The 72,089-nt window shown below is 42.6% G+C and overlaps 1 protein-coding gene across 1 annotated transcript; it reads right to left on the reverse strand.

Annotated features, from left to right (window-relative positions):
• Positions 1-19,005: 19,005 nt before the first annotated feature.
• Positions 19,006-37,509, reverse strand: LOC311123034 (tripartite motif-containing protein 16-like). Its single transcript, XM_084197323.1, has 6 exons — positions 36,897-37,509; positions 36,381-36,476; positions 20,708-20,941; positions 20,312-20,461; positions 20,117-20,150; positions 19,006-19,885 (listed from the first exon to the last, which is right to left on the reverse strand). The coding sequence occupies exons 1-6, from the start codon at positions 37,491-37,493 to the stop codon at positions 19,371-19,373; spliced, it is 1,626 nt and encodes a 541-aa protein (XP_084053449.1). The 5' UTR covers positions 37,494-37,509; the 3' UTR covers positions 19,006-19,370.
• Between the last annotated feature and the right edge of the window lie 34,580 nt (positions 37,510-72,089).

Below are 72,089 nucleotides of genomic sequence, written 5' to 3' on the forward strand. Positions count from 1 at the left end.
ACCTTGAGGTTGTAGTTTTGTAGGGCCAGTAGCATGCTCTGCAGTCGTTTCGGGGCATTCAGGAGAGGCTTGCTGAATATAGCAATAAGGGGCTTGTGATCTGTCTCTGCGGTAATATTGTCACGCCCGTACAGGTAGTGGTGGAAGCGTTGACATGCAAACACAATGCTGAGGCACTCCTTCTCTGTCTGGGCATAGTTCTGCTCTGTTGGAGTGAGTGCCCTAGAGGCGAATGCCACAGGCTGGCCCTCTTGCATGAGGCAACAGCCCATTCCATACTGGCTCGAGTCACTCCTCATCACTGTCCCCACAGCCCACTACGAGGATGTCATCTGCTATGGGTTCCACGCCACTGAGTCCCATCAACAGCTCGTGCTGTTTCCGCTGATACACCTCTGGAGCCACGGAGACACCAAACGGGAGCTTCAACCACCTCTGTGTCCAAAAGGTGGTCATGTAGCTGCTGGGCTCGTCAAGCTTGCACTGCAGGAAGACATCTCTGGCGTCCACGAGCGTGAAGACTCTGGCCTTTGGGAGCTTGTAAAGAACATCCTTCAACGTGGGCATAATGTAATGTCCATCTGCTTCGTATTTGTCAAGCTGAGCCTTCGTAGCTGCTTTCATGGCCACTGGTACATTGCGGGGTGCACACTGGACAGGCTGGATTGCTGCGTCCAACTCAAAGTGGACTTCGCCGGGAACTGACTCGACCGGTGCGTTGAAGACATCATGGTACTTGCTTAAGAGTGTCTCCTTGCTCAGGGGCTCAGCCTGGACTTTGTCTATAATGTTAAGATCAGCTGGGATGGTGAAGTTAATAAGCCCAAGGCACTCGCATGTAGAACCTGACAGCTGTTGACTAGCCTCAACTATTTCAAACTCAAGAGTGTGTTTCTGGCCACGTAAAACACACTCTGTCACAAACAGGGCCTAAAGAGGTCATGAACTGGCTTGAATACAGTTTCAGCTTGGTGCTACTCTGTGTGAGTTTGTCTCTGGGCGCGAGCCTCCTTTTATCTTTAAGGCTCATAACGTTACATGTGTCCCCTGAATCTAGCTGGCATTGCTGTGGTTTATTATTAAGTAGCAGAGTGACAAACCATTTTGTTCCTTTTGCCCTTACTGCCCCTATGCACTCGCTAGCATATACATCCTCTGTGCTGTTGTTCCCTTCATCTGTGTTTATTTCAATGGAGTGCACTTTACCCTCCTTTCTCTTGCTTTTCATGCAGGCCCTTGCGAAGTGATTAGCTGTACCACAGGATTTGCATATTTTTCCATAGGCTGGGCAGTGTTCTTTTCCTCGTCCATGAGAAATGCCACAATATCGGCATGCATTGGGGTTGTCTACTGCAGAGTTGGCTGTAGTATTAGCATTAGCTGTGGCAAAAGGGAATTTCTTTACTGGCTGCCTGAATGTACCATTGACATTGTCCATATGTTGCCTTTCTAGCTCCATGGACCGTATCCGTATATCAGTAAGCTCTGCTGCACGGCATGTCTCCACTGCCAAGACCAGTGTCAGGTCACGTTCTCTCAGCAAACGTCTGCGGGTGACCTCATCAGTTATGCCAAGCACTATCTTATCTCTGATCAGTTCATCTCTTAAAGCACCATAGTCACATGTAGCTGCCTTTTCCCTTAGCCTAGTGACAAAGCTGTCAATGGACTCCCCGTCCTCCTGTTTGCAACAACCGAAACATAACCCTCGTAGATAACGTTCTTTGCTGGCTTAAAGTAAAGTTGGAGAGCATCAAGAATAGCTGTAGCGTTACCTTGCTGAGCTGCTGTTCGGTTCAGGTTGTGTTTGTATACGTGTCGGCATTCAGCTCCCATTATAGTCCTCAAAGTGGCAGCCACTACCTCATCGTCCTTTTCCCGAAGTCCCGTGGCTAGTGCATAGTCCTCCCATTCACCTCTAAACGTATCCCAGTTTGTGCTCCAATCTCCGCTGAGCTTCATAACGGCGGGAGGGGGAATGTTCGCTGCCATGTCTAAACGGTGCTAACAACACGGAAGCTAACTAGCAAACTCAATCTAGCTAAGGACAATTCCGGCAAAGATTTACTCAACTAAGCTTTTTTTTTTTTTTGTAAACCAGAACAGGTGACTCTAATTTGCGGAAAGCATGGTTAGTTATCCCACTTCTGACACCATGTTTGAATGTTCAATGACGAGACAGAGGCATTGATGCGAGTAACCAGTCTTGTTCAGTATATTGCAATACATCCGGGTATCTCAAGTACACCGGTAAAACACTGGAGTTGCAGTAATTAACATTTACCAACAGATGGCATCATTGTGCCATCTTCCACCCATAACACTCTTCTGCGCCGGCTTCGTGTCCAATACAGTATGCCACAGAGGCAGGGTTGCCAGGTGAAGCTACATTTCTAACCCAATGACAACTCAAAACCCGTACAAAAGCCTGAAAACTAGCCCCATTTCTTTTTTTCACAGCAAGAGAGGACTTGCCATAATTATACAATAAACCCTTTTTCCATAATGTTATCAAGCCAATTAAGAAGGAATATCATAGTAACTTGTAACGGCTTTAGAAGCAAAATTCGAGTTATACATAGCTCAAAATAATAATTATTGCAAGCTATGACATAACATAATAAAGGAATTTGAATATGTGGCAAGAGAAAAGATAATTCGCCCTATCATTTTCCATCAATGGATGTTGATTTAACTCGTTTAACTGCTAGGATTAAGCAATAAGGCACAATGGGGTATGGGATATGGCCATATACCACAAACCCCGGGGTGCCTTATTACTATTATAAACTGGTTACCAATCACTGATTTAAATATTAATAATATGTATATGAACTAAATATGCTTGTCAACAACAGCCAGTGTTTATTTTTTAGAATTTGTTTTACCTATAGCCTAATCTGACTACTGTTACCATCAATCTACTGCGTTCTAACAACTGATCGGCTTTGATAATTTCAAATGTAATTAACTAAAAATGTCCATTAATAATAGCATAATAACACAAGTCTACAACAAACTGAAGTTATAGGCTACTTATTAAATAGGTTTTTCAGCTCCAGGTAGGCTACACAAGTGGCACTAATTGAGTGATATCGTCATTTCAACATATTTATTGTATCAAATGGTAGCCTATAATGGCATATACATTAATAGGCTACTGGATGGCCAACGGAGGCAAATGTATCATTCTCCTCATTTAATGTCAGTTTCATTGAGGATTTTCCCCCATGAAAAGAACCACGCGAGGGAGTTCCATAACTTCCATTTCAAAGTTCCACTCTGGCAGCCCCCGAGACCCAAGAACTGAGCATGCATAAAGCGATTCACTTGATAATGTTTTCTTTAAGCAGTCAACATTAGAATGCAGTTTAAACCACCTCAGAGTCGTTTTCCAGTGCTTTGTCTCCATTATTTCTTGACGTGCATCAGTTGTAGCGTATGAATATGTTTAACGGGAAAAGGGTTGGAAATAGGTGTCTCCATAATGAGAATCTAAATATCCTACCTACAACTGGTAAAAAGTTCTAACAACGTGCGTAATGCTCTCGTTCCTCTCGCTCACGTGACTCAGCCAATAGCTGTTGTGCTCTCTCAATACACTCTCCTTCGGCCCTCCGCATCACTCACTGCCTGACAGTCAGCAGCAGGTCTCTCAACACGCTCTCCTTCGGCCCTCACTTGACCTAGATTGGGGTGAGAGTGGAGGATGAGCTGAGAGAGGAGAGGAGAAGGAGAGGAAAGAAGGAGAGGAGAGCTGAATGAGCGGTGTGGTACATATCCAGTGTATTCCTGGGTCATATTATTTTGGGAGTGGGACAGAGCTTAGACAGTGTTTTTACTCATGCTTTTTTATAAAATGGACTTCTGCTTTTTTTCATCACTGTATTTCTGTACATGTTGGTTTTTTCTTACGAGAAACAGCTTGACCTGGCATCCTTTGGGATGTTAATATGTTGAGATAAGTGGTATTGAAAAGTCTGACAGAATATATACCCTAACCTGCGATCTGTGGAAGAGGGGATATCTAGAGAGAAATTGTCAATTGTAACCCATTCGGCTGAGGTTTTCAGCCCTCTATCAAAATATTACAAGTCATATGAGCTTAAAAAGGGTTAATTAAAATCCTTTGGGGTCTATGATGTTGAGAAAAGAGGCATTAAAGAGTCTGACATGGAATATCCTGCCTAACCCTAACCTGTCATAAATGTATTTACTGACACAATATCCTCCCTACCCCCAATTCAGTAGTGGTCTTCAGTGAGGTGCACAGCTGCATGTTTCTGTCCTCCATGACTGGGAAAGGCCCAGAAGACCCTACATCCATCTCATTAGATCAGAACAGTATGGATCATCAGTGATTCATATTTCTGGTTTACATCCCAAAATATATTGTGTTCATTGTTTTCACAGCCCTTTATGTGATGAGAACAAGGACAGGTGTCCAGTGACGACCCGTCATTCTGTTTTGAGACCCACATATTTAGCAAATGAAAAAATAAACATGTTTTTTGTTTTTGGGGGGGCTTGCCAGTTTTGCATGTTATTATGGCAATAATATGTGTCACATATCAGTTAGCAAACAATGTAAAAAATAATAATAATAATATGTCATTGAATTAATAAAGCTGCATACAAACATGGTCTCTTTTTTGTTTTCTTGAGTAAGGCAGCTCCAAAATGCAGGTGTTTCAGCCTAGCTCAGTGCTTTCTGTGGTGGTGGGACAAGCCAGCAGAAAATACGGAGCGTTGCACCGTGATTGGCTCAGTGTTCTGTCACTCATGGGGAGACTAGTCACCGCCAAGTCTAAGGGTAGAACTAGAAAATTCAAGCCCCTTGGGTGCTGCCATAGAGTTACATTAGAAATGCCCATCCAAGAAGGCTCAAGGTCATTGGCCACAGATAAAACTACATCAAATCACGTTATATCTACAGTAGCTTTGATTGGACTGATCATGTCAACATCATACTTTCAAAATCTTAGCTAGCAGTCATCATCATGAATCAAGTCGACAATCTACTGGCAAATCCTTTTTAATCCTTGTCATATGAAGAGAAATAATGAAGAGAAATTATAGATAAAACCTATCGGTGCTCATCGGCCATTGGACATAAACATTACACAACAAGTTGGAAATCGCAAATTCAACAATGAGTGGTTTAGAAGGAATCAGTGGCTAACTGCAAGCATTGCAAATCAATCATTAGCCTGATATTCAGTGGTGGCTGTGTGGTCCCAAGTCTTAGATTAAGGGTCTCTTTTCCTAGTTTAAAATGATAAACATTCAACATTGGCCATGCTGTCAATGAAGCATTATTTGTGCCAAGCTCAAAACAACTGTTAACTCAGAACTAGAAAGAGAATCAGACTCAGAGAGGGGGTTTATCATTGTGGCCCAGGTGGCACAAAATAATAAAAGGTCTGACCGCACGGAGATGCTTGGGAAAATGGTTACAACAGGGGATCAGAGTGTTTGTGTCTCAGGTGAAGAGGGTGGATCTGATCTCCATCACCTAGGACTTGACATAGATTAAGTAGATTAATCAAATCTCACATTCTTATCAATTTCTGCTCAATCTGCATGCTTTCTCAATCAGCTTTAACTGTATGTGCACTCGTAAATCAGGTTATTTCTCGAGTTGGGCTCTGGGATATAACAGCCGTTGAGTATCTGATTTTATGGTGGATTGTGGAGGAGGGGGGTTGAGTGTGTTGGAGTATGTGAGTATGTGCGTGTGTGCTTGTCTGGCATCTGTTCTGGGGGGGTGGGGATGTTGGGAGGGAGGGTGCGTGGGGGGGTGGTGGTGGTGGTATGGGATGGACCATGGGAATTATTTGCTAGGATAATAATTGCTTGTCAATGAATTAAATGTAATAGAATGGCAATCCGGGTTATATCCGGGTTATGCAAATGAATTACTTAAAAATCATACAATGTGATTTTCTGGATTTTTATATATACAGTGAGCTCCATAATTCACTGGACAGTGACCATTCTTTTGTTATTTTGGTTCTGTACTCTAGCACTTTGAGATTGAAAGGATACAATGACAATGAGGGTGAAGTGCAGAATGTCAGCTTTAATTTGAGGGTATTTTCATACATATCGGATGAACCGTTTACGAATTATAGAAGCTTTTGTACATGATCCCCCCCATTTTCGGGCATCAAAAATCATTGGACAGTTTAACATAATGTAGAATAAAGTAATCATTGTTAATATTTGGTCTCATATCCTTTGCATGCAATGACTGCTTGAAGTCTGCGATGCATCGCCATCACCAGACGCTGGGTATCTTCCCTGGTGATGCTCTGCCAGGCCTGTACTACAGCCATCTTCAATTCCTGCTTGTTTCGGGGACTTATTGCCTTAAGTCTCCTCTTCAGCATGTAAAATGCATGTTCAATTGGATTCAGATCTGGTGATTGACTCGGCCAGTCAAGGTTTTTCCACTTTTTGGCCATCAAAACCCCCTTTGTTGCTCTAGCAGTATGTTTAGGGTCATTGTCTTGTTGCGTGATTAAGTGCGACTTACAGTTAGTGATGCATATTTTCTTCATATTTAATTTTTTTTTAAATATATTTTTTTCTAGCTTTATAAAAAAACAAGCAGATAAAAACCTGGTTTTCTAATATGTACGGGTTCATGAGGGTTGCCTAATCACACATGTGACATTTTGGAAGGATGTGACCTTTTTAACCCTTCGAAACAGCACCTATGACCACAATGTAAGGCACTTCCGGTTGTCACAGGAAGCTGTAATTAAACACATATCCTCATTGGGCCAAGCTCTTACAGAATCCTGAGTTTCAGGTCAATCCGTGAAAAACTAAACTTTTTACAGAGCGTTGAATGTAGCGTTTTCACTATCTGCTGGTGGATACATCTAAACCATGTTTAGGGTCAATCTTCCCACTTCCGGTTGCTCCAGGAAGCTTAAACTCAACACAGGTAATCCTTATAGTGGCCTGATGGGTTGACAAAGAAGACAGTTTGATATGGCAATATAAACCCACATAGGCATCAAGTTGAAGTTAGGGCAGCAGGCAATGTATTTCTATGGAAAAGAGTTCACGGTCAACTGTTTGAATAAATGCACCCTGTTTTCACTGTTAAGGATTAATTCCACATGGTCATGGGTAGGCTTGCACAGATCGGGAGAACCTTAGGAGCGTTCCTGTGGTTGAAATGTTTTTCTATCCTTACCGGATCTAATGCTCTCACCCAAAAGCACCTCAAATTTAAGACCAGGCTTCATTTTGGGCCTTGTCCTGAGACCTTTCTGGATGTCTATATTTTAGCCCAAAAAACGTCAGAGCCTGCTGATCTTCACATATGTTGCTCTTTATATGCCCCCCAACCATAATCTGGAAATATATTAATTTCAGACTTCTGGACATAAAACTTACATATTGTGTAAACCACACACAGACATGTGAAATCCCTTAGCTAGATGAGCCTCAAACATCAGAGCAATGGCCTAGGCGACAACACCTTGGGTGGGCAATTGTCTTCCAAATGAATGTTCATATATAACACGCCATTCTCCAAATCAATATTTCTATATAACATGCCATTCTCCTTGCATTATGCTGTTGGGTCAGGGAGGAGGGAGGTTGCAATGCTGGGAAAAACACCTCCACAGCAGATCAACACAGCATTGCAACATTTTTCGAATGAAAGTAACAGCGCCCTTGGGCACCCCTGTAGTTTATTTTTAGTCATTTAGCGACCCCACTGGTCATTTAAAGACCAGAGGAAATTTCTCCAAAATGTATGATCTTTATCCCCATGTGCAGTTGCAAACCGTAGTCTGGCTTTTTGGAGCAGTGGCTTCTTCCTTGCTGAGCGGCCTTTCAGGTTATGTCGATATAGGACTCATTTTACTGTGGATATAGATACTTTTGTACCTGTTTCCTCCAGCATCTTCACAAGGTCCTTTGCTGTTGTTCTGGGATTGATTTGCACTTTTCGCACCAAAGTACGTTCATCTCTCTCTCTCTCATCTCCTTCCTGAGCGGTATGACGGCTGCGTGGTCCCATGGTGTTTATACTTGCGTACTATTTGTACAGATGAACGTGGTACATTCAGGCGTTTGGAAATTGCTCCCAAGGATGAACCAGACTTGTGGAGGTCTACAATTGTTTTTCTGAGGTCTTGGCTGATTTCTTTTGATTTTCCCATGATGTCAAGCAAAGAGGCACTGAGTTTGAAGGTAGGCCTTGAAATACATCCACAGGTACACCTCCAATTGACTAAAATGATGTCAATTAGCCTATCAGAAGCTTCTAAAGCCATGACATCATTTTCTGGAATTTTCCAAGCTGTTTAAAGGCACAGTCAACTTAGTGTATGTAAACTTCTGACCCACTGGAATTGTGATTAAATGTAGTAATCTGTCTGTAAACAATTGTAGGAAAAATTACTTGTCTCATGCACAAAGTAGATGTCCTAAGCGACTTGCCAAAACTATAGTTTGTTAACAAGAAATTTGTGGAGTGATTGAAAAACGAGTTTTAATGACTCCTAAGTGTATGTAAACTTCCGACTTCCGACTTCAACTGTAAATAAAGTATATTTATTTCTAAACAGTAAAACAGATAGGTATGAAAATACCCTCAAATAAAAGGTGACATTCTGTACTGTCGCCTCATATAAAACATTTAATATCAATTCTAAAATGCTGGAGTATAGAGCCAAATTCAAAGTTTAATAAATAAAAAAACCAAGGGTGGGTCAAAATTATTCCCATAATGTAGAAGTTTCAGTAGATTAGGAACTGCTTCCTATAAAGCTATGTGGAGTATAATGTAGCTGGACATTGTAAAGTCATACACACAATTATATTACTTCTTATTGACATTCAACCTGGGAATGAAAATTTAAGCAATTAATGTACAAACATGTCTAAAACAAATCCTGCAACAAAGGACCAGGTGTGAATGTTCTGGGGGGTCTAAGTCTACCCCTAACCAGTTTGAATACACTGTTTGATTTCACCCCCAGACCCCAAAACACACCCCATTCAAAACAGTTTTAACAGCCCCCCCACCCGATGCAACTCAATATTAAGAAGGCATACAGTCAGTGTACAGACCAATGCACTACCCCCAGGATCACAACAAGCCCCTCACACATTGGACCACACACACACAATGTGAATGGAAATATATTATAATATTTTTATATATTACAATCACAAGAAAGGGTGTTGGTTATTTTAGTTTTACAAGTAACATTTCTTGGACATGTCCTTACTTTAAAAATAAGCATGTTTGGTCTTGTTTGAATCAGCCTAATTCTCTGGTTATAAATAAAATAACCATGATTTGCAGATCTCTGGCTATTAATAGATTGTGGAACTATGAAAAATAGGGAATAATGTTCCCAACACACCCACCTCACAGTTCCTACACAGACTCTGAGGCACCATGCAGGTCTGACACCAGAGGAGGCTGGTGGGAGGAGCTATAGGAGGACGGGCTCATTGTAATGGCTGGAATGGAATCAATGGAACGTATCAAACACAAACACATGAAACCACATGTTTGACTGAGTTCCATTTATTCCATTCCAGACATCACAATGAGCCTGTCCTGCTATAGCTCCTCCCACCAGACTCCACTGCCTGACAACCATTCTATTGTCTTGAGGACTTTACAACCATTTGGTCTGATCAAAGACCAGGACACCCTTTCAAATAGATACATCCTCTCAGCCTTGATGACTAAACTAATCAAAGACTAACACACACACACACACACCACAGTAATCTGATCATGGTGACTCCACAGTAATAACATTTATAACTCATAAGTCACCAGGTGTGATTTACCTTTTGACAGATGAAACCTTACATCAACTACTAATGACTTATGGGAGGAAGTGTGCATTTCACATATTAAGATATAATACAAGGATACTTCCTTTGTGTGTTGTACTTAGTCAAATGAAAGTGTGCTTAAAGTTTTGAAAAAACAGCCTTTTTGATGATCTGTTTTGAGTTTTGTATTAAGAGTTGTGAGATTTTACCACATACTTGTGAAAATAGTACAAAAGTGATTATAAAATCTATAATACATGGATACTTCCTTAAATGTACTTATTTTGTGTTATGCAGTTATGTTATTGAAACAGAATAAGTCTAATGAGAGAATAAATAAGTCAAATCCAACCATTACCTCTCTCCTCTTTCACATCCCTCTATCATCACTCCATGGGTGTGTCCCAATAATCTATCCTTCCTCCTGAAGTGTATCGTTCCTTCACTACTCCTCTCAAATGTAAAAGCATTGGATTGGTGTTGGCATGGGGTAGAGGGAGTTTACATATACCAGTAATTTCCTTTTAAATCCATGAAGGGAAGTGGACAAGTTCAAACTTAGAAAGGAGATAATAGTTCCACACCTCATGTGTCCTGATAACTACAGGAATGGAACCATATTGAGGTTGTCTGCTTTCTATACGGTTTGAGAGAGAGAGAGAGAGAGAGAGAGAGAGGCAGAGAGAGAGAGAGAGGCAGAGAGAGAGAGAGAGAGAGAGAGAGAGAGAGAGAGAGAGAGAGAGAGAGAGAGAGAGAGAGAGAGAGAGAGAGAGAGAGAGAGAGAGAGAGAGAGAGAGAGAGAGAGAGAGAGAGAGAGAGAGAGAGAGAGAGAGAGACGGGACATCAGGTAAAGTTCTGGAGATGAGGGAATATGTGTGCAGAAAGAAACCCTCCAGTATGGTTAACCCCAGTTAGGCCCAGTATGGACTATCAATACAAGTGACCATTTAGAATGTGACCCAGTTCAATGGGTCTTAACAGAACTGGGGGATGTCAGCCATGAAGTTGTCTAAACACAACTGGAATATAATTTGTTTGTGATTCATTGTTAATGGACTTTCCATTAGGAACACAGGGGGAAAACCTAACACAACAACACACATAACACACAACCAATAAAAACAAAGGGGGAGGAAACCACTAAAGTCATTACCATATTGTCATTTTCTAACGACAGGGAGAAAACATGTAAAATCTAGAAGACTACTTTAGATCTGGTCAGAAGAAGCCTAGTGCACTACGTAGGGAACAGGGAGAGATTTGGGACAGAGACAGTAACTCCTGTATGGAAATCTTCATTCTAATGACAGTGAGCAAATCTCCACCCTATTCCCTATGTAGTGCACTACTTTAGATCTGATCAGAAGTAGCCTAGTGCACTACGTAGGGAACAGGGTGTCATTTGGGCCAGAGTCAGTAACTCCCCTGGGTATGAATTGTCTCTCTATCTTATCTGTCTTCTATATGATGTTCTCCTCTCCTCCTCTCTTCTCTCCTCTATTCACTCTATTCTATCATCCACACCACATGCCAGCTTCAACACAATCCATTTACAAGTTAAAGACACACCTTGGAATAAATAGCAAAGGAAAACTACTACTAGATGTATTTTTTATTTCCCATCACCATGAATCATATTTAATAACTGAACAGTAGCAGACCTAACTTAATCTGTTCCTGTCTCTGGATAGTGGATTAAAAAGACCATCAATCTCCAATGATATTAAAGTACAATTCTGAACATTACTGATATACTGAGTGGTAAGTCAAGATATGTGCTGGGTTTTTATTGTTTGGTTAATAGCACCACCTGCTGGACAGGTTTAATGTTGCTTGACTGAGCAGTATGGGAGAATAAAAGTTGCCAAATGTAGGGCCGGTTTCCCGGATATCTCCATTGAACATGCTTTTTAGTCTAGGACTAGGCTTAATCTGTGTCGGGGAAACCGGCCCTTATAGTTTAAGTAGAAAGTAAGTTATTCCAGCTTGTAGTGGGCTGACTAGTCCTTGGGAATTGTCCTTTTGTTCCTGGACCATTTTCCATGCAGCTCCAGGTGACAGAGAACACATCAATTGGGTCGAGCCTACAAGCTGTTCAATGATACTGAGGAAAATTACATAGAGACAGAGAACCAATTGAGAAAACATATCAATGGTTCTGAATGCCAACCAATACACATCAGAAACATACATCATGATTAATGTGATAGAACCTGCTCTTACCATGAGAAACAGATTCCCCAATCTTCTCCTCCTCTTCTTCATCTTTAATGTTGACATTCAGCTCCAATGTAGGGAATGTCCTCTTGGTGTAACGGTCAAGCTGTTGCTTTCTCCCGCGGTAGACCTGGTTCATATCCCGTCGGTTACATTAAGCAGTCTATTCTCTGAAAATAGTCCAGGCAGCATGTACCCAACAGTGAGGTCAGTGGGATTGGAGAGAGTCCCCTCTCCCTCTCTCTGTCTCTCTCTCTGTCTCTCTCTCTCTGACTGGAGTAGAGAAGTGAAATGGTGTGTCTCCTTTGGTCAACAATATAAAGGGTTTATAAAGGGTTTATAATTAGTTTATTAATGGTTAATGAATCATTTATAAATGCGTAAGTCTCTGATGGAAATGTGTTTGGTCCTGCAGCAAGCGCTTAATGCCACAGTGGTGGTCCGTCACGAAGCGTCTCCAGCTGGGGACCAGTCAGGAGGCTCCCAGCCAGACCACCCTACCCAGCCCCTGTAGAAGAGGCTCCCAGCCAGACCACCCTACCCAGCCCTGTAGAAGAGGCTCCCAGCCAGATCACCCTACCCAGCCCCTATAGAAGAGGCTCCCAGCCAGACCACCCTACCCAGCCCCTGTAGAAGAGGCTCCCAGCCAGACCAACCTACCCAGCCCCTGTAGAAGAGGCTCCCAGCCAGATCACCCTACCCAGCCCCTATAGAAGAGGCTCCCAGCCAGACCACCCTACCCAGCCCCTGTAGAAGAGGCTCCCAGCCAGATCACCCTACCCAGCCCCTATAGAAGAGGCTCCCAGCCAGACCACCCTACCCAGCCCCTGTAGAAGAGGCTCCCAGCCAGACCACCCTACCCAGCCCCTGTAGAAGAGGCTCCCAGCCAGACCGCCCTACCCAGCCCCTATAGAAGAGGCTCCCAGCCAGACCGCCCTACCCAGCCCTGTAGAAGAGGCTCCCAGCCAGATCACCCTACCCAGCCCTGTAGAAGAGGCTCCCAGCCAGACCACCCTACCCAGCCCTGTAGAAGAGGCTCCCAGCCAGATCACCCTACCCAGCCCCTATAGAAGAGGCTCCCAGCCAGACCACCCTACCCAGCCCCTGTAGAAGAGGCTCCCAGCCAGATCACCCTACCCAGCCCCTATAGAAGAGGCTCCCAGCCAGACCACCCTACCCAGCCCCTGTAGAAGAGGCTCCCAGCCAGACCACCCTACCCAGCCCCTGTAGAAGACACCTGCTGCTGCCTGAGGAACACACAGGTCAATGGCTCCCAGCATCACCCATCAGGATGACATGTAGTGGAATAGCAAAACAACTGTCTCACTTACTAAAACTATGATAGTTCTCCCTCACTAGAACTAGTAACGTTTGAGTCTGACATGGAATATCATGCCTAACCCTAACCTGTCATAAATGTATTTACTGACACAATATCCTCCCTACCCCCAATTCAGTAGTGGTCTTCAGTGAGGTGCACAGCTGCATGTTTCTGTCCTCCATGACTGGGAAAGGCCCAGAAGACCCTACATCCATCTCATTAGATCAGAACAGTATGGATCATCAGTGATTCATATTTCTGGTTTACATCCCAAAATATATTGTGTTCATTCTTTTCACAGCCCTTTATGTGATGAGAACAAGGACAGGTGTCACATGATAGATTAAAGATGTTTGCAGAATTTGACATAGTGATTCCCAATTTGACTTCTTTGACACATGCTATACAGTGGCTTGCGAAAGTATTCACCCCCCTTGGCATTTTTCCTATTTTGTTGCCTTACAACCTGGAATTAAAATTGATTTTTTGTGGGTTTGTATCATTTGATTTACACAACATGCCTACCACTTTGAAGATGCAAAATCATTTTTTTGTGTGAAACAAACAAGAAATAAGACAAAAAAAACAGAAAACTTGAGCGTGCATAACTATTCACCCCCCCCAAAGTCAATACTTTGTAGAGCAATCTTTTGCAGCAATTACAGCTGCAAGTCTCTTGGGGTATGTCTCTATAAGTTTGGCACATCTAGCCATTGGGATTTTTGCCCATTCTTCAAGGCAAAACTGCTCCAGCTCCTTCAAGTTAGATGGGTTCTGCTGGTGTACAGCAATCTTTAAGTCATACCACAGATTCTCAATTGGATTGAGGTCTGGGCTTTGACTAGGCCATTCCAAGACATTTAAATGTTTCCCCTTAAACCACTCAAGTGTTGCTTTAGCAGTATGCTTAGGGTCATTTTCCTGCTGGAAGGTGAACCTCCGTCCTAGTCTCAAATCTCTGGAAGACTGAAACAGATTTCCCTCAAGAATTTCCCTGTATTTAGCGCCATCCATCATTACTTCAATTCTGACCAGTTTCCCAGTCCCTGCCGATGAAAAACGGATGGTGTTCTCGGGGTGATGAGAGATGTTGGGTTTGCGCCAGACATTGCGTTTTCCTTCATGGACAAAAAGCTCAATTTTAGTCTCATCTGACCAGAGTACTTTTCATATGCAGGATACCCAGGATGTAGACCACAGATATCTAGCTGCTGTGTTGATGGTAGTAATACTGGAGGATGTCCTGGGTAAACCCCAGGATGTAGACCACAGTTATCTGGCTGCTGTGGTGATGGTAGTAATACTGGAGGATGTCCTGGGTAAACCCCAGGATGTAGACCACAGTTATCTAGCTGCTGTGGTGATGGTAGTAATACTGGAGGATGTCCTGGGTAAACCCCAGGATGTAGACCACAGTTTTCTAGCTGCTGTGGTGATGGTAGTAATACTGGAGGATGTCCTGGGTAAACCCCAGGATGTAGACCACAGTTATCTAGCTGCTGTGGTGATGGTAGTAATACTGGATGATGTCCTGGGTAAACCCCAGGATGTAGACCACAGTTATCTAGCTGCTGTGGTGATGGTAGTAATACTGGATGATGTCCTGGGTAAACCCCAGGATGTAGACCACAGTTATCTAGCTGCTGTGGTGATGGTAGTAATACTGGAGGATGTCCTGGGTAAACCCCAGGATGTAGACCACAGTTATCTAGCTGCTGTGGTGATGGTAGTAATACTGGAGGATGTCCTGGGTAAACCCCAGGATGTAGACCACAGTTATCTAGCTGCTGTGGTGATGGTAGTAATACTGGAGGATGTCCTGGGTAAACCCCAGGATGTAGACCACAGTTATCTAGCTGCTGTGGTGATGGTAGTAATCCTGGAGGATGTCCTGGGTAAACCCCAGGATGTAGACCACAGTTATCTGGCTGCTGTGGTGATGGTAGTAATACTGGAGGATGTCCTGGGTAAACCCCAGGATGTAGACCACAGTTATCTAGCTGCTGTGGTGATGGTAGTAATACTGGAGGATGTCCTGTGTAAACCCCAGGATGTAGACCACAGTTATCTAGCTGCTGTGGTGATGGCAGTAATACTGGAGGATGTCCTGGGTAAACCCCAGGATGTAGACCACAGTTATCTAGCTGCTGTGGTGATGGTAGTAATACTGGAGGATATCCTGGGTAAACCCCAGGATGTAGACCACAGCATATAGAGTTAGTATTTTTTTAGGCCTTATCTATTCAGATTCACCAATGTCCCCCTTTCTGAGAATATGAAGACACCAACAAAAGGTTGGTTGAACCTCACAAAGCAGTCGATCTATGAAGGAACAATATGTTTCTCTCATGATATTTTGACTATCAGGGAGGGATTCAACAGTCTTAGTCAAGGGTTTCATAAAATGTGTTTTTATTTAATCAGGTACTTTTTCATATAGTACATTAACTCTTCTCACACACACACACACACACACACACACACACACACACACACACACACACACACACACACACACACACACACACACACACAGACACACAGATACTTGTTAATATGGTTTATGAGGACAATCAGTTTATAACATGGTTTATGGGGACACACCTTTCCCATGGTCCTATCAATGAAATGTAATGTTTTATGTAGAAGACACATCTGACTTCCGATTGGTTCATAGGATCATACTGAAGTAACATGTCTGTAAACACATGAGTTGATAGAATTCTCCTCACTCCTACTCTTGAGGAGGGCTGGATGGAGGGCAACTTCAACCTGAAAACAAACACATATTGTCCACATACCCTCTCAGGTTGTACAACGCATTTAACACAACAGTTGTTTGGAGCAAAATATTGACCCAACCGTTGTGTCAAATGCTTTGTATATCAGTGGTACAACCTGAGTCTGTATGGGGCCATTAAGGGGGAAAATGACACTGAGTTTACAAGCTGGAATTTCAATTCAAATTGAGATGTATAAAGTCCCACATGATACAGCAGCTATGCATCAGCACACTGAACCCTCAACCTCTGACCCCTGATTGAGAGAAGAACCCAACAGTCTGCCTCCAGTTTGACCATCATCTCCTCCAGTCTGACAACAGGAACTTCCTACCACAACCAATCATCACAACCTCTGAAAGAAAAACACGCCCCTCACACAAACTCAGACCCGTCAGAGCAAGAACTGAACGATGTCCAAGATCATCCATCCCCTACATGACTCAATTACTGAACGATGTCCAAGATCATCCATCCCCTACATGACTCAATTACTGAACGATGTCCAAGATCATCCATCTCCTACATGACTCAATTACTGAACGATGTCCAAGATCATCCATCCCCTACATGACTCAATTACTGAACGATGTCAAAGATCATTGTATTATATTATATGATAATATATTATATCCATAGGCTACACTCAGTATAGTGTTAATGATGACTTTCAGCTAATTATCTTCAGTTTGGTGCCTAGTGAATATGACTCAGGTCTCTATGGAAACATCAATGTAAATTCACCTTCGGTTTTTACTCCTCACTTTCCCTTTCAGGTCTATAGGGTTTTGCTGCCCCCTGCTGGAGACTGGAGCACAAGGCAGTCCCTGGCTTTCTTTGGGCAGCTGGAGGAGGAGGCCCTCCTCACCTGTTGTGACGGGTCCAACAAATATCCCCTGGTGAAGGCAGGGTCCTATCTCATCCAACGCTTCATTGACTCTTATGGGAGGCAGTGAGCATTTCCCATGTTAAGCTATGGAATTAATTGTACAGCATTGGATTGGTGTTGGCATGGGGTAGAGGGAGTTTACATATACCAGTCATTTCCTTTTAAATCCATGAAGGGAAGTGGACAAGTTCCCACTTAGAAAGGAGATAATAGTTCCACACCTCATGTGTCCTGATAACTCCAGGAATAGAACCATATTGAGGTTGTCTGCTTTCTATAGTCTCCCGAGTGGAGCAGTGGTCTAAGGCACTGCATCACAGTGATAGCTGTGCCACTAGAGATCTTGGTTCAAATCCAGGCTCTGTCGTAGCCGTCAGCGACCGGGCGGCGCACAATTGGTCCAGGGTAGGGGAGGGAATGGCCGGCAGGGATGTAGCTCAGTTGGTAGAGCATGGTGTTTGCAATGCCAGGGTTGTGGTTTCGATTCCCATGAGGGCCAGTATGAAAAATATATATAATAATAATATAATATGCCATTTAGCGGACGCTTTTATCCAAAGCGACATACAGTCATGTATATATATACATGCACTAACGGTAAGTTGCTCTGGATAAGAGCGTCTGCTAAATGACATAAATGTGTATGGTTTGAGAGAGAGAACATCAGGTAAAGTTCTGGGGGATGTCAGCCATGAAGTTGTCTAAACACAACTGGAATATAATTTGTTTGTGATTCATTGTTAATGGATTTTCAATTAGGAACACAGGGGAAAACCTAACACAACAACACACATAACACACAACCAATAAAAACAAAGGGGGAGGAAACCACTAAAGTCATTACCATATTGTCATTTTCTAATGACAGGGAGAAAACATGTAAAATCTAGAAGACTACTTTAGATCTGGTCAAAAGAAGCCTAGTGCACTACGTAGGGAACAGGGAGAGATTTGGGACAGAGACAGTAACTCCTGGATGGAAATCCTCATTCTAATGACAGTGAGCAAATATCCACCCTATTCCCTATGTAGTGCACTACTTTAGATCTGGTCAGAAGTAGCCTAGTGCACTGCGTAGGGAACAGGGTGTCATTTGGGCCAGAGTCAGTAACTCCCCTGGGTATGAATTGTCTCTCTATCTTATCTGTCTTCTATATGATGTTCTCCTCTCCTCCTCTCTTCTCTCCTCTATTCACTCTATTCTATCATCCACACCACATGCCAGCTTCAACACAATCCATTTACAAGTTAAAGACACACCTTGGAATAAATAGCAAAGGAAAACTACTACTAGATGGATTTTTTATTTCCCATCACCATGAATCATATTTAATAACTGAACAGTAGCAGACCTAACTTCATCTGTTCCTGACTCTGGGTAGTGGATTAAAAAGACCATCAATCTCCAATGATATTAAAGTACAATTCTGAACATTACTGATATACTGAGTGGCAAGTCAAGACATCTGCTGGGTTTTTATTGTTTGGTTAATAGCACCACCGGCTGGACAGGTTTAATGTTGCTTGACTGAGCAGGATGTGAGAATAAAAGATGCCAAATTTAGGGCCGGTTTCCCGGACATCTCCATTGAACATGCTTTTTAGTCTAGGACTAGGCTTCATCTGTGTCCGGGAAACCGGCCCATATAGTTCAATTAGCAAGTAAGTAACACTACCTGTTCCATGATACTGAGGAAAATGACATTGAGACAGAGAACCAATTGAGAAAACATTTCAATGGTTCTGAATGACAACCAACATACATTAACAGCATACATCATGATTAATGTAAATGTATAAGATTAAAACGTTGCACTTACAAATAATATGAATGCATTGAATTGTAATTCACAACATCTTCTGAAGATGAAATCAATCAAATCATTGTACATAAAAACAGAGCAGAATGAATCATCACATCTGGGGACCATCACCATCAGCATGACTAGTATCTATGTGGACCCGACTACAGTTTAACCAGCTCAGCTATAGACTACACCAGCATGACTAGTATCTATGTGGACCCTACTACAGTTTAACCAGCTCAGCTATAGACTACACCAGCATGACTAGTATCTATGTGGACCCTACTACAGTTTAACTAGCTCAGCTATATACACCAGCATGACTAGTATCTATGTGGACCCTACTACAGTTTAACCAGCTCAGCTATAGACTACACCAGCATGACTAGTATCTATGTGGACCCTACTACAGTTTAACCAGCTCAGCTATAGACTACACCAGCATGACTAGTATCTATGTGGACCCTACTACAGTTTAACCAGCTCAGCTATAGACTACACCAGCATGACTAGTATCTATGTGGACCCTACTACAGTTTAACCAGCTCAGCAGTACTATCATAGAGCCAAAACCCAGGATAGAGGGGCTGAGTGAATGTGGTCTGGACTCTGTGGAGGAGGGTCATTGTGTCAGAGACACTGTAGAAGGACAGAGTACCTGCCTTGTGATCCAGGTACACTCCTACTCTGGAGGACCGAAGGCCTGATACTTTAGTCTTAACATTATTGTGTCTGAACCAATAACTACCACTATAACACTGTAAACTCCAGGACTTGTTGTTGTGTCCAAATCCACCATCTGTCCCTGTTCTGCTGATGTCTTTATATGAGACTGATGTATCAACACCCCCCCCACTCCACTCCACCTCCCAGTAACAGTGTCCAGACAGACCCTCTCTACACAGAACCATACTGTATTTGGTGAATCTGTCTGGATGAACAGGATATGGTTGGACTTGGTCTGTACGTGTCACCTTTCTGTTCCCTTCAGACAGAGAGAGGTGTGTGCCTGCTGTGTTTGGGTCCAGTGTGAGCTGACAGGAATCTGGGAGAAGAGCAGAGACCAATGAGGGGAGTTAGAACAATAAGTTAAGTCAGATACTGTATCTACCCTGTCTTTGATTAGAGCACAGCAGAGATCAAATCAGAGAAATATGAGGAGTCAGATAGATACCCAGTCTTTGATTAGATCTACTATTGCTATATATTTCTAGAGGGATTGTTAGGAGTGTCAGTAAAAAGAGACTGTTAGTTACTTCAGAATAAAGAGACTCACATTGTAAGAACTGTTCTCTGGTCTTGGGCTCTGGAGGCAGTATACCATCCACTATATTCACTACAGACACACAAACACATTCACAGAGAGAGGGAATGTTATCATCATACCATATTCCACATGTATATGACTAGTAGGGAACTTTCAATGGTCTAAAGTTGATGTTCTTATTATTTTCAACACACCTGTAGTGGAGATCTTGGTCCATTCTCCTTTTAGGACGTCTTCTAGTTTCTCTCTCAGTTCAGACACAATCTTACTCATATCTCCAAAGTACTGAAGAGGACGGACAACGATGCTGGGTAAGTCTGAAGATACACTGGTACCGGAGAGAGACTGATAGCTCTGGAGAGAGAGAGAGAGAGGGTGAGAGAGAGAGAGAGAGAGAGAGAGAGAGAGAGAGAGAGAGGGTGAGAGAGTGAGAGAGAGAGAGAGAGAGAGAGAGAGAGAGAGAGAGAGAGAGAGAGAGAGAGAGAGAGAGAGAGAGAGAGAGAGAGAGAGAGAGAGAGAGAGAGAGAACAGAACCAAATGATTGAGAGTTTCACATTGAGTTTTAATTTCATATCACATGTATTAAGGCAGTTTAGTTACCTGGAGGAAATGGATGTGATCCTCTGTGTGTGAGAGCTGCTCCAGCTCAGTGCTTCTCTTCCTCAGCTCAGCTATCTCCTGCTCCAGTTGCTCCAGGAGTCCTTCAGCTTGACTCACTTGAGCCTTCTCTTGGGCTCTGATCAGCTCCTTCACCTCAGAGCGCCTTCTCTCAATGGAGCGGATCAGCTCAGTAAAGATCTTATCACTGTCCTCCACTGCTGCCTGTGCAGAGCTCTGTTAAGAGAGAGAGAGAGAGAGAGAGAGAGAGAGAGAGAGAGAGAGAGAGAGAGAGAGAGAGAGAGAGAGAGAGAGAGAGAGAGAGAGAGAGAGAGACTGACTTGTCTTACTTTAATGAGCCATCCTCATTACACTAACACCCCCACCCCTAAAAGCACATTGCGTGCAGGTCCACAAGCAGAACGCCTGGAAGCTGCGGAGGTGCACTAATTTGCGTGCACTAATTTAAAAATCACTAACTTGCGCTGCAGGTCCACAAGCAGACCACCGGGGGCGTTGAGAATGGCCAATTTAAGCCATAGAGAGGATGCCACCAAGTTGTTGATGATCAGCACCACCCCTCTGTATGACACTTGGGAGATTAGCCACCTCCACTTCATCAGCCTCAACACCACCGCTTGTGACACTCCTTCCCAGTTCTTCCTATCCCAACCCTCCGAGCCCAGATACACCCCAAGCATCTTGAGCCACTCACAGCCCCACTGCAACCCCCCTGGAAGCTGCGGAGGTGCCCTGTCCCTCCATGACCCACATAACAGAGCCTCACTCTTGCCCCAGTTTACCTAAGCAGAAGACGCCCCCTCGTACACCCTCAAACTATTCTCCAGGGCCTGTAGGTTCTGCTCATCCCTAACCAACACAGACGTCATCAGCGCCATGCTCTACCAGCTGAGCTACAGAGTTCTGCCCTCTATAAATCAGAGTACAACTCCACAGCCTCATCTCCTCACAACAGAAGTTACCCACCCATCAGCCTCCCTCATCTCCCCACAACAGAAGTTACCCACCCATCAGGCTCCCTCATCTCCCCACAACAGAAGTTACCCACCCATCAGGATCCCTCATCTCCCCCACAACAGAAGTTGCCCACCCATCAGGATCCCTCATCTCCCCCACAACAGAAGTTACCCACCCATCAGGCTCCCTCATCTCCCCACAACAGAAGTTACCCACCCATCAGGCTCCATCATCTCCCCACAACAGAAGTTACCCACCCATCAGGCTCCCTCATCTCCCCACAACAGAAGTTACCCACCCATCAGACAAACGTAAAACAAGGGATTTTCTTGGTTTCCCCACTCTGTTTTTCCAACCCCTCTGGTGAAACAGAGAACTGAGCCCTTTAATATAATATAACATAATGTGCCATTTTGCAGACGCTTTTATCCAAAGCGACTTACAGTCGATAATATATATATTATTTTTGCATGGGTGGTCCCGGGGATCGAACCCACTACCCTGGCGTTACAAACGCTGTGCTCTACCAGTTGAGCTACAGAGGACCAGGTGCAGACACATTTATGAAAGCAAAGACAAGGTCATTATTTGGGCTCTAAACACTAACAACCTACCCTTACATACCTCTTTTGCTACCCCTGCACTAAGATTTCTGCCATGGCATTTAAATGTTTTTGGTTTACATATTCCCCCAGTCTTTGCCGCCGTTCATGTTAAGGAAGTCTAACCGTGAAATCTCCATAAGAGGTGGGAGGGAAGTCACCACAATCAGAAACCAGTAGAGAAGCCCATAAAGCCCATGCCAGAAAAAAACATAAATTTAAGCAGATTCTGAAGACATGCCCTTATGAACCCATGACCCATTTTCTCAGCCTATACCGCTTCCTGGGTGAGAGGACACTAAACCCGTCTGAAAACGAGACGCCTTGTCCTCCGCTCCCGCAGACTAACCTCCCCCCTCTTCCTCCTCCTCCATTGGCACGGTACCGTCCTCCTCCTCCCCAGTCTCTGCCCCCTTGCACTTCCCCCCTGATCAGAGCCTCTTCCCCAATGACAGGCAATATTTCCTGGGATGAGCCCACCAAGCCTTCGCCCACCGGAGTCTCTGTTACTACAGAAACCTGCCTCAGCTCATGTAGCCCAGCTGCAACCCTCCCCACCACCGCTTTCTCCACGGCCTGCGCACCACCACTTGGCCATGCACTACTACCGTGTAGCTCAGTTGGTAGAGCATGGCGCTTGCAACACCAGGGTTGTGGGTTCGTTTCCCATGGGGGGACAGTATGAAAATGTATGCACTCACTAACTGTAATTCGCTCTGGATAAGAGCATCTGCTAAATGACTAAAATGTAAACAATTTATTCTCCTCCCTCCTGGTACCCCTGCCATTTATTTGCAATTCTGAGTAATCACTATTTTAGTAAGGATTAGTAAGGAAAAACACTTTATTCAGTACTACTGCAGTTGCTTAATAATTCCAATAGATGGCAGCATAAGACCATGAATGACATTTCAGAAGATTAGTTTAGTTCTCTCCCTGGATACACCACCACTCCCCCTCACAGGAAAACTCCTGCCTGAGCTTTTTACTGTCCCTTTCCACACTGCTAACGCAAGAGGAAGGACTGAAAACACATTACTGTGAAGTAATATAATGATGAGTCATGTTTATTATTACCTGTTTTTATGGTCATGTTTTGAAATTATACTTCATTACTATAATGATTATCAATACGCCTGAACATTAATTCAGTCACCTCTGGTCGACAAAAACCTATTTTCCTAGTACATTAATTGTCAAATTCATCAACCAGTGTCGTGTATGAAGATTATGACTATTCTAGAGGGACAAAGAGTGGATGTTTATCTTAGTTTAAAAGTAGCCAGTTGTAGGGTGACGCCCCAGGGGAGACAGGTGATTGGACAGCAGAGGGAGCAACCCATATTTTTACATTGTTTATAAGTACAGGCTGGAGGAAGGGGGTGTTAGAAACAGACAGATTATGTTTGGGACGCTGTTTCTCCAGACCCTGCAAGTCTGTAACTCATGCTGAAAGCTTGTGATATGAATAAAACTTATGATCAAGGTTCAGTATGAGCGGACTCCTTTGTTTGACAGCAATGAGCACCAGCACACGACGTGACACGACACAATGGAGGCTCCGCTGAGATTGGTCTGCAACTTCCCTTTGTTTCATTCATGAGGATCGAGATGACTACCGCTCAAGCCGGCTAAAAGGTGAGATTCCTCACAAATTATTGGGCGTTAGTTGTTTGGCTGGCTTGTGAATGTGCGCTGGTGAAGGTGTACCATGTAAATTACTTGGGATTGTGCTGGTGTGGTGCTATTGCGGTCGACTAGGGGTCTGTAATAATTATTCTAAAATTTGGTTTAATAGGTAAACGGCAAATAATAGGAAGTCTAGAACAATTGATTGGTAGTGAATAAAGGCAGGAATACGTATACACAATTAGGGCATTGTGAATCTGATAAGACCTCGAAACGGGGCCATCATATAGGATGGGCCATAAAATCCTCTAACGCATTAGGTGTTGAAGGTGTGTTCTGGGAACCCGGGTTTTTGGAATATGTTCAATTGCATGTTACCGCTCAGCGGGTGGTTGACGAAGCATTTTGTTTGATGTAACCTCTCATAGGATATCCATGAACTCACGGCAGCATAAAGTTAGTGGTAAAGGGAAAATAATTTAGGCACAATGCAGGGTACCTGGTGCGTGTTGCAAGCCACAGGTTAGCTAAAGGCTAATGCTAATGCTGATGCTAAATGCTGGTTGTGTTTCATGCCATATTGTACATAAAGGCTAAATGCTAAATGCTAATTGTGTTGCGTGCTACATGCTAACGGGTGTCCTTAGGGGGCCATTGCGATGGAATAAGCCTCTTAAATTATGTTTGTGTGTGTAGAATTCAGAGTTCTATGCAATTGTGAGCTCTGTTAAGTGTAATTGTTTGATTATAAGGGGTAAAATAGTGAAGCTGTAGCGGAATGCTAGCGTTCTATTGTCTGGGAATCGTATCGATTAATGTATTGCGCATGCGTTTAATTTTACGACACTACACTACAAAACGGGGGAGTTTATGGCACGAGATTATGAGACGTTGGTTTACGGCACTAGACTACAACACGTTGGTTACTAAAACTACAACAAAGGGGATTGTGGGTAAAGTGTCATATTTCTGTTGGGCTGTGCTGCAGGGGGAGACAGAGAAATAGCCACAGACAAGAGAGATTTGGACACGAATCTTTTAGTTGTTAAAGCGGCGGTTGTTTGAAAAGGAAACTATTTGTTGAGATGTAGTGAATTTATAAATTAAATATATGTTGACGGATTATAATAAATTAAATTAAATGACGATTAAAATAAATAAAAAGGTTATTGAGCTATTTAGTCCTGAGTTAAGTCTTAGAGCGAATGTGAACGAAGGAATATTGAATATGCTTGAAGTAACTCAGTATTGCATTAACTACTAAAATCTTTTTCTGTGTCTCTGTTCTTTTGTCATATGAGAGGAACGATGGAGAGAGAGAGAGAAAGAGAGGGGGTGCTGACGTATACATCACGTCACGTGACGCGACGGAGGATCGAGTCAAAATGGTTTTGGTACTGGTCTCTTTGCAAAATCTTCCCCTACAGGATATTGGATGTTATGACAATTTCACAGAGGCTTGGCAACAGACTGGTCATTTGAATAAAATTTGCATTTTGGAGTCTCTGGCATCACTTGGGTTTGATTGCAGTTGTGTTGAAAATTGAGTACTGACATTATTCTGTAAAATTAAGATAATTAGGTGCTTATAGAGCAAGGGGGTTTATGGGAATTGTAGTGTTGTAAGGTTAGAGGGCTTTGTTTTTAGGATTGGTAAGATAGCCACTAATGGATAAATTGGTAAGATAGGATATAGAAATAAAAAATTGGTTTTAATTATTCATAATTTTTAAGAGATTTTTTTATTTTGATTAGAAATATTTTTTGAATAAAAATTTTAATTGATTATATTTTATTTTAATTGGAAATGTTTTTTGAATAATTTTTTTAAATATTCATATTTTGGTTGATTGATTTAAAAAACAAACAACAACAAAAAAAAATGTTTTTTTTGGTTTAGGTTTATATTAATAATTAAAGGGGGGAAGCCATAGGCTGTATAGTCTAAAATAAAATAATTCACAATAAAGGAATATAAAAGGGTTGTTACAATGGGAGAAAGGACAGCAAGGCTATGAAAGTCATTACACCTGTTGATATAGTACAAAATAGTAATCCTTTAACTAAAGTATTGCAAGGTTATCCGCCAAATGAAACAAAAGTTGCCCTTCATTCTCAAACAAAAACTGATAAAAGATTCCAGCGATAAGATAAACAAAGGTATAGAGAAAATGCTAAAGGAAGAGAAGGCGACAGAAAACTAATGGCAGAAGTTAGTACACGTTTCTCACATACGGATCTAGCAAAAACACCCCCACCTTATGAGAAGGAAGTAGAGCTTAGGGATGTTTATCCTCAGCTTCCAGTGACCATCCAGGAGGGTGATTATTGCATCAGAGATGAAGATGAATGAATAATAAATAGAGGACAAGCAGAAACGCCAATAAAAATGAATCCAAAACTCCAGAAGTAAGAAAAAACCGAGATGTCTGGAAACTAAGAGAAGAATGAGGTTCGGAAAGATGAGGATGAAGATACAGAAGAGAAGAAAACCTGCTGAGAAAAGGATCCCAAGAATTGGAGAAGAATACATTGAGGTCAAGGAAAGGCCAATAGTAAGAAGATGATGGAAGATTATATTTCGAGGACAGAACTTAGAATATAAGCTTTTGAAGAATACTGATAGGTCAACAACAAGAAGGAACAGGACCAATGAACTCTCAGAAAACTCAGTCATACAACTGGTGGAGAAGACAAGCTTTGGTTAGGAAGAATCAGAGTGCACCAAATCAACAATCACTGCCACAGCTTCAACAGGACCAGTTCCAACCGCAATTGTACCAGCCACCAAGGGGGGTACCAGTTATCCATATCCACAGCCAGTTTCGGGACAGACACAGAATTGGAGAGGAAGAGGACGAGAAGGCTTAGAAGGAGGAGGAAGATTTCAGCTACACTTCCAGCAACTTTCAGAAGAGTGTTATAATTGTGGACAGATTGGTCACTTTACCTGTGACTGCAATGCGCCAGGAGGAAACAACAGAGGACATTTCTAAGGAAGATAAAGGAGCAAGTGAAGATCACCCTGGTCTCCAGGTGAACCCCTACAGGGGTCCGGAGCAAGGATTCTAGAGGTGCCTAGAAGATACGAAGGGGGGTGTCAGCTGGTAGCACCAATTAGGAAGGAAAATATCCAACAATTGAAGTGAAAACAAAGGACTATGAGAAATGATGGTGAATAGTGGAAAAACTTTTATCTGTGTTGAGCCTAAAGAGGTTAAACATCTCACTATGTAAAATTAACTAATTAGGATAGGGATTTGAGGTAGTAAAACAGCTGATTACTCTTAAGGAACCAATTGGGCTCTGCTATAAAAATCAAAGACGAATTAAAATAGACATACTAATATTAGAACATATACCTATTGCATTGTGGGAAAGAGATGCATGGTGTAAATTGAACTGTACAATAAGATGTACACTAGACGACTGTCTGGTAGAGGATTTTTTTAAAAAGAATAGGGTTTTTGGGAATCATATTTGCTTAAAAAGATAATATCATAGGAAGGATAATAATCTATTAGACTGCCTATTAGACAATCTGTCTGGGAAATAAAGTTAAAAGGGGTGACTGTTATTCTGGGTTACATTCCTACACCAAGAGATTTCAAACTAGGCTAAAAGGTGTTTAGTCGTTTGCCAAGTCTGTGTGTGAAGAAGTCAGAAGCAGGTGGGGACTTCCCAATCACATATTCTAAAAAATTGGTAGTAAAGGGATTTTGTGAATAAATCAGTGGAAAAAGGGTTTTAAAAGTTAGGAGAAAAGATTAGATAAAAAAAGTTAGGAGAACTAGGGTTGAAGGAACTCTAAGACAGTAAGCTAAGTTTCAAAGTTAGTAGTAAGAGAGAGAGAACAGTGGTGAATGACATTTTAGAGTTTAGTGGGAAGATAGATATGGTAGGAGTTTAGATCTGTTAGGAGCAGATGCATTGAGAAAGTATGCGTTGCTGAAATGATAAGAGAAGATTGAGGGTGATTGAGTATCTATATTTACAATTCCCAGCAGGAAGATCAAGGTAATTGTAGGTGTATTTTTTATAATCAAAAGTTTGAAAGTGAGGGTTTAGAGTAGGAAGAGAGAGTGAATGTAAGTTACATTTACGTCATTTGACACTAGTGGTGATAGATGGAAGTACAAGCAAAGGGTTCAAAGCTTTGGGGAAACTAGATGAAGTAACAATAAGGATATTAACACACCAGTCTATTAAAACAACAGTGAGAAGCAATTTAACTCTTTCAACATTGATAGTTATTAAAGCCATAAATATATCGCATTTGATTATAAGGGAACCAATAGCTCCAGCACCAATTTTAGAGGAAAAGACTGTTATTAGGGTTAGGATGAGTGATCCAGCTCATCTTCATTGTAGATGTGAGAGATGGAGTGGAGAGGGGACGTTCCTCCCACATGGAGAGATAATTATGGAGAAGAAGTATTGTTATCAGGACCAGAAGTAGAAGCTGTTGCACCTAGTCAAAGGAAGTATAGTTTGTACAACGATATGAAGTGGAAGAGGGTTATGAGTGATTGTTCATTTGTTTTGCGTAATGTTACAGAGAAAGATCAGGGAGAATATATGTGTACTTATCTAGTGCAAGCATTAAAATTTGTTCCGGTTAAGAATTATTGGTTAAAAGGCTATGTAATTCGTAAAGTGACGCTTAAAATGGAAGATGTGAAATCTGTTGAAGCTTCCACAGTCACCGAAGGAGTTCATGAGGAGTAGATTACAGTAGCCACTCCAACAGTAAATAATACACAGAGGATATCGGGAACTTTCCCACTAGAAGTAGTTAAGAGTGTTAATACATCAACTAAATCAACTACTTTAATGGTAACTTTGGAAGGGATTAATGAGGCGACGGCAATAACAAATGTAGGAAGTATGACACCGACACCGACAACAACTTTTCTGAAATTAACGCGGGTAGCAAGAAGGACTCAGGGGTTTATGTTACGGATGGAGAGTGCTGTCAATGATAGTACGAATAGGGTTAAAATAGGAAAGCAGATAGTGGTAGAGACAATATAGATTCATCTGAAATAGTGAAGGATACTATCATGGAGGTACAGGATGAGGTCTTTGATTTTAATGACAGACAAGGAGAGGTATCTGATCAGTACCGCTCGTTAGGGAAGAGAGAAACTAAATGGATGGGTTTGATTCTTCTGTTGTGAAAATTAAAAATGGATGGGCAGGTAGGAATCTTTGGTTCCAGCAGCTAGCTCATTCTGTAAGATCAGTGAGGAATCTTGAGGGTCCATCTCTGTTGAGAATTCCAGCACCAAACATTTTGGAGACGGTCGCTCGACCTCTATCAAGTATGTGTCAATCTTATGCTTTGTCATGGCTATTGTATCAGCAACAATCAGTAACAGATAAAATAATGTCGTTGTCAAAACATTTGTTTAAGGCTAGGGTTAGCTGTTATTGGGTTAAGTAAATTAACTTATGTGAATTTGTTAGATGGGAAGTAAAATCGGGTAAAAGCGAACCCTGAAGCATTGGAGGTGAAACCATTGAGGGCTAAAAGTTGTTTTTGTTCTAATAAAACACATGATGTCAGGGGTATGTTTATGGGAATATCAGATTGTGATGATTATATGATGACTTGGGATAAGCATGAACATAAGGTTAGAGATGACAAATATAATGTAACTTTTTATGTTCCAGGTAGTAAGAAGAGCAGGACTTTGATGGTTAAAAGATTAGCTTTTGACTGACAATGTGACTATTGGGAATTTTAGAGATATTTGGAGGGTTTGTGGTGATGAAGCATATATATTCTTACCCTATGGATGGACAGGATGTTGTTACATGTCAACGTTGAAGCTTCCATATGAGGTTTCTACCATTAAAAGAGGGGTAGCACCAGACACAGATAAATCTGAATCTAGGTTTGGAAATAGGGTGAAAAGGGACATGGCGACATATCATAGTCTGGGAAGCCTATCATTGGAGGATAATTCTAAGAGAGAAGGGGGGACTTTTTCCATGGTATGGTGTAACATTTTTGGCAGATCATATTGATAATATTAGCTATACTTTGATTCCAGATAGTTCAGATAGTATCACTATGCGTTGAAGAATATAAGGGATGCGTTTGGTAGATCTGAAGGAGCTGGATGGTCAGCGAAGACTTGGTTGCAAGATCAGGCCCAGTAGGAGCAGTGATGGATTAGATTTTAATGGCAGCTTTGATAGCACTGTGTGTGATGTTTGTGATTTGTTACTGACCTTTGAGAAAGCTATAATATGGAGATAGGTTGGAGTAGTGATGCCTGGAGACAACACTCACATGCCGTTGTTGACTGTTCCTGATCTGGATGAAGATGGACAAGTGGGACTGGATGATAAATATCCTTTTTGAATATTTGATCATTTTTCATTTTTTTTTTCAATATTAGGGTGATTTTAGTATGATTTTATGAATCAAAGGGGGGAAGTGTATGAATGAATCACATTATCCTATTTCAATATTCTATCATTTATATTGATTCATACATCATTTATATATAAGTTTTATATTCTTAGTTGATATTGATGTTTAATTTGAAGGTGTTGTTTTGCAAAATATACTGTTTGGTCATTTATTTTCTTCCAGAAGCATTTGGGGGAAAAGGTGGAGATTGAAATACTCAAACAAGGACAATATGAAGGGACAATATGAAAGGACAATGACTGGAGGAGATGGAGCTAGGAGGGTGTGGAAAGATTCAGATTCCATCATCAACAATACATTGGAAGAGGAGACTACGGGGGAGATGAAGTGTAGTGGACTACATTCCAGTGTCTGCAATGAAATATAGACATATTTGCATGTGTAATACATAATTTGTGTCATATTCTTAGGTATTAAGTTTTGTAGAATGATATTTGATGTTATTGAATACATGTGGGAATCTTAGATGTTTTTGTTTATTTCGTTGATGCTTAGGGACAGGGAGTCTAGGCAGGGAGGGTCCGATGGGTTGACCAGCCTTGGTGTGGAAATTTTTGGGATAGTATTTTGTTTGCTGGGGCTTTCAGGTGTATTTAATTGCATCATAGTTTCAAATGCATTTATAAAGATTTATGGATTCATCGGGAGTACCTAGGTGGTTGCCTGGGGCAGAGGGACCGTGAGAGAATTTTACTGTGTTGATTGATGGATGGATTTGGAACGAAGGTTGCCAGACAGTTTTTCGCTCTCACACTCCATAAAGATTTGTTCATATTTCATAGTAATGTATTCACACTCCATAAAGATTTGTTCATATTTCATAGAAAGGTATTTACACTCTAGAGGAGAATGTTTTTGGTTTAATGTTAAAGATACTCAATTAGATACATTTTTACTGGTCATAATCCTATTCTGTTTGTTTTCGAGACTTTTAGTTAGTCTCGAAGGGGGGATATGTCGTGTATGAAGATTATGACTATTCTAGAGGGACAAAGAGTGGATGTTTATCTTAGTTTAAAAGTAGCCAGTTGTAGGGTGACGCCCCAGGGGAGACAGGTGATTGGACGGCAGAGGGAGCAACACATATTTTTACATTGTTTATAAGTACAGGCTGGAGGAAGGGGGTGTTAGAAACAGACAGATTATGTTTGGGACGCTGTTTCTCCAGACCCTGCAAGTCTGTAACTCATGCTGAAAGCTTGTGATATGAATAAAACTTATGATCAAGGTTCAGTATGAGCGGACTCCTTTGTTTGACAGCAATGAGCACCAGCACACGACGCAACACGACACCAGCATCGAGCACTCTGCCTTCTCACGCAAGCGAGGGGCATGTTGAGGTAAATATGCTAACCGCGACGGTTGCATTATGTAATTTATTGGTGGGCTGGAAGATGCAGTGTTTTTTCTTTTCTATTCAGAGGCTATTTATTCCCAATATGAGAATTTTATGTAGAAGGTTTTTATAATAAATGTTTACTAGGGTTGAGTTTAGCGAATCTGAGTAGGGATTATTTGGGTTAAATACCTGTCCTTCCTATCAATCATATTGCTGCTTGTAGCCTATAACTGATGTTCCCCACACTAGAAACACCGATAACTACAGTGGGGAAAAAAGTATTTAGTCAGCCACCAATTGTGCAAGTTCTCCCACTTAAATAGATGAGAGAGGCCTGTAATTTTCATCATAGGTACACATCAATTATGACAGACAAAATGAGAGAAAAAAAATCCAGAAAATCACATTGTAGGATTTTTAATGAATTTATTTGCAAATTATGGTGGAAAATAAGTATATGGTCAATAACAAAAGTTTCTTAATACTTTGTTATAAACCCTTTGTTGGCAATGACACAGGTCAAACGTTTTCTGTAAGTCTTCACAAGGTTTTCACACACTGTTGCTGGTATTTTGGCCCATTCCTCCATGCAGATCTCCTCTAGCGCAGTGATGTTTTGGGGCTGTCGCTGGGCAACACGGACTTTCAACTCCCTCCAAAGTTTTTCTATGGGGTTGAGATCTGGAGACTGGCTAGGCCACTTCAGGACCTTGAAATGCTTCTTACGAAGCCACTCCTTCGTTGCCCGGGCGATGTGTTTGGGATCATTGTCATGCTGAAAGACCCAGCCACGTTTCATCTTCAATGCCCTTGCTGATGGAAGGAGGTTTTCACTCAAAATCTCACGATACATGGCCCCATTCATTCTTTCCTTTACATGGATCAGTCATCCTGGTCCCTTTGCAGAAAAACAGCCCCAAAGCATGATGTTTCCACCCCCATGCTTCACAGTAGGTATGGTGTTCTTTGGATGCAACTCAGCATTCTTTGTCCTCCAAACACGACGAGTTGAGTTTTTACCAAAAAGTTCTATTTTGGTTTCATCTGACCATATGACATTCTCCCAATCCTCTTCTGGATCATCCAAATGCACTCTAGCAAACTTCAGATGGGCCTGGACATGTACTGGCTTAAGCAGGGGGACACGTCTGGCACTGCAGGATTTGAGTCCCTGGCGGCGTAGTGTGTTACTGATGGTAGGCTTTGTTACTTTGGTCCCAGCTCTCTACAGGTCATTCACTAGGTCCCCCCGTGTGGTTCTGGGATTTTTGCTCACCGTTCTTGTGATCATTTTGACCCCACAGGGTGAGATCTTGCGTGGAGTCCCAGATCGAGGGAGATTATCAGTGGTCTTGTATGTCTTCCATTTCCTAATAATTGCTCCCACAGTTGATTTCTTCAAACCAAGCTGCTTACCTATTGCAGATTCAGTCTTCCCAGCCTGGTGCAGGTCTACAATTTTGTTTCTGGTGTCCTTTGACAGCTCTTTGGTCTTGGCCATAGTGTAGTTTGGAGTGTGACTGTTTGAGGTTGTGGACAGGTGTCTTTTATACTGATAACAAGTTCAAACAGGTGCCATTAATACAGGCAACGAGTGGAGGACAGAGGAGCCTCTCAAAGAAGAAGTTACAGGTCTGTGAGAGCCAGAAATCTTGCTTGTTTGTAGGTGACCAAATACTTATTTTCCACCATAACCTGCAAATAAATTCATAAATAATCCTACAATGTGATTTTCTGGAGAAAAAAAATCTCAATTTGTCTGTCATAGTTGACGTGTACCTATGATGAAAATTACAGGCCTCTCTCATCTTTTTAAGTGGGAGAACTTGCACAATTGGTGGCTGACTAAATACTTTTTTTCCCCACTTTATCTGTGCTAGCAAACCCTGTGTTCCACCCCTCCCATGTGTAACCTTGAAGTTTGTTAAGAAACAAACACTTGTCTATGAAAAGAGACATGTTTAACGGATTCCGCTTGGCACCCAGCCGAGAGCGCACGAAAACCACTTGCAAATTTACCAAAACTAACCAACTACTTGCAGTCTGTTCGTAAGCAATAAACGGAGGCAGATTAGCCACCACAACTCTTGTCGAAAGAGGCGACAAACCCCTCACAAAAATCACACTCGCAACAAGACAAACCTTTTTCATTAACACAACCACCGCCTTGTTCATTCTGGATGCAGAGTGCAGATGTTCCGCTCCAACCTGTTCGCCGACCATGAGCAAAATTTCCTCCACACCTTTCTCCGGAACGCACCCGAAGCGACAGCGTTTTTTCTCCACTCGGTTGAGGCCATCACGCCGCCCTAACAAACTACCCCTACTCCCCCCTCAACTCTAAACGATAAACAGTGGAAACCAATAAACAAACCCTCCACCATGAGAAAATACATTCATAAAGTACGCAAGAACCAAAAGAAAAAAGAATAGTAGCCCTCCTCAAGAACCACAAAACTCTCACGCAACCAACTTCTTCTTCTATGATATGATGGCGGTCCACAAACCAACGTTAAAGGTGCATGCCACCACCTACTGTGCTGGAGTGTGTGGTCAATCACGGTTTCCAACATTTCTAAATCATCCTACCTAACTCAGTACTTCTGAGAAAATAAAGAAGAGCCCTACTAACTTCTAATAGACCCTCCCCCATCCCCAAAATCCCTTCCAAACCCCCCCAACCCCGTCCAACCTCAATGACCCTACACTTCAATCTTTCCCTCTCTTCAACATACTAACAACAATATAACAACACATGCTCCACCGTTTCATCGACCATACCCTCCAGACACAAACCATTCACATGCTTGCCAACCAGATGTAATGACGAGATCAATGTTCAATGTTCTAAGCACAATCGAGAAAACACCACCTCTTCCTTCCTAATCTGACCTTTGAATCTTGGTCCATCGACCTTTCTGTAAAACTGTAAACTATTCATATAAATACCGGCCCTTGTGCTCAGAGTACCATCTCTTCTGTCACACATCTATCAAAATGGCTCTGATCTTACATTTGGCCTCACCTCTACCCAGTGGAACATTAATATCAATTATATCTAGTTTCAAACCTCTTTTAGCTAACTGGTCTACAATTTCATTCCCTTCCACACCCGAATGTGCTGGGACCCAGCAGAATCTCATTACTACACCCATTCTCTCAATTCTCCATAATAACATTAATACCTCCAATAGCAGGTAACTCCTATTAGATTTACCAGATTATTACCACTGCCTCAGCATACGACACCTTTACGTTCCATTTCTGCGGTATAGTTGATAACCATTGCTATGAACTCTAAGAAGCTAACTTTACTAAAGCATATATCACTCGTTGGCCTATCCCTCTGTGCTGGCACAGATCTACTACTCACAGGGATCCTCTCAGGATCTCTCACCCTTGACCCATCCTCCTCTACTTCCTTCACTGCCTCAGCATACGACACCTTCTGCACTACTCTGACTCTAGCCACCTCAACCTGCCTCTCTCGCACCGGACACTTCCAATCCCCAGCAACATGGGCAACCCTCCAGTTGACACACACAACTTTATCTACCAAAACTACACAATCCTCTATCCCATGCCCTCCTGCACACTTCCCACATCTTGGAATCTCCCTCCTACAAACTGCTGCAACATGACCATAAATGTTGCACCTGAAACAGTGCAGTGGATTCGACACAAAAGCTCTAACAGGATAACTGATATATCCTAACATGACTTTATCGGGTAAAGACTCAAAACTCAAAAGGACTGACAGTGACTCCTCTGTTTCACCACGCTCACCACTGGGTCTGCGTCCCACCAAATGGCGGGAATCACAAACACCAGGAATCTTCAACCTTAATTGCTCCACTTCAACACTTAACGCTACCCCAGAAATCACTCCTTTCAATGGTGCCCTGTTCCTAAGAGCAAAGCAAGAAACAGATCTTGACCCAAGTTGCGTGACACGGAGCGCCCACTCCCTCCGGTCAGAAGAAACACAAACAAATATCACAAGTCCACTACAGGTTACCTTCACTGATTCAACTGCACCCTACTCCTTTCCCACCCACCCTGAAACAACAAATGGATCTGCCAAAAGGTATGGATCCACTTTCTCCAAAAATTTAACTCCTACTGCACCAGATTCTTCTTTATCATGTCCATTGATGCCAGGCTCTGGTTCTGAGCTCTTCACCACACCTTCTACCTCACTTAACTTTCCCTCATTCATTTCCATTTCACCTCCAGAACTCAGTCTGGCGAATGGCTCACTCTGTTTGCACTTGAGTTATAACATTTGAAATGTCTCTATTACTTTGAAACTTTTGTGAGTGTAATGTTTACTGTTAATTTCTGGTGGTTTATTTCACTTTTGTTTAGTATCTATTTCACTTGCTGTGGCAATGTAAACATATGTTTCCCATGCCAATAAAGCCCTTTGAATTCAATTGAATTGAGAGAGAGAGAGGGAGAGAGAGAGAGAGAGAGAGAGAGAGAGCTCCATGTTAATGTATAGGGGACATGAGTCAGTCATGGTTACTCATGGTAATGTGATGAAGTAGCCCCGCCTTCGACAGCCTGTTCCCAACAGTGGGGTCAGTGGGATTGGATAGGGGCCCCTCTCCCTCTCTCTCTCTCTCTCTGACTGGAGGAGAGATGTGAAATGGTGTGTCTCCTCTGGTCAACAATACTCACCTTGAGAGACTCCACAGCCTGTTGGAGCTCCTTCAGCTCCTTCTCTCTCTCCTGGAATCTCTGCTGGACCTTCTGCTGACTCATCCCCAGCTGCCTCTGTGGAGAATCACTCTTCAATGAGCTATCAAGCTTTATTTGTCCAGTAGATCAATAGTATAGTAATGGGACATAGGGCCCATAGAAGATAGGGATTAAAATGTTGAGGAACTGTCTGTGTGAAATTATATTATTATATTGTTATGTGAATGATTATAGTTTTTATGGTAGGCGTACATGTATCAAGGGGTTGAGGCTGAACTTTGGACTCATAAAAGGGCATTCGGAATGATAATGTTGTATGACTTTAGAAAATTGTGAAACATTTGGAGCAAACCCAATATACTCAAGGTTTGTGTTCATATTTGTTCTGCCGTGGATTGATTTCATTTGTATGATCTCATATTCAAACAGCCTTAGTTCCTACTGTAATTATTATTTGTTTATCAGACAGTCACCAACAAGTAGTTCTGGTCTTACCTGTTTCTCAGTCCTCTCTGCTGCAGCTGACACTGTATCATGGCCTTTATGTTCATCCATTGTACACAGCATACAGATACACAGCTGATCGGTACGACAGTAAACCTCCAGCCGTTTGTCATGATGAGAGCAGATCTTCTCCTGTAGTTGTGCGGTGGCTTTGACCAGCTTGTGCTTCTTGAAAGCAGGAGATTCATAGTGAGGTTGTAGGTGAATCTCACAGTAAGAGGCCAGACACGCCAGACAGGACATGAGGGCTTTCTGCTTTCTGGTCCCAGTGCAGACATCACACGCCACATCTCCAGGTCCAGCATAGCACAGAGCAGGAGGGGGAGCAGCCTGGAGTCCTGTCTCCTTCAGTTTCTCCACCACTTCAGCCAACATGTTATTTTTCCTCAGATTAGGCCTTGGAGTGAAGGTCTCTCTGCACTGAGGACAGCTACAGACCCCTTTCAGAACATCCTGATCCCAGCAGCCCTCAATACAGCTCCTACAGTAACTGTGTCCACAGGGAATAACCACTGGCTCCTTCAGTAGATCCAGACAGACAGAACAACAGAACTGGTCCTGGTCCAGCAGAACTCCCTGCTGAGCCATTTGGACGGTTGTTCACTCTCACACAGACAGACGACACAGAGACTCAGATCAGTTCCGTTTCCTCAGAAGAGAGTTTGTGGAGGGGATGGACTTCCTGGTTCTGCCAGAGGGGTGGGGTTAGAGGGAGAGATAGGGAGAGAGGGAAAGAGAGAGAGAGAGAGAGAGAGAGAGAGAGAGAGAGAGAGAGAGAGAGAGAGAGAGTGAGAGAGAACTGTCCACAATGTTAATAGGAACAAAGATTTGTGTTCCTAGGTTAGGGCCCTTAATATGGAATACATTAAATAGAGTGGTTAGTATATATAAAGGGTAACAGTTTCTATGAAGTACATCCAGTCGTCTGAAAAAGTTTGGGCACCCCTCTGAGGCTGCATAATAATTTACTCTGTCGTCACAGAAAATGATCACAGTGGCATGCCATTCATTTTCTAATAAAAGCTGAGTAATGGGGTATTGTCCAGACAAAGATTTTTAGTGTAGCAATATTGAGTTGTATGAAATTAAATCAGATGTGAAAAATAGGCTATGCAAAAATGTGGGCACCTTTGTCATTCTGTTGATTTGAATACCTGTAACTACTTAGCACTGATTAATTGGAACACACAATTGGTTTGGTGAGCTCATTAAGCCTTGAACTTCATAGACACATGCATCCAATCAGTCCCTACACCCAAACGAGGGCATTGCGTTCATCCACCTCTGGCCTGCTGGCCCCCCTACCTCTGCTGAAGCACAGTTCCCGCTCAGCCCAGTCAAAACTGTTCGCTGCTCTGGCACCCCAATGGTGGAACAAGCTCCCTCACGACGTCAGGACAGCGGAGTCACTCACCACCTTCCGGAGACATTTGAAACCCCACCTCTTTAAGGAATACCTGGGATAGGATAAAGTAATCCTTCTACCCACCCTCACCCCACCAAAAAAATTCAATAAATTGTAATGTGGTTATCCCACTGGCTATAAGGTGAATGCACCAATTTGTTAGTCGCTCTGGATAAGAGCGTCTGCTAAATGACGTAAATGTGATTACCCTCCTGCACTCGTTCCACCATGATGATGCCAAGATGGCAGTCATGCAGTAGTGCAGTCCTGTTTCTGTTGTGTGTCTGTAAATAGCCTGTAAATACCCTGTTTTTTTGTATTTTTCGTACATATTTCCCTATCAGACTTTTCATCCTTCTACAAGACATACTTTCCTGCAACCCGCCTCACTCAATGTGGAACGGATTCTATTATTGACTTACCTTTATCTGGAGTCTCCAGTTGAAACTAGCTAGCCAGCTGACTGGCTACTTGCTATTAGTCACAGCTGGCGGTATTTCACCCAGAGCATTGGATTTTTTTTTCTGCGGCATTGATTTGGTCACTGGACATTGATCACCGGATATTCGGCCAGTCTGCACAGCGCGTTATCGACCCAGAACATATCAGTTTTTCTGCCGGAATCACTGAATCACTGGACCTTTAACTCCGGATTTCATCGCTACCAGCTAGCTACAACAAAACGGACGCTGTGGTCTGGCTAATCATCCTGAGCTAGGCCCATCTCCCGTTTATCTACCTCTCTGTCAACCGGACGGGACCACCTAGTATTGACACGGAGCCCCGCCGATCCTACACGACTGGTCTGCCGACAAAATCGTCTGATGTGGTTACGACGTTAACCACGAAGATTCCATCCATCTGCTAGCCCTGGCCCGCTAGCACACGCTAGCCGTGGCCTCTTACTCACTAGTGCTTCACCACCGGACCTTATGATAACTCAGCTATACAGCTGATATCTGCTGGACTGTTCCTTTTTACGGTACTACATCCTGTTTATGTTTAGCCTCAGCCCAAACATGGTTAGTTTATTGTTGTTTCGGTTATTTCTAATTGTACTATATCACTGTAGACCCCCCAGCCTAGCTAAACCTGCCTTAGATAGCTCCTTTGCCCCTCCCCCTATACACGCGGAGACCGACTCAATTGATGCCTCCAGCGATGCTATCTCTTTCATTGTTACCCAACGCTTAGGTTTACCTCCACTTTACTCATATCCTTCCATATCCTTGTCTGTACATAATGCCCTGAATCTTTTCTATAACACCCGGAAATCTGCCCCCTTTATTCTATGTACCCAACGCACTAGAAGACCAGTTCTTAAAGCCTTTAGCCGTATCCTTATTCTAGTCCTCCTCTGTTCCTCTGGTGATGTAGAGGCTAACCCAGGCCCTGCAGCCCTCAGTATCACTCCTACTCCCCAGGCGCTATCATTTGATGACTTCTGTAATCGCAAAAGTCTTGGTTTCTTGCACATAAATATCAGAAGTCTACTTCCTAAGTTTGAGTTATTCACTGCGTTAGCACACTCTGCCAACCCTGATGTTCTAGCACTGTCTGAATCCTGGCTCAGGAAGGCCACCAAAAATTCTGAAATTTCCATCCCCAACTATAACATTTTCCGTCTTGATAGAACTGCCAAAGGGGGTGGAGTTGCAATCTACTGTAGAGATAGCCTGCAGAGCTCTATCATACTATCCAGGTCTGTGCCCAAACAGTTTGAGCTTCTACTTCTAAAAATCCACCTTTCCAGAAATAAGTCTCTCACTGTTGCCGCTTGCTACAGACCCCCCTCAGCCCCCAGCTGTGCCCTGGACACCATATGTGAATTGATTGCCCCCCATTTATCCTCAGAGTTTGTACTGCTTGGTGACCTAAATTGGGATATGCTTAATACCCCAGCCATCCTACAATCCAAGCTAGATGCCCTCAACCTCACGCAAATTATCAACGAACCTACCAGGTACAACCCTAAATCCGTAAACATGGGTACCCTCATAGATATCATCCTGACTAACATACCCTCTAAATACACCTCAGCTGTCTTCAACCAGGATCTCAGCGATCACTGCCTTATTGCCTGCGTCCGTAACGGGTCCGCGGTCAAACGACCACCCCTCATCACTGTCAAAAGCTCCCTAAAACACTTTAGCGAGGAGGCCTTCCTAATTGACCTGGCCCAGGTATCCTGGATGGATATAGATCTCATTCCGTCAGTAGAGGATGCCTGGTTGTTCTTTAAAAGTAATTTCCTCTCAATCTTAAATAAACATGCCCCATTCAAAAAATACAGAACTAAGAACCGATATAGCCCCTGGTTCTCCTCAGACTTGACTGCCCTTGACCAGCACAAAAACATCCTGTGGCGTACAGCATTAGCATCAAATAGCCCCCGCGATATGCAACTTTTCAGGGAAGTTAGGAACCAATATACACAAGCAGTCAGGAAAGCAAAGGCTAACTTTTTCAAACAGAAATTTGCATCCTGTAGCACTAACTCCAAAACGTTTTGGGACACTGTAAAGTCCATGGAGAGTAGTAGTCCTCTGTAGCTCAGCTGGTAGAGCACGGCGCTTGTAACGCCAAGGTAGTGGGTTCGATCCCCGGGACCACCCATACACAAAAATGTATGCACGCACGACTGTAAGTCGCTTTGGATAAAAGCGTCTGCTAAATGGCATATTATTATTATAATAAGAGCACTTCCTCCCAGCTGCCCACTGCACTGAGGCTAGGAAACACTATCACCACCGATAAATCTACAATAATCGAGAATTTCAACAAGCATTTTGCTACAGCTGGCCATGCTTTCCATCTGGCTACCACTAACCCGGCCACCAACTCTGCACCCTCTGCTGCAACTTGCCCATGCCCCCACCGCTTCTCCTTCACACAAATTCAGACAGCTGATGTTTTGAAAGCACTGCAAAATCTGGACCCCTACAAATCAGCTGGGCTAGACAATCTGGACCCTTTCTTTCTAAAACTAGCAGCCGAAATTGTCGCAACCCCTATTACTAGTCTGTTCAACCTCTCTTTCATAACGTCTGAGATCCCCAGAGATTGGAAAGCTGCCGCGGTCATCCCCCTCTTCAAAGGGGGTGACACTCTAGATCCAAACTGCTACAGACCTATATCCATCCTGCCCTGCCTTTCAAAAGTATTCGAAAGCCAAGTTAAAAAACAGATCATCGACCATTTCGAATACCACCGTACCTTCTCCGCTATGCAATCCGGTTTCCGAGCTGGTCACAGGTGCACTTCAGCCACGCTCAAGGTCCTAAACGATATTATAACCGCGATTGATAATAGACAGTACTGTGCAGCCGTCTTCATCGACCTGGCCAAGGCTTTCGACTCTGTCAACCACCGCATTCTTATTGGCAGACTAAATAGCCTTGGTTTCTCAAATGACTGCCTCGCCTGGTTCACCAACTACTTCTCAGATAGAGTTCAGTGTGTCAAATCGGAAGGCCTGTTGTCTGGACCTATGGCAGTCTCTATGGGGGTGCCACAGGGTTCAATTCTTGGGCCGACACTTTTCTCCGTGTATATCAATGATGTCGCTCTTGCTGCTGGTGACTCTCAGATCCACCTCTACGCAGACGACACCATTTTGTATACATCTGGCCCTTCATTGGACACTGTGTTAACAAACCTCCAAACGAGCTTCAATGCCATACAACAATCCTTCAGTAGCCTCCAACTGCTCTTAAACACTAGTAAAACTCAATGCACGCTTTTCAATCGAACGCTGCTGGCACCCGCCCACCCGACTAGAATCACCACTCTCGACGGGTCTGACCTAGAGTATGTGGACAACTACAAATACCTAGGTGTCTGGTTAGACTGTAAACTCAACTTCCAGACTCACATAAAGAATCTCCAATCCAAAGTTAAATCTAGAATCGGCTTCCTATTTCGCAACAAAGCCTCCTTCACTCATGCTGCCAAACATGCCCTCGTAAAACTGACTATCCTACCGATCCTTGACTTCGGCGATGTCATTTACAAAATAGCCTCCAACACTCTACTCAGCAAATTGGATGTAGTCTATCACAGTGCCATCCGTTTTGTCTCCAAAGCCCCATACACTACCCACCACTGTGACCTGTACGCTCTTGTTGGCTGGTCCTCACTACATGTTCGTCGTCAAACCCACTGGCTCCAGGCCATCTATAAATCACTGTTAGGCATATCACCGCCTTATCTTAGCTCATTGGTCACCATAGCAGCACCCACCCGTAGTCTGCGCTCCAGCAGGTATATCTCACTGGTCATTCCCAAAGCCAACACCTCCTTTGGCCGCCATTCCTTCCAGTTCTCTGCTGCCAATGACTGGAACGAATTGCAAAAATCTCTGAAGCTGGAGACTCTTATCTCCCTCAATAACTTTAAGCATCAGTTGTCAGAGCACTTTACCGATCACTGCACCTGTACACAGCCCATCTAAAATTAGCCCACCCAACTACCTCATCCCTATATTGTTATTTATTTTGCTCTTTTGCACCCCAGTATCTCTATTTGCACATAATCTCTTGCACATCTAGCATTCCAGTGTTAATACTATTGTAATTATTCTGCACTATAGCCTATTTATTGCCTTACCTCCATAACTTGCTACATTTGCACACACTGTATATATATTTTCTGTTGTATTTCTGACTTTATGTTTTTTTACCCCATATGTAACTCTGTGTTGTTGTTTTTTATTGCACTACTATGCTTTATCTTGGCCAGGTCGCAGTTGTAAATGAGAACCTGTTCTCAACTGGCTTACCTGGTTAAATAAAGGTGAAATAAAAAAAATAAAAAAATAAATAGCGGTTATTAGGCCTACCGTATGAGGTGATTGCAAACTCCAAGAACAAATCGCGTAACATCCAATTGACCCGACATAGTGAATCTACCCAAGCCAGGGCCGCCGCCGCATTCCGCGGCCCAGCTGTCAAACATTCAACAACTCAGAATTGGCTTGCTTTCAAAACTAAGTTCTGGGCAATGGATAGTCTCGCTGCTATGATACAAATGCATCTATAAAATAAAAACAAAAGACTGCACTAAACTGTCCTTGTTGTCTGTTTCAGATAGGCCTATAGAGTGCCCTTCAAATCTACGCCTAATTTAGGCTTTAACATACCATGTCATTCGTTGACAATAACAATAATGTATTGTCTTTCATCAGCAAAAAGGTTAGGGGCAGGCAACAAAACATTTATATATTTTGAGACTAAGATCCAGAGAATTGTGAATGCGCACGTTACGTGTTTACGCGAATGTGGATAGCGAATATATCCAACAAAGAGAACATACTATAGGCTATAAATCACCTATCTGTCCCTAGATGTCTCAGTCGGGATATATTAGTAGCATATATCTTTGCACTTAATACCCAGTTTATCTTTTGACACTTACCGACTTTGAACGGGTGATGTATACTGCCTGAAACGCGTTTTTTATTGGCCGGAATCTCTTTCCATGTCAGAATCACACGGTTTAACAATACTTCGAAGACGCTGTTTTTCAGGAGGAGTTGGGATGCCAATAACCTCGGTTGTTTTTCCATGTCTTCACCAATAAGTCACCGCACTAGGTGACTTAGAGAGCGTATCAATGTTATCTTAATCTAAGCATTTCTTTAGTAATTTATGGGTAAACACCTCCCGAGTATCATTTCTTACTCGGCAGGATCCGTCCACGTTTTCGGAGGGCTCCTGGCAAGCGGGGAGTCGCCGACCTGCGTTCAATGTGCCGGTCCGCTTAGCGAGTGCGTCCCGCACGCCCCCATGTCTTCTTTTTTTTCATTTTCATATTTAAAAAAAAATAATTGTTCATATTTTTTTTTCTGCTTCAAAGTAGATTAAGTGAAGCTTCACCTCCATTCAGGCAGTTATCACACCCCCCCACCCGGATTCGACCCCACTGGTCATTTAAAGACGTGTTTGGCTACGGGCACGTGGTAAGTTATGCGTTCACCTGGTAGTCGTCTTTTTTTTCATTTTCATATTTATGAAAAAATATATATATTTTTTTTTTGGTAGTCATTTAGCAGACACTCTTATCCAGAGCGACTTACAGTTAGTGATGCATATTTTCTTCATATTTTTTATTTTTTTTATATATTTTTTTCTAGCTTTATAAAAAAACAAACGGATAAAAACCTGGTTTTCTAATATGTACGGGTTCATGAGGGTTGCCTAATCACACATGTGACATTTTGGAAGGATGTGACCTTTTTAACCCTTCGAAACAGCACCTATGACCACAATGTAAGGCACTTCCGGTTGTCACAGGAAGCTGTAATTAAACACATATCCTCATTGGGACAAGCTCTTACAGAATCCTGAGTTTCAGGTCAATCCGTGAAAAACTAAACTTTTTACAGAGGGTTGAATGTAGCGTTTTCACTATCTGCTGGTGGATACATCTAAACCATGTTTAGGGTCAATCTTCCCACTTCCGGTTGCTCCAGGAAGCTTAAACTCAATACAGGTAATCCTTATAGTGGCCTGATGGGTTGACAAAGAAGACAGTTTGATATGGCAATATAAACCCACATAGGCATCAAGTTGAAGTTAGGGCAGCAGGCAATGTATTTCTATATCCCCTGTGGAGGCTGGCCACTCTCTCCCCCCTTTCTCCTAGCCTGCTGCACCTCATATGACATTTTGGAAGGATTTAACCTATTTAAAAAAAGTTGAAAGGCAACGTGGATCTACTGTGGTGTAGTTCTTCCCAGCATTGCAACCAAATCAGATTTGTATTACATATTGCCTGGAGTGATTTAAAAAGGAAAGAAAGCTCTAATCTTTACCCAAATGGTCTCAAATTATAGGCCTGATCACCCTGGACCAATGCCTGGTGGTAATTTCAGTAGAACCAAGCAACTCAAGTAGCTATTCAACCTCAAAACTACCTGGTTTTGCTATACATTCAAAACAGCAGTATAATGTGACATTTTTTGTGGGCATTTAAAAATGACAGAAAATCTTTTCCAAAATGGTCTCAAATGAGCTGTACTCTCAGGCCCATGGGAGAAAGGGTTTTACTAGGCAGGGAGTGTAGAACAAGATGCATGGAGCTCCAGAGGTCACAAGGTCAATGTGGGCCTGCATGGATGTCAGCAGGGCATGAGGGAGAAGGCCCAAGTGAATAGGTGTGTCTGTGTGAGTGTGTGTGTGAGTGATGTATGTTGTTAAGCTATGGAATTAATTGTACAGCATTGGATTGGTGTTGGCATGGGGTAGAGGCAGTTTACATATACCAGTCATTTCCTTTTAAATCCATGAAGGGAAGTGGACAAGTTCACACTTAGAAAGGAGATAATAGTTCCACACCTCATGTGTCCTGATAACTACAGGAATGGAACCATATTGAGGTTGGCTGCTCTCTATACGGTTTGATGGGAGAGAGAGAGAGAGAGAGACAGAGACAGAGACAGAGAGAGAGAGAGAGAGAGAGAGAGAGAGAGAGAGAGAGAGAGAGAGAGAGAGAGAGAGAGAGAGAGAGAGAGAGAGAGAGAGAGAGAGAGAGAGAGAGAGAGAGAGAGAGAGAGAGAGAGAGAGAGAGAGAGAGAGAGAGAGGACATCAGGTAAAGTTCTGGAGATGAGGGAATATGTGTGCAGAAAGAAACCCTCCAGTATGGTTAACCCCAGTTAGGCCCAGTATGGACTATCAATACAAGTGACCATTTAGAATGTGACCCAGTTCAATGGGCCTTAACAGAACTGGGGGATGTCAGCCATGAAGTTGTCTAAACACAACTGGAATATAATTTGTTTGTGATTCATTGTTAATGGATTTTCCATTAGGAACACAGGGGGAAAACCTAACACAACAACACACATAACACACAACCAATAAAAACAAAGGGGGAGGAAACCACTAAAGTCATTACCATATTGTCATTTTCTAACGACAGGGAGAAAACATGTCAAATCTAGAAGACTACTTTAGATCTGGTCAGAAGAAGCCTAGTGCACTACGTAGGGAACAGGGAGAGATTTGGGACAGAGACAGTAACTCCTGTATGGAAATCTTCATTCTAATGACAGTGAGCAAATCTCCACCCTATTCCCTATGTAGTGCACTACTTTAGATCTGATCAGAAGTAGCCTAGTGCACTACGTAGGGAACAGGGTGTCATTTGGGCCAGAGTCAGTAACTCCCCTGGGTATGAATTCTCTCTCTATCTTATCTGTCTTCTATATGATGTTCTCCTCTCCTCCTCTCTTCTCTCCTCTATTCACTCTATTCTATCATCCAAACCACATGCCAGCTTCAACACAATCCATTTACAAGTTAAAGACACACCTTGGAATAAATAGCAAAGGAAAACTACTACTAGATGTATTTTTTATTTCCCATCACCATGAATCATATTTAATAACTGAACAGTAGCAGACCTAACTTAATCTGTTCCTGACTCTGGATAGTGGATTAAAAAGACCATCAATCTCCAATGATATTAAAGTACAATTCTGAACATTACTGATATACTGAGTGGTAAGTCAAGATATGTGCTGGGTTTTTATTGTTTGGTTAATAGCACCACCTGCTGGACAGGTTTAATGTTGCTTGACTGAGCAGTATGGGAGAATAAAAGTTGCCAAATTTAGGGCCGGTTTCCCGGATATCTCCATTGAACATGCTTTTTAGTCTAGGACTAGGCTTAATCTGTGTCGGGGAAACCGGCCCTTATAGTTTAAGTAGAAAGTAAGTTATTCCAGCTTGTAGTGGGCTGACTAGTCCTTGGGAATTGTCCTTTTGTTCCTGGACCATTTTCCATGCAGCTCCAGGTGACAGAGAACACATCAATTGGGTCGAGCCTACAAGCTGTTCAATGATACTGAGGAAAATTACATAGAGACAGAGAACCAATTGAGAAAACATATCAATGGTTCTGAATGCCAACCAATACACATCAGAAACATACATCATGATTAATGTGATAGAACCTGCTCTTACCATGAGAAACAGATTCCCCAATCTTCTCCTCCTCTTCTTCATCTTTAATGTTGACATTCAGCTCCAATGTAGGGAATGTCCTCTTGGTGTAACGGTCAAGCTGTTGCTTTCTCCCGCGGTAGACCTGGTTCATATCCCGTCGGTTACATTAAGCAGTCTATTCTCTGAAAATAGTCCAGACAGCATGTACCCAACAGTGAGGTCAGTGGGATTGGAGAGAGTCCCCTCTCCCTCTCTCTGTCTCTCTCTCTGTCTCTCTCTCTCTGACTGGAGTAGAGAAGTGAAATGGTGTGTCTCCTTTGGTCAACAATACTCACCTTGAGACACTCCACAGCCTGTTGGAGCTCCTTCAGCTCCTTCTCTCTCTCCTGGAATCTCTGCTGGACTTTCTGCTGACTCATCCCCAGCTGCATCTGTGGAGAATCACTCTTCAATGAGCTATCAAGCTTTATTTGTCCAGTAGATCAATAGTATAGTAATGTGACATAGGGCCCATAGAGAGGAAAGTCTAAAATCTTGAGGAAGTCCCTTTACCATATGACATTTTCTATGTTGCTATGTTAATGATTATAGTGTTTATGGTAGGTGAGGGTCACCTGGTATACTCGGCAGCTGGGTAAACACCTCCCGAGTATCATTTCTTACTCGGCAGGATCCGTCCACGTTTTCGGAGGGCTCCTGGCAAGCGGGGAGTCGCCGACCCGCGTTCAATGTGCCGGTCCGCTTAGCGAGTGCGTCCCGCACGCCCCCATGTCTTCTTTTTTTTCATTTTCATATTTTTGAAAAAATTATTTTTCATATTTTTTTTTCTGCTTCAAAGTAGATTAAGTGAAGCTTCACCTCCATTCAGGCAGTTATCACACCCCCCCACCCGGATTCAACCCCACTGGTCATTTAAAGACGTGTTTGGCTACGGGCACGTGGTAAGTTATGCGTTCACCTGGTAGTCGTCTTTTTTTTCATTTTCATATTTATGAAAATATATATATATATTTTTTTTTGGTAGTCATTTAGCAGACACTCTTATCCAGAGCGACTTACAGTTAGTGATGCATATTTTCTTCATATTTTTTATTTTTTAAATATATTTTTTTCTAGCTTTATAAAAAAACAAACGGATAAAAACCTGGTTTTCTAATATGTACGGGTTCATGAGGGTTGCCTAATCACAAATGTGACATTTTGGAAGGATGTGACCTTTTTAACCCTTCGAAACAGCACCTATGACCACAATGTAAGGCACTTCCGGTTGTCACAGGAAGCTGTAATTAAACACATATCCTCATTGGGACAAGCTCTTACAGAATCCTGAGTTTCAGGTCAATCCGTGAAAAACTAAACTTTTTACAGAGGGTTGAATGTAGCGTTTTCACTATCTGCTGCTGGATACATCTAAACCATGTTTAGGGTCAATCTTCCCACTTCCGGTTGCTCCAGGAAGCTTAAACTCAACACAGGTAATCCTTATAGTGGCCTGATGGGTTGACAAAGAAGACAGTTTAATATGGCAATATAAACCCACATAGGCATCAAGTTGAAGTTAGGGCAGCAGGCAATGTATTTCTATATCCCTGTGGAGGCTGGCCACTCTCTCCCCCCTTTCTCCTAGCCTGCTGCACCTCATATGACATTTTGGAAGGATTTACCCTATTTGAAAAAAGTTGAAAGGCAACGTGGATCTACTGTGGTGTAGTTCTTCCCAGCATTGCAACCAAATCAGATTTGTATTACATATTGCCTGGAGTGATTTAAAAAGGAAAGAAAGCTCTAATCTTTACCCAAATGGTCTCAAATTATAGGCCTGATCACCCTGGACCAATGCCTGTTGGTAATTTCAGTAGAACCAAGCAACTCAAGTGGCTATTCAACCTCAAAACTACCTGGTTTTGCTATACATTCAAAACAGCAGTATAATGTGAAATTTTTTGTGGGCATTTAAAAATGACAGAAAATCTTTTCCAAAATGGTCTCAAATGAGCTGTACTCTCAGGCCCATGGGAGAAAGGGTTTTACTAGGCAGGGAGTGTAGAACAAGATGCATGGAGCTCCAGAGGTCACAAGGTCAATGTGGGCCTGCATGGATGTCAGCAGGGCATGAGGGAGAAGGCCGAAGTGAATAGGTGTGTCTGTGTGAGTGTGTGTGTGAGTGAACCTGTCCTACATGGGGGCAGAGCAGGCATCCCCTGTGGAGGTTGGCCACTCTCTCCCCCCTTTCTCCTAGCCTGCTGCACCTCATATGACATTTTGGAAGGATTTACCCTATTTGAAAAAAGTTGAAAGGCAACGTGGATCTACTGTGGTGTAGTTCTTCCCAACATTGCAACCAAATCAGATTTGTATTACATATTGCCTGGAGTGATTTAAAAAGGAAAGAAAGCTCTAATCTTTACCCAAATGGTCTCAAATTATAGGCCTGATCACCCTGGACCAATGCCTGTTGGTAATTTCAGTAGAACCAAGCAACTCAAGTAGCTATTCAACCTCAAAACTACCTTGTTTTGCTATACATTCAAAACAGCAGTATAATGTGAAATTTTTTGTGGGCATTTAAAAATGACAGAAAATCTTTTCCAAAATGGTCTCAAATGAGCTGTACTCTCAGGCCCATGGGAGAAAGGGTTTTACTAGGCAGGGAGTGTAGAACAAGATGCATGGAGCTCCAGAGGTCACAAGGTCAATGTGGGCCTGCATGGATGTCAGCAGGGCATGAGGGAGAAGGCCCAAGTGAATAGGTGTGTCTGTGTGAGTGTGTGTGTGAGTGATGTATGTTGTTAAGCTATGGAATTAATTGTACAGCATTGGATTGGTGTTGGCATGGGGTAGAGGGAGTTTACATATACCAGTAATTTCCTTTTAAATCCATGAAGGGAAGTGGACAAGTTCACACTTAGAAAGGAGATAATAGTTCCAATTGAGAAAACATATCATTGGTTCTGAATGCCAACCAATACACATCAGAAACATACATCATGATTAATGTGATAGAACCTGCTCTTACCATGAGAAACAGATTCCCCAATCTTCTCCTCCTCTTCTTCATCTTTAATGTTGACATTCAGCTCCAATGTAGGGAATGTCCTCTTGGTGTAACGGTCAAGCTGTTGCTTTCTCCCGCGGTAGACCTGGTTCATATCCCGTCGGTTACATTAAGCAGTCTATTCTCTGAAAATAGTCCAGACAGCATGTACCCAACAGTGAGGTCAGTGGGATTGGAGAGAGTCCCCTCTCCCTCTCCCTGTCTCTCTCTCTGTCTCTCTCTCTCTGACTGGAGTAGAGAAGTGAAATGGTGTGTCTCCTTTGGTCAACAATACTCACCTTGAGACACTCCACAGCCTGTTGGAGCTCCTTCAGCTCCTTCTCTCTCTCCTGGAATCTCTGCTGGACTTTCTGCTGACTCATCCCCAGCTGCATCTGTGGAGAATCACTCTTCAATGAGCTATCAAGCTTTATTTGTCCAGTAGATCAATAGTATAGTAATGTGACATAGGGCACATAGAGAGGAAAGTCTAAAATCTTGAGGAAGTCCCTTTACCATATGACATTTTCTATGTTGCTATGTTAATGATTATAGTGTTTATGGTAGGTGAGGGTCACCTGGTATATTCGGCAGCTGGGTAAACACCTCCCGAGTATCATTTCTTACTCGGCAGGATCCGTCCACGTTTTCGGAGGGCTCCTGGCAAGCGGGGAGTCGCCGACCCGCGTTCAATGTACCGGTCCGCTTAGCGAGTGCGTCCCGCACGCCCCCATGTCTTCTTTTTTTTCATTTTCATATTTTTGAAAAAATACTTTTTCATATTTCTTTTTCTGCTTCAAAGTAGATTAAGTGAAGCTTCACCTCCATTCAGGCAGTTATCACACCCCCCCACCCGGATTCGACCCCACTGGTCATTTAAAGACGTGTTTGGCTACGGGCACGTGGTAAGTTATGCGTTCACCTGGTAGTCGTCTTTTTTTTCATTTTCATATTTATGAAAAAATATATATATATATTGTTTTGGTAGTCATTTAGCAGACACTCTTATCCAGAGCGACTTACAGTTAGTGATGCATATTTTCTTCATATTTTTTATTTTTTTTATATATTTTTTTCTAGCGTCATAAAAAAACAAACGGATAAAAACCTGGTTTTCTAATATGTACGGGTTCATGAGGGTTGCCTAATCACACATGTGACATTTTGGAAGGATGTGACCTTTTTAACCCTTCGAAACAGCACCTATGACCACAATGTAAGGCACTTCCGGTTGTCACAGGAAGCTGTAATTAAACACATATCCTCATTGGGACAAGCTCTTACAGAATCCTGAGTTTCAGGTCAATCCGTGAAAAACTAAACTTTTTACAGAGGGTTGAATGTAGCGTTTTTCACTATCTGCTGGTGGATACATCTAAACCATGTTTAGGGTCAATCTTCCCACATCCGGTTGCTCCAGGAAGCTTAAACTCAACACAGGTAATCCTTATAGTGGCCTGATGGGTTGACAAAGAAGACAGTTTGATATGGCAATATAAACCCACATAGGCATCAAGTTGAAGTTAGGGCAGCAGGCAATGTATTTCTATATCCCCTGTGGAGGCTGGCCACTCTCTCCCCCCTTTCTCCTAGCCTGCTGCACCTCATATGACATTTTGGAAGGATTTACCCTATTTGAAAAAAGTTGAAAGGCAACATGGATCTACTGTGGTGTAGTTCTTCCCAGCATTGCAACCAAATCAGATTTGTATTACATATTGCCTGGAGTGATTTAAAAAGGAAAGAAAGCTCTAATCTTTACCCAAATGGTCTCAAATTATAGGCCTGATCACCCTGGACCAATGCCTGTTGGTAATTTCAGTAGAACCAAGCAACTCAAGTAGCTATTCAACCTCAAAACTACCTGGTTTTGCTATACATTCAAAACAGCAGTATAATGTGAAATTTTTTGTGGGCATTTAAAAATGACAGAAAATATTTTCCAAAATGGTCTCAAATGAGCTGTACTCTCAGGCCCATGGGAGAAAGGGTTTTACTAGGCAGGGAGTGTAGAACAAGATGCATGGAGCTCCAGAGGTCACAAGGTCAATGTGGGCCTGCATGGATGTCAGCAGGGCATGAGGGAGAAGGCCGAAGTGAATATGTGTGTCTGTGTGAGTGTGTGTGTGAGTGAACCTGTCCTACATGGGGGCAGAGCAGGCATCCCCTGTGGAGGCTGGCCACTCTCTCCCCCCTTTCTCCTAGCATGCTGCACCTCATATGACATTTTGGAAGGATTTACCCTATTTGAAAAAAGTTGAAAGGCAACGTGGATCTACTGTGGTGTAGTTCTTCCCAGCATTGCAACCAAATCAGATTTGTATTACATATTGCCTGGAGTGATTTAAAAAGGAAAGAAAGCTCTAATCTTTACCCAAATGGTCTCAAATTATAGGCCTGATCACCCTGGACCAATGCCTGTTGGTAATTTCAGTAGAACCAAGCAACTCAAGTAGCTATTCAACCTCAAAACTACCTGGTTTTGCTATACATTCAAAACAGCAGTATAATGTGAAATTTTTTGTGGGCATTTAAAAATGACAGAAAATCTTTTCCAAAATGGTCTCAAATGAGCTGTACTCTCAGGCCCATGGGAGAAAGGGTTTTACTAGGCAGGGAGTGTAGAACAAGATGCATGGAGCTCCAGAGGTCACAAGGTCAATGTGGGCCTGCATGGATGTCAGCAGGGCATGAGGGAGAAGGCCGAAGTGAATAGGTGTGTCTGTGTGAGTGTGTGTGTGAGTGAACCTGTCCTACATGGGGGCAGAGCAGGCATCCCCTGTGGAGGCTGGCCACTCTCTCCCCCCTTTCTCCTAGCATGCTGCACCTCATATGACATTTTGGAAGGATTTACCCTATTTGAAAAAAGTTGAAAGGCAACGTGGATCTACTGTGGTGTAGTTCTTCCCAGCATTGCAACCAAATCAGATTTGTATTACATATTGCCTGGAGTGATTTAAAAAGGAAAGAAAGCTCTAATCTTTACCCAAATGGTCTCAAATTATAGGCCTGATCACCCTGGACCAATGCCTGTTGGTAATTTCAGTAGAACCAAGCAACTCAAGTAGCTATTCAACCTCAAAACTACCTGGTTTTGCTATACATTCAAAACAGCAGTATAATGTTAAATTTTTTGTGGGCATTTAAAAATGACAGAAAATCTTTTCCAAAATGGTCTCAAATGAGCTGTACTCTCAGGCCCATGGGAGAAAGGGTTTTACTAGGCAGGGAGTGTAGAACAAGATGCATGGAGCTCCAGAGGTCACAAGGTCAATGTGGGCCTGCATGGATGTCAGCAGGGCATGAGGGAGAAGGCCGAAGTGAATAGGTGTGTCTGTGTGAGTGTGTGTGTGAGTGAACCTGTCCTACATGGGGGCAGAGCAGGCATCCCCTGTGGAGGCTGGCCACTCTCTCCCCCCTTTCTCCTAGCCTGCTGCACCTCATATGACATTTTGGAAGGATTTACCCTATTTGAAAAAAGTTGAAAGGCAACGTGGATCTACTGTGGTGTAGTTCTTCCCAGCATTGCAACCAAATCAGATTTGTATTACATATTGCCTGGAGTGATTTAAAAAGGAAAGAAAGCTCTAATCTTTACCCAAATGGTCTCAAATTATAGGCCTGATCACCCTGGACCAATGCCTGTTGGTAATTTCAGTAGAACCAAGCAACTCAAGTAGCTATTCAACCTCAAAACTACCTGGTTTTGCTATACATTCAAAACAGCAGTATAATGTGAAATTTTTTGTGGGCATTTAAAAATGACAGAAAATCTTTTCCAAAATGGTCTCAAATGAGCTGTACTCTCAGGCCCATGGGAGAAAGGGTTTTACTAGGCAGGGAGTGTAGAACAAGATGCATGGAGCTCCAGAGGTCACAAGGTCAATGTGGGCCTGCATGGATGTCAGCAGGGCATGAGGGAGAAGGCCCAAGTGAATAGGTGTGTCTGTGTGAGTGTGTGTGTGAGTGATGTATGTTGTTAAGCTATGGAATTAATTGTACAGCATTGGATTGGTGTTGGCATGGGGTAGAGGGAGTTTACATATACCAGTAATTTCCTTTTAAATCCATGAAGGGAAGTGGACAAGTTCACACTTAGAAAGGAGATAATAGTTCCAATTGAGAAAACATATCATTGGTTCTGAATGCCAACCAATACACATCAGAAACATACATCATGATTAATGTGATAGAACCTGCTCTTACCATGAGAAACAGATTCCCCAATCTTCTCCTCCTCTTCTTCATCTTTAATGTTGACATTCAGCTCCAATGTAGGGAATGTCCTCTTGGTGTAACGGTCAAGCTGTTGCTTTCTCCCGCGGTAGACCTGGTTCATATCCCGTCGGTTACATTAAGCAGTCTATTCTCTGAAAATAGTCCAGACAGCATGTACCCAACAGTGAGGTCAGTGGGATTGGAGAGAGTCCCCTCTCCCTCTCCCTGTCTCTCTCTCTGTCTCTCTCTCTCTGACTGGAGTAGAGAAGTGAAATGGTGTGTCTCCTTTGGTCAACAATACTCACCTTGAGACACTCCACAGCCTGTTGGAGCTCCTTCAGCTCCTTCTCTCTCTCCTGGAATCTCTGCTGGACTTTCTGCTGACTCATCCCCAGCTGCATCTGTGGAGAATCACTCTTCAATGAGCTATCAAGCTTTATTTGTCCAGTAGATCAATAGTATAGTAATGTGACATAGGGCCCATAGAGAGGAAAGTCTAAAATCTTGAGGAAGTCCCTTTACCATATGACATTTTCTATGTTGCTATGTTAATGATTATAGTGTTTATGGTAGGTGAGGGTCACCTGGTATATTCGGCAGCTGGGTAAACACCTCCCGAGTATCATTTCTTACTCGGCAGGATCCGTCCACGTTTTCGGAGGGCTCCTGGCAAGCGGGGAGTCGCCGACCCGCGTTCAATGTGCCGGTCCGCTTAGCAAGTGCGTCCCGCACGCCCCCATGTCTTCTTTTTTTTCATTTTCATATTTTTGAAAAAATACTTTTTCATATTTATTTTTCTGCTTCAAAGTAGATTAAGTGAAGCTTCACCTCCATTCAGGCAGTTATCACACCCCCCCACCCGGATTCGACCCCACTGGTCATTTAAAGACGTGTTTGGCTACGGGCACGTGGTAAGTTATGCGTTCACCTGGTAGTCGTCTTTTTTTTCATTTTCATATTTATGAAAAAATATATATATATATTTTTTTGGTAGTCATTTAGCAGACACTCTTATCCAGAGCGACTTACAGTTAGTGATGCATATTTTCTTCATATTTTTTATTTTTTTTATATATTTTTTTCTAGCGTCATAAAAAAACAAACGGATAAAAACCTGGTTTTCTAATATGTACGGGTTCATGAGGGTTGCCTAATCACACATGTGACATTTTGGAAGGATGTGACCTTTTTAACCCTTCGAAAGAGCACCTATGACCACAATGTAAGGCACTTCCGGTTGTCACAGGAAGCTGTAATTAAACACATATCCTCATTGGGACAAGCTCTTACAGAATCCTGAGTTTCAGGTCAATCCGTGAAAAACTAAACTTTTTACAGAGGGTTGAATGTAGCGTTTTTCACTATCTGCTGGTGGATACATCTAAACCATGTTTAGGGTCAATCTTCCCACTTCCGGTTGCTCCAGGAAGCTTAAACTCAACACAGGTAATCCTTATAGTGGCCTGATGGGTTGACAAAGAAGACAGTTTGATATGGCAATATAAACCCACATAGGCATCAAGTTGAAGTTAGGGCAGCAGGCAATGTATTTCTATATCCCCTGTGGAGGCTGGCCACTCTCTCCCCCCTTTCTCCTAGCCTGCTGCACCTCATATGACATTTTGGAAGGATTTACCCTATTTGAAAAAAGTTGAAAGGCAACGTGGATCTACTGTGGTGTAGTTCTTCCCAGCATTGCAACCAAATCAGATTTGTATTACATATTGCCTGGAGTGATTTAAAAAGGAAAGAAAGCTCTAATCTTTACCCAAATGGTCTCAAATTATAGGCCTGATCACCCTGGACCAATGCCTGTTGGTAATTTCAGTAGAACCAAGCAACTCAAGTAGCTATTCAACCTCAAAACTACCTTGTTTTGCTATACATTCAAAACAGCAGTATAATGTGAAATTTTTTGTGGGCATTTAAAAATGACAGAAAATCTTTTCCAAAATGGTCTCAAATGAGCTGTACTCTCAGGCCCATGGGAGAAAGGGTTTTACTAGGCAGGGAGTGTAGAACAAGATGCATGGAGCTCCAGAGGTCACAAGGTCAATGTGGGCCTGCATGGATGTCAGCAGGGCATGAGGGAGAAGGCCCAAGTGAATAGGTGTGTCTGTGTGAGTGTGTGTGTGAGTGATGTATGTTGTTAAGCTATGGAATTAATTGTACAGCATTGGATTGGTGTTGGCATGGGGTAGAGGGAGTTTACATATACCAGTAATTTCCTTTTAAATCCATGAAGGGAAGTGGACAAGTTCACACTTAGAAAGGAGATAATAGTTCCAATTGAGAAAACATATCATTGGTTCTGAATGCCAACCAATACACATCAGAAACATACATCATGATTAATGTGATAGAACCTGCTCTTACCATGAGAAACAGATTCCCCAATCTTCTCCTCCTCTTCTTCATCTTTAATGTTGATATTCAGCTCCAATGTAGGGAATGTCCTCTTGGTGTAACGGTCAAGCTGTTGCTTTCTCCCGCGGTAGACCTGGTTCATATCCCGTCGGTTACATTAAGCAGTCTATTCTCTGAAAATAGTCCAGACAGCATGTACCCAACAGTGAGGTCAGTGGGATTGGAGAGAGTCCCCTCTCCCTCTCCCTGTCTCTCTCTCTGTCTCTCTCTCTCTGACTGGAGTAGAGAAGTGAAATGGTGTGTCTCCTTTGGTCAACAATACTCACCTTGAGACACTCCACAGCCTGTTGGAGCTCCTTCAGCTCCTTCTCTCTCTCCTGGAATCTCTGCTGGACTTTCTGCTGACTCATCCCCAGCTGCATCTGTGGAGAATCACTCTTCAATGAGCTATCAAGCTTTATTTGTCCAGTAGATCAATAGTATAGTAATGTGACATAGGGCCCATAGAGAGGAAAGTCTAAAATCTTGAGGAAGTCCCTTTACCATATGACATTTTCTATGTTGCTATGTTAATGATTATAGTGTTTATGGTAGGTGAGGGTCACCTGGTATATTTTTGGCAGCTGGGTAAACACCTCCCGAGTATCATTTCTTACTCGGCAGGATCCGTCCACGTTTTCGGAGGGCTCCTGGCAAGCGGGGAGTCGCCGACCCGCGTTCAATGTGCCGGTCCGCTTAGCGAGTGCGTCCCGCACGCCCCCATGTCTTCTTTTTTTTCATTTTCATATTTTTGAAAAAATACTTTTTTATATTTCTTTTTCTGCTTCAAAGTAGATTAAGTGAAGCTTCACCTCCATTCAGGCAGTTATCACACCCCCCCACCCGGATTCGACCCCACTGGTCATTTAAAGACGTGTTTGGCTACGGGCACGTGGTAAGTTATGCGTTCACCTGGTAGTCGTCTTTTTTTTCATTTTCATATTTATGAAAAAATATATATATATTTTTTTTTGGTAGTCATTTAGCAGACACTCTTATCCAGAGCGACTTACAGTTAGTGATGCATATTTTCTTCATATTTTTTATTTTTTTTATATATTTTTTTCTAGCGTCATAAAAAAACAAACGGATAAAAACCTGGTTTTCTAATATGTACGGGTTCATGAGGGTTGCCTAATCACACATGTGACATTTTGGAAGGATGTGACCTTTTTAACCCTTCGAAACAGCACCTATGACCACAATGTAAGGCACTTCCGGTTGTCACAGGAAGCTGTAATTAAACACATATCCTCATTGGGACAAGCTCTTACAGAATCCTGAGTTTCAGGTCAATCCGTGAAAAACTAAACTTTTTACAGAGGGTTGAATGTAGCGTTTTTCACTATCTGCTGGTGGATACATCTAAACCATGTTTAGGGTCAATCTTCCCACTTCCGGTTGCTCCAGGAAGCTTAAACTCAACACAGGTAATCCTTATAGTGGCCTGATGGGTTGACAAAGAAGACAGTTTGATATGGCAATATAAACCCACATAGGCATCAAGTTGAAGTTAGGGCAGCAGGCAATGTATTTCTATATCCCCTGTGGAGGCTGGCCACTCTCTCCCCCCTTTCTCCTAGCCTGCTGCACCTCATATGACATTTTGGAAGGATTTACCCTATTTGAAAAAAGTTGAAAGGCAACGTGGATCTACTGTGGTGTAGTTCTTCCCAGCATTGCAACCAAATCAGATTTGTATTACATATTGCCTGGAGTGATTTAAAAAGGAAAGAAAGCTCTAATCTTTACCCAAATGGTCTCAAATTATAGGCCTGATCACCCTGGACCAATGCCTGTTGGTAATTTCAGTAGAACCAAGCAACTCAAGTAGCTATTCAACCTCAAAACTACCTTGTTTTGCTATACATTCAAAACAGCAGTATAATGTGAAATTTTTTGTGGGCATTTAAAAATGACAGAAAATCTTTTCCAAAATGGTCTCAAATGAGCTGTACTCTCAGGCCCATGGGAGAAAGGGTTTTACTAGGCAGGGAGTGTAGAACAAGATGCATGGAGCTCCAGAGGTCACAAGGTCAATGTGGGCCTGCATGGATGTCAGCAGGGCATGAGGGAGAAGGCCCAAGTGAATAGGTGTGTCTGTGTGAGTGTGTGTGTGAGTGATGTATGTTGTTAAGCTATGGAATTAATTGTACAGCATTGGATTGGTGTTGGCATGGGGTAGAGGGAGTTTACATATACCAGTAATTTCCTTTTAAATCCATGAAGGGAAGTGGACAAGTTCACACTTAGAAAGGAGATAATAGTTCCAATTGAGAAAACATATCATTGGTTCTGAATGCCAACCAATACACATCAGAAACATACATCATGATTAATGTGATAGAACCTGCTCTTACCATGAGAAACAGATTCCCCAATCTTCTCCTCCTCTTCTTCATCTTTAATGTTGACATTCAGCTCCAATGTAGGGAATGTCCTCTTGGTGTAACGGTCAAGCTGTTGCTTTCTCCCGCGGTAGACCTGGTTCATATCCCGTCGGTTACATTAAGCAGTCTATTCTCTGAAAATAGTCCAGACAGCATGTACCCAACAGTGAGGTCAGTGGGATTGGAGAGAGTCCCCTCTCCCTCTCCCTGTCTCTCTCTCTGTCTCTCTCTCTCTGACTGGAGTAGAGAAGTGAAATGGTGTGTCTCCTTTGGTCAACAATACTCACCTTGAGACACTCCACAGCCTGTTGGAGCTCCTTCAGCTCCTTCTCTCTCTCCTGGAATCTCTGCTGGACTTTCTGCTGACTCATCCCCAGCTGCATCTGTGGAGAATCACTCTTCAATGAGCTATCAAGCTTTATTTGTCCAGTAGATCAATAGTATAGTAATGTGACATAGGGCCCATAGAGAGGAAAGTCTAAAATCTTGAGGAAGTCCCTTTACCATATGACATTTTCTATGTTGCTATGTTAATGATTATAGTGTTTATGGTAGGTGAGGGTCACCTGGTATATTTTTGGCAGCTGGGTAAACACCTCCCGAGTATCATTTCTTACTCGGCAGGATCCGTCCACGTTTTCGGAGGGCTCCTGGCAAGCGGGGAGTCGCCGACCCGCGTTCAATGTGCCGGTCCGCTTAGCGAGTGCGTCCCGCACGCCCCCATGTCTTCTTTTTTTTCATTTTCATATTTTTGAAAAAATACTTTTTTATATTTCTTTTTCTGCTTCAAAGTAGATTAAGTGAAGCTTCACCTCCATTCAGGCAGTTATCACACCCCCCCACCCGGATTCGACCCCACTGGTCATTTAAAGACGTGTTTGGCTACGGGCACGTGGTAAGTTATGCGTTCACCTGGTAGTCGTCTTTTTTTTCATTTTCATATTTATGAAAAAATATATATATATATTTTTTTGGTAGTCATTTAGCAGACACTCTTATCCAGAGCGACTTACAGTTAGTGATGCATATTTTCTTCATATTTTTTATTTTTTTTATATATTTTTTTCTAGCGTCATAAAAAAACAAACGGATAAAAACCTGGTTTTCTAATATGTACGGGTTCATGAGGGTTGCCTAATCACACATGTGACATTTTGGAAGGATGTGACCTTTTTAACCCTTCGAAACAGCACCTATGACCACAATGTAAGGCACTTCCGGTTGTCACAGGAAGCTGTAATTAAACACATATCCTCATTGGGACAAGCTCTTACAGAATCCTGAGTTTCAGGTCAATCCGTGAAAAACTAAACTTTTTACAGAGGGTTGAATGTAGCGTTTTTCACTATCTGCTGGTGGATACATCTAAACCATGTTTAGGGTCAATCTTCCCACTTCCGGTTGCTCCAGGAAGCTTAAACTCAACACAGGTAATCCTTATAGTGGCCTGATGGGTTGACAAAGAAGACAGTTTGATATGGCAATATAAACCCACATAGGCATCAAGTTGAAGTTAGGGCAGCAGGCAATGTATTTCTATATCCCCTGTGGAGGCTGGCCACTCTCTCCCCCCTTTCTCCTAGCCTGCTGCACCTCATATGACATTTTGGAAGGATTTACCCTATTTGAAAAAAGTTGAAAGGCAACGTGGATCTACTGTGGTGTAGTTCTTCCCAGCATTGCAACCAAATCAGATTTGTATTACATATTGCCTGGAGTGATTTAAAAAGGAAAGAAAGCTCTAATCTTTACCCAAATGGTCTCAAATTATAGGCCTGATCACCCTGGACCAATGCCTGTTGGTAATTTCAGTAGAACCAAGCAACTCAAGTAGCTATTCAACCTCAAAACTACCTGGTTTTGCTATACATTCAAAACAGCAGTATAATGTGAAATTTTTTGTGGGCATTTAAAAATGACAGAAAATCTTTTCCAAAATGGTCTCAAATGAGCTGTACTCTCAGGCCCATGGGAGAAAGGGTTTTACTAGGCAGGGAGTGTAGAACAAGATGCATGGAGCTCCAGAGGTCACAAGGTCAATGTGGGCCTGCATGGATGTCAGCAGGGCATGAGGGAGAAGGCCCAAGTGAATAGGTGTGTCTGTGTGAGTGTGTGTGTGAGTGATGTATGTTGTTAAGCTATGGAATTAATTGTACAGCATTGGATTGGTGTTGGCATGGGGTAGAGGGAGTTTACATATACCAGTAATTTCCTTTTAAATCCATGAAGGGAAGTGGACAAGTTCACACTTAGAAAGGAGATAATAGTTCCAATTGAGAAAACATATCATTGGTTCTGAATGCCAACCAATACACATCAGAAACATACATCATGATTAATGTGATAGAACCTGCTCTTACCATGAGAAACAGATTCCCCAATCTTCTCCTCCTCTTCTTCATCTTTAATGTTGACATTCAGCTCCAATGTAGGGAATGTCCTCTTGGTGTAACGGTCAAGCTGTTGCTTTCTCCCGCGGTAGACCTGGTTCATATCCCGTCGGTTACATTAAGCAGTCTATTCTCTGAAAATAGTCCAGACAGCATGTACCCAACAGTGAGGTCAGTGGGATTGGAGAGAGTCCCCTCTCCCTCTCCCTGTCTCTCTCTCTGTCTCTCTCTCTCTGACTGGAGTAGAGAAGTGAAATGGTGTGTCTCCTTTGGTCAACAATACTCACCTTGAGACACTCCACAGCCTGTTGGAGCTCCTTCAGCTCCTTCTCTCTCTCCTGGAATCTCTGCTGGACTTTCTGCTGACTCATCCCCAGCTGCATCTGTGGAGAATCACTCTTCAATGAGCTATCAAGCTTTATTTGTCCAGTAGATCAATAGTATAGTAATGTGACATAGGGCCCATAGAGAGGAAAGTCTAAAATCTTGAGGAAGTCCCTTTACCATATGACATTTTCTATGTTGCTATGTTAATGATTATAGTGTTTATGGTAGGTGAGGGTCACCTGGTATATTTTTGGCAGCTGGGTAAACACCTCCCGAGTATCATTTCTTACTCGGCAGGATCCGTCCACGTTTTCGGAGGGCTCCTGGCAAGCGGGGAGTCGCCGACCCGCGTTCAATGTGCCGGTCCGCTTAGCGAGTGCGTCCCGCACGCCCCCATGTCTTCTTTTTTTTCATTTTCATATTTTTGAAAAAATACTTTTTTATATTTCTTTTTCTGCTTCAAAGTAGATTAAGTGAAGCTTCACCTCCATTCAGGCAGTTATCACACCCCCCCACCCGGATTCGACCCCACTGGTCATTTAAAGACGTGTTTGGCTACGGGCACGTGGTAAGTTATGCGTTCACCTGGTAGTCGTCTTTTTTTTCATTTTCATATTTATGAAAAAATATATATATATATTTTTTTGGTAGTCATTTAGCAGACACTCTTATCCAGAGCGACTTACAGTTAGTGATGCATATTTTCTTCATATTTTTTATTTTTTTTATATATTTTTTTCTAGCGTCATAAAAAAACAAACGGATAAAAACCTGGTTTTCTAATATGTACGGGTTCATGAGGGTTGCCTAATCACACATGTGACATTTTGGAAGGATGTGACCTTTTTAACCCTTCGAAACAGCACCTATGACCACAATGTAAGGCACTTCCGGTTGTCACAGGAAGCTGTAATTAAACACATATCCTCATTGGGACAAGCTCTTACAGAATCCTGAGTTTCAGGTCAATCCGTGAAAAACTAAACTTTTTACAGAGGGTTGAATGTAGCGTTTTTCACTATCTGCTGGTGGATACATCTAAACCATGTTTAGGGTCAATCTTCCCACTTCCGGTTGCTCCAGGAAGCTTAAACTCAACACAGGTAATCCTTATAGTGGCCTGATGGGTTGACAAAGAAGACAGTTTGATATGGCAATATAAACCCACATAGGCATCAAGTTGAAGTTAGGGCAGCAGGCAATGTATTTCTATATCCCCTGTGGAGGCTGGCCACTCTCTCCCCCCTTTCTCCTAGCCTGCTGCACCTCATATGACATTTTGGAAGGATTTACCCTATTTGAAAAAAGTTGAAAGGCAACGTGGATCTACTGTGGTGTAGTTCTTCCCAGCATTGCAACCAAATCAGATTTGTATTACATATTGCCTGGAGTGATTTAAAAAGGAAAGAAAGCTCTAATCTTTACCCAAATGGTCTCAAATTATAGGCCTGATCACCCTGGACCAATGCCTGTTGGTAATTTCAGTAGAACCAAGCAACTCAAGTAGCTATTCAACCTCAAAACTACCTGGTTTTGCTATACATTCAAAACAGCAGTATAATGTGAAATTTTTTGTGGGCATTTAAAAATGACAGAAAATCTTTTCCAAAATGGTCTCAAATGAGCTGTACTCTCAGGCCCATGGGAGAAAGGGTTTTACTAGGCAGGGAGTGTAGAACAAGATGCATGGAGCTCCAGAGGTCACAAGGTCAATGTGGGCCTGCATGGATGTCAGCAGGGCATGAGGGAGAAGGCCCAAGTGAATAGGTGTGTCTGTGTGAGTGTGTGTGTGAGTGATGTATGTTGTTAAGCTATGGAATTAATTGTACAGCATTGGATTGGTGTTGGCATGGGGTAGAGGGAGTTTACATATACCAGTAATTTCCTTTTAAATCCATGAAGGGAAGTGGACAAGTTCACACTTAGAAAGGAGATAATAGTTCCAATTGAGAAAACATATCAATGGTTCTGAATGCCAACCAATACACATCAGAAACATACATCATGATTAATGTGATAGAACCTGCTCTTACCATGAGAAACAGATTCCCCAATCTTCTCCTCCTCTTCTTCATCTTTAATGTTGACATTCAGCTCCAATGTAGGGAATGTCCTCTTGGTGTAACGGTCAAGCTGTTGCTTTCTCCCGCGGTAGACCTGGTTCATATCCCGTCGGTTACATTAAGCAGTCTATTCTCTGAAAATAGTCCAGACAGCATGTACCCAACAGTGAGGTCAGTGGGATTGGAGAGAGTCCCCTCTCCCTCTCCCTGTCTCTCTCTCTGTCTCTCTCTCTCTGACTGGAGTAGAGAAGTGAAATGGTGTGTCTCCTTTGGTCAACAATACTCACCTTGAGACACTCCACAGCCTGTTGGAGCTCCTTCAGCTCCTTCTCTCTCTCCTGGAATCTCTGCTGGACTTTCTGCTGACTCATCCCCAGCTGCATCTGTGGAGAATCACTCTTCAATGAGCTATCAAGCTTTATTTGTCCAGTAGATCAATAGTATAGTAATGTGACATAGGGCCCATAGAGAGGAAAGTCTAAAATCTTGAGGAAGTCCCTTTACCATATGACATTTTCTATGTTGCTATGTTAATGATTATAGTGTTTATGGTAGGTGAGGGTCACCTGGTATATTCGGCAGCTGGGTAAACACCTCCCGAGTATCATTTCTTACTCGGCAGGATCCGTCCACGTTTTCGGAGGGCTCCTGGCAAGCGGGGAGTCGCCGACCCGCGTTCAATGTGCCGGTCCGCTTAGCGAGTGCGTCCCGCACGCCCCCATGTCTTCTTTTTTTTCATTTTCATATTTTTGAAAAAATAATTTTTCATATTTTTTTTTCTGCTTCAAAGTAGATTAAGTGAAGCTTCACCTCCATTCAGGCAGTTATCACACCCCCCCACCCGGATTCGACCCCACTGGTCATTTAAAGACGTGTTTGGCTATGGGCACGTGGTAAGTTATGCGTTCACCTGGTAGTCGTCTTTTTTTTCATTTTCATATTTATGAAAAAATATATATATATATATATTTTTGGTAGTCATTTAGCAGACACTCTTATCCAGAGCGACTTACAGTTAGTGATGCATATTTTCTTCATATTTTTTATTTTTTAAATATATTTTTTTCTAGCTTCATAAAAAAACGAACCGATAAAAACCTGGTTTTCTAATATGTACGGGTTCATGAGGGTTGCCTAATCACACATGTGACATTTTGGAAGGATGTGACCTTTTTAACCCTTCGAAACAGCACCTATGACCACAATGTAAGGCACTTCCGGTTGTCACAGGAAGCTGTAATTAAACACATATCCTCATTGGGACAAGCTCTTACAGAATCCTGAGTTTCAGGTCAATCCGTGAAAAACTAAACTTTTTACAGAGGGTTGAATGTAGCGTTTTTCACTATCTGCTGGTGGATACATCTAAACCATGTTTAGGGTCAATCTTCCCACTTCCGGTTGCTCCAGGAAGCTTAAACTCAACACAGGTAATCCTTATAGTGGCCTGATGGGTTGACAAAGAAGACAGTTTGATATGGCAATATAAACCCACATAGGCATCAAGTTGAAGTTAGGGCAGCAGGCAATGTATTTCTATATCCCCTGTGGAGGCTGGCCACTCTCTCCCCCCTTTCTCCTAGCCTGCTGCACCTCATATGACATTTTGGAAGGATTTACCCTATTTGAAAAAAGTTGAAAGGCAACGTGGATCTACTGTGGTGTAGTTCTTCCCAGCATTGCAACCAAATCAGATTTGTATTACATATTGCCTGGAGTGATTTAAAAAGGAAAGAAAGCTCTAATCTTTACCCAAATGGTCTCAAATTATAGGCCTGATCACCCTGGACCAATGCCTGTTGGTAATTTCAGTAGAACCAAGCAACTCAAGTAGCTATTCAACCTCAAAACTACCTGGTTTTGCTATACATTCAAAACAGCAGTATAATGTGAAATTTTTTGTGGGCATTTAAAAATGACAGAAAATCTTTTCCAAAATGGTCTCAAATGAGCTGTACTCTCAGGCCCATGGGAGAAAGGGTTTTACTAGGCAGGGAGTGTAGAACAAGATGCATGGAGCTCCAGAGGTCACAAGGTCAATGTGGGCCTGCATGGATGTCAGCAGGGCATGAGGGAGAAGGCCCAAGTGAATAGGTGTGTCTGTGTGAGTGTGTGTGTGAGTGATGTATGTTGTTAAGCTATGGAATTAATTGTACAGCGTTGGATTGGTGTTGGCATGGGGTAGAGGGAGTTTACATATACCAGTAATTTCCTTTTAAATCCATGAAGGGAAGTGGACAAGTTCACACTTAGAAAGGAGATAATAGTTCCAATTGAGAAAACATATCAATGGTTCTGAATGCCAACCAATACACATCAGAAACATACATCATGATTAATGTGATAGAACCTGCTCTTACCATGAGAAACAGATTCCCCAATCTTCTCCTCCTCTTCTTCATCTTTAATGTTGACATTCAGCTCCAATGTAGGGAATGTCCTCTTGGTGTAACGGTCAAGCTGTTGCTTTCTCCCGCGGTAGACCTGGTTCATATCCCGTCGGTTACATTAAGCAGTCTATTCTCTGAAAATAGTCCAGACAGCATGTACCCAACAGTGAGGTCAGTGGGATTGGAGAGAGTCCCCTCTCCCTCTCCCTGTCTCTCTCTCTGTCTCTCTCTCTCTGACTGGAGTAGAGAAGTGAAATGGTGTGTCTCCTTTGGTCAACAATACTCACCTTGAGACACTCCACAGCCTGTTGGAGCTCCTTCAGCTCCTTCTCTCTCTCCTGGAATCTCTGCTGGACTTTCTGCTGACTCATCCCCAGCTGCATCTGTGGAGAATCACTCTTCAATGAGCTATCAAGCTTTATTTGTCCAGTAGATCAATAGTATAGTAATGTGACATAGGGCACATAGAGAGGAAAGTCTAAAATCTTGAGGAAGTCCCTTTACCATATGACATTTTCTATGTTGCTATGTTAATGATTATAGTGTTTATGGTAGGTGAGGGTCACCTGGTATATTCGGCAGCTGGGTAAACACCTCCCGAGTATCATTTCTTACTCGGCAGGATCCGTCCACGTTTTCGGAGGGCTCCTGGCAAGCGGGGAGTCGCCGACCCGCGTTCAATGTGCCGGTCCGCTTAGCGAGTGCGTCCCGCACGCCCCCATGTCTTCTTTTTTTTCATTTTCATATTTTTGAAAAAATAATTTTTCATATTTTTTTTTCTGCTTCAAAGTAGATTAAGTGAAGCTTCACCTCCATTCAGGCAGTTATCACACCCCCCCACCCGGATTCGACCCCACTGGTCATTTAAAGACGTGTTTGGCTATGGGCACGTGGTAAGTTATGCGTTCACCTGGTAGTCGTCTTTTTTTTCATTTTCATATTTATGAAAAAATATATATATATATATATTTTTGGTAGTCATTTAGCAGACACTCTTATCCAGAGCGACTTACAGTTAGTGATGCATATTTTCTTCATATTTTTTATTTTTTAAATATATTTTTTTCTACCTTCATAAAAAAACGAACGGATAAAAACCTGGTTTTCTAATATGTACGGGTTCATGAGGGTTGCCTAATCACACATGTGACATTTTGGAAGGATGTGACCTTTTTAACCCTTCGAAACAGCACCTATGACCACAATGTAAGGCACTTCCGGTTGTCACAGGAAGCTGTAATTAAACACATATCCTCATTGGGACAAGCTCTTACAGAATCCTGAGTTTCAGGTCAATCCGTGAAAAACTAAACTTATTACAGAGGGTTCAATGTAGCGTTTTTCACTATCTGCTGGTGGATACATCTAAACCATGTTTAGGGTCAATCTTCCCACTTCCGGTTGCTCCAGGAAGCTTAAACTCAACACAGGTAATCCTTATAGTGGCCTGATGGGTTGACAAAGAAGACAGTTTGATATGGCAATATAAACCCACATAGGCATCAAATTGAAGTTAGGGCAGCAGGCAATGTATTTCTATATCCCCTGTGGAGGCTGGCCACTCTCTCCCCCCTTTCTCCTAGCCTGCTGCACCTCATATGACATTTTGGAAGGATTTACCCTATTTGAAAAAAGTTGAAAGGCAACGTGGATCTACTGTGGTGTAGTTCTTCCCAGCATTGCAACCAAATCAGATTTGTATTACATATTGCCTGGAGTGATTTAAAAAGGAAAGAAAGCTCTAATCTTTACCCAAATGGTCTCAAATTATAGGCCTGATCACCCTGGACCAATGCCTGTTGGTAATTTCAGTAGAACCAAGCAACTCAAGTAGCTATTCAACCTCAAAACTACCTGATTTTGCTATACATTCAAAACAGCAGTATAATGTGAAATTTTTTGTGGGCATTTAAAAATGACAGAAAATCTTTTCCAAAATGGTCTCAAATGAGCTGTACTCTCAGGCCCATGGGAGAAAGGGTTTTACTAGGCAGGGAGTGTAGAACAAGATGCATGGAGCTCCAGAGGTCACAAGGTCAATGTGGGCCTGCATGGATGTCAGCAGGGCATGAGGGAGAAGGCCCAAGTGAATAGGTGTGTCTGTGTGAGTGTGTGTGTGAGTGATGTATGTTGTTAAGCTATGGAATTAATTGTACAGCATTGGATTGGTGTTGGCATGGGGTAGAGGGAGTTTACATATACCAGTAATTTCCTTTTAAATCCATGAAGGGAAGTGGACAAGTTCACACTTAGAAAGGAGATAATAGTTCCAATTGAGAAAACATATCAATGGTTCTGAATGCCAACCAATACACATCAGAAACATACATCATGATTAATGTGATAGAACCTGCTCTTACCATGAGAAACAGATTCCCCAATCTTCTCCTCCTCTTCTTCATCTTTAATGTTGACATTCAGCTCCAATGTAGGGAATGTCCTCTTGGTGTAACGGTCAAGCTGTTGCTTTCTCCCGCGGTAGACCCGGTTCATATCCCGTCGGTTACATTAAGCAGTCTATTCTCTGAAAATAGTCCAGACAGCATGTACCCAACAGTGAGGTCATTGGGATTGGAGAGAGTCCCCTCTCCCTCTCCCTGTCTCTCTCTCTGTCTCTCTCTCTCTGACTGGAGTAGAGAAGTGAAATGGTGTGTCTCCTTTGGTCAACAATACTCACCTTGAGACACTCCACAGCCTGTTGGAGCTCCTTCAGCTCCTTCTCTCTCTCCTGGAATCTCTGCTGGACTTTCTGCTGACTCATCCCCAGCTGCATCTGTGGAGAATCACTCTTCAATGAGCTATCAAGCTTTATTTGTCCAGTAGATCAATAGTATAGTAATGTGACATAGGGCCCATAGAGAGGAAAGTCTAAAATCTTGAGGAAGTCCCTTTACCATATGACATTTTCTATGTTGCTATGTTAATGATTATAGTGTTTATGGTAGGTGAGGGTCACCTGGTATATTCGGCAGCTGGGTAAACACCTCCCGAGTATCATTTCTTACTCGGCAGGATCCGTCCACGTTTTCGGAGGGCTCCTGGCAAGCGGGGAGTCGCCGACCCGCGTTCAATGTGCCGGTCCGCTTAGCGAGTGCGTCCCGCACGCCCCCATGTCTTCTTTTTTTTCATTTTCATATTTTTGAAAAAATAATTTTTCATATTTTTTTTTCTGCTTCAAAGTAGATTAAGTGAAGCTTCACCTCCATTCAGGCAGTTATCACACCCCCCCACCCGGATTCGACCCCACTGGTCATTTAAAGACGTGTTTGGCTACGGGCACGTGGTAAGTTATGCGTTCACCTGGTAGTCGTCTTTTTTTTCATTTTCATATTTATGAAAAAATATATATATATATATTTTTTTGGTAGTCATTTAGCAGACACTCTTATCCAGAGCGACTTACAGTTAGTGATGCATATTTTCTTCATATTTTTTATTTTTTAAATATATTTTTTTCTAGCTTCATAAAAAAACGAACAGATAAAAACCTGGTTTTCTAATATGTACGGGTTCATGAGGGTTGCCTAATCACACATGTGACATTTTGGAAGGATGTGACCTTTTTAACCCTTCGAAACAGCACCTATGACCACAATGTAAGGCACTTCCGGTTGTCACAGGAAGCTGTAATTAAACACATATCCTCATTGGGACAAGCTCTTACAGAATCCTGAGTTTCAGGTCAATCCGTGAAAAACTAAACTTTTTACAGAGGGTTGAATGTAGCGTTTTTCACTATCTGCTGGTGGATACATCTAAACCATGTTTAGGGTCAATCTTCCCACTTCCGGTTGCTCCAGGAAGCTTAAACTCAACACAGGTAATCCTTATAGTGGCCTGATGGGTTGACAAAGAAGACAGTTTGATATGGCAATATAAACCCACATAGGCATCAAGTTGAAGTTAGGGCAGCAGGCAATGTATTTCTATATCCCCTGTGGAGGCTGGCCACTCTCTCCCCCCTTTCTCCTAGCCTGCTGCACCTCATATGACATTTTGGAAGGATTTACCCTATTTGAAAAAAGTTGAAAGGCAACGTGGATCTACTGTGGTGTAGTTCTTCCCAGCATTGCAACCAAATCAGATTTGTATTACATATTGCCTGGAGTGATTTAAAAAGGAAAGAAAGCTCTAATCTTTACCCAAATGGTCTCAAATTATAGGCCTGATCACCCTGGACCAATGCCTGTTGGTAATTTCAGTAGAACCAAGCAACTCAAGTAGCTATTCAACCTCAAAACTACCTGGTTTTGCTATACATTCAAAACAGCAGTATAATGTGAAATTTTTTGTGGGCATTTAAAAATGACAGAAAATCTTTTCCAAAATGGTCTCAAATGAGCTGTACTCTCAGGCCCATGGGAGAAAGGGTTTTACTAGGCAGGGAGTGTAGAACAAGATGCATGGAGCTCCAGAGGTCACAAGGTCAATGTGGGCCTGCATGGATGTCAGCAGGGCATGAGGGAGAAGGCCCAAGTGAATAGGTGTGTCTGTGTGAGTGTGTGTGTGAGTGATGTATGTTGTTAAGCTATGGAATTAATTGTACAGCATTGGATTGGTGTTGGCATGGGGTAGAGGGAGTTTACATATACCAGTAATTTCCTTTTAAATCCATGAAGGGAAGTGGACAAGTTCACACTTAGAAAGGAGATAATAGTTCCAATTGAGAAAACATATCAATGGTTCTGAATGCCAACCAATACACATCAGAAACATACATCATGATTAATGTGATAGAACCTGCTCTTACCATGAGAAACAGATTCCCCAATCTTCTCCTCCTCTTCTTCATCTTTAATGTTGACATTCAGCTCCAATGTAGGGAATGTCCTCTTGGTGTAACGGTCAAGCTGTTGCTTTCTCCCGCGGTAGACCTGGTTCATATCCCGTCGGTTACATTAAGCAGTCTATTCTCTGAAAATAGTCCAGACAGCATGTACCCAACAGTGAGGTCAGTGGGATTGGAGAGAGTCCCCTCTCCCTCTCCCTGTCTCTCTCTCTGTCTCTCTCTCTCTGACTGGAGTAGAGAAGTGAAATGGTGTGTCTCCTTTGGTCAACAATACTCACCTTGAGACACTCCACAGCCTGTTGGAGCTCCTTCAGCTCCTTCTCTCTCTCCTGGAATCTCTGCTGGACTTTCTGCTGACTCATCCCCAGCTGCATCTGTGGAGAATTACTCTTCAATGAGCTATCAAGCTTTATTTGTCCAGTAGATCAATAGTATAGTAATGTGACATAGGGCCCATAGAGAGGAAAGTCTAAAATCTTGAGGAAGTCCCTTTACCATATGACATTTTCTATGTTGCTATGTTAATGATTATAGTGTTTATGGTAGGTGAGGGTCACCTGGTATATTCGGCAGCTGGGTAAACACCTCCCGAGTATCATTTCTTACTCGGCAGGATCCGTCCACGTTTTCGGAGGGCTCCTGGCAAGCGGGGAGTCGCCGACCCGCGTTCAATGTGCCGGTCCGCTTAGCGAGTGCGTCCCGCACGCCCCCATGTCTTCTTTTTTTTCATTTTCATATTTTTGAAAAAATAATTTTTTTTAAAAAGTAGATTAAGTGAAGCTTCACCTCCATTCAGGCAGTTATCACACCCGCCCACCCAGAT

The sequence above is a fragment of the Coregonus lavaretus genome, assembly GCF_964263955.1.
Source record: "Coregonus lavaretus genome assembly, contig: HAP1_SCAFFOLD_1064, whole genome shotgun sequence".
NCBI classification, from domain to species: Eukaryota; Metazoa; Chordata; class Actinopteri; order Salmoniformes; family Salmonidae; genus Coregonus; species Coregonus lavaretus.

Excerpts from the sequence above, each read along its gene's own strand:
- LOC311123034 (XM_084197323.1), bottom strand. The coding sequence starts at position 37,493 with ATGGCTCAGCAGGGAGTTCTGCTGGACCAGGACCAGTTCTGTTGTTCT. Across the intron at positions 20,462-20,707 it reads ATCACATCCATTTCCTCCAG|AGCTATCAGTCTCTCTCCGG; the intron begins GTAACTAAACTG and ends CTCTCTCTCCAG. Across the intron at positions 20,151-20,311 it reads AAGGAGAATGGACCAAGATC|CCAGAGCCCAAGACCAGAGA; the intron begins TCCACTACAGGT and ends GGTATACTGCCT.